The following is a 72,089-nucleotide window of genomic DNA, read 5'->3' on the forward strand; positions in this document are numbered from 1 at the left end:
GTAACACAGAACTTGGGACATTGGGATGTACTTTACTACTAGCAATGGTCTCAGTCAATTTTTTCATGGCCGTCTCGTGGACCAGTTGATTATTCGCAAGGATGGTTGCCTGACTTTTCAAAGCCGACTGCAATGCTTCCCTGTCCTCTTTGGCCTCTCGCTGGTGGGCCTCCCACACCAGTTGGAGATGGCGTTGGCCCTCGGCCAATTGCTTTATCATATCCTCCAAGGAGGGTTGGTCACTCATGGTTATACTGTTCGATTACTGCGAGGAGGCTACACAGGTTTTTGATCCCACTTCTGACACCACTGTCGCAGGTCGAACAGTATGAAGACCACTGAGGCGTTATGTAGGTAGTGGTAAGTGGTTTATTTTTCTATAGGGGGGGGTAGAGTATGTGGAACAAAGTCACAAGCGTTATCGTCTGTCTGAGTCACTTTGCTCTTTTTCCGTATCTTTTCCCAGGTTCGTGATGGTACGTTCTTGCTTCTTATTTTACAGGGAACCCAGCTGCCTTGCTCGCTCGTCGGAGTCCAGGGTGGTACCGGAAACAGAAGGGAGAACGCTAAGGTGAGTAGTGGGTTTTTTAATAGAGTTCTTCCTATTCTCTTAACTTTGGACTGGGAGGTGGTACACACAAAAGGAGGGGGTTGGTGCCAGTGTGGAGGGTTTAAGGGACTAGTGTGCACACTTCTATTATTAGTGTAGTAATAAGTGACCCTGGTGAGTTACTTATAGTGCCCTTCCTCCTACCTCCCTTTCCAACCCTCCTTTATGACCCCTCCCCAGTCCCTTCTCCCCAATTTCCCTTCTTCCTGTCCAAAAGGACCGTACCTTGTTAAGCCACGACCCTCCAGGGTCGTGGCTGGCTTGGTAGTGTTCCTCCTGCTGATCTCCTGTATCCAGGTTCTGGAGTTCTTTTCTTCTCTCTCCTTCCTCCAGTTCCTCGTCTGCTTCTTTCCTGGTCCTTTTTTCCTCCTCGCTCTGCTCTTGCCTCGGTCTCTCCGTGTTTCCTTCTCTCTCCGCTTGCCTTTCGTTCTCCGCGTTCCTCTCCCCCTACCTGTCCAGCGCGTCTTCTTTATGTTCGTCCTTAACCCGGGAAACATACGTCGTTTCCCGGGCAACGCCGTCCTGCCTGCCGCTCACAGGTCGCGTCTCCCTGGCAACGGGAAGACGCGGAAATGACGTATCGGCCTCGGCCGATACGTCATCTGCCGTGTTCGTAGCCGGGATTGCCCAGCTACATGGTGCTCTGTAAAGTGCTTCAGTACCTGCTGGTCGAGTTCGCACTATACAAAACTGCAAAAAAATCATGTAGAATCAGCTAATGATGCCTCTCGACAGAGCATGTGCATCTGGTTGAGCAGAGGACAGCTGTGAAGCCAACAAAAAAAATAAATGTGGAAGTTCTTAGGGATATACATCCATAGAAATGATGCACAACAAAAGACTCAGACGGATCGTGCATACCCAGTCTTCCATCATTCAACACGAAGCACTACCAAACAAAACACTGTAAAGAGAGGAGGGATGTAACATAACACAAGACGAAAAAACGACCTTGATTCCAGTCAACCTGAGCCCCTGAACCATAACATACACACACATTCTGAAACAAGCATTGGATCATGCGAATGGGAGATGTGCATTATACAAATGTTTATGTCAATATACAAAATGACACAAGAGAAGATGTAGTGAGATAAAATAACGTATGATGAGTGAGACAAGATGAGATAAGTCAAGTCACTAAGCAGTTGTGTTCAGCAGTCTCCCCTACACATTATTTCAGGATTCCTCCTATTCTAAAACTTGGTATTTCAGCATAGCAACTAATTCATTTGTAATAAGAATCATATTTATTTTAGTTTCTTTTTCTGATAGCATCCAATTCATCCAATCAATAGCATTATTTCTAATTGGCTATGGCAATCAAGCCTCGTGCAAGTTTGCCAAGCAAAATGACCACAGAGTAAAATCAGGTCTGTTTCCTTGCACCTGGTACATCTGGGAGCAGGACAACTGGTCCAATTCAAGCAGAGTGGAATTCCCCATGGAAATTCCATGCTACCTGACTCATAACAAGGTCCATAGTTGGGTAAGTGCTTACCAACTCTCAGCAGCAATTTCATATCAAGCTCTACTGTACATCACATAAACCAGCTGTTTACATTAGGCACATCTTGCATCATCAACAGGTGTACACATTCGAGCAAGCATCTACCTAATCATCAATGCAATACTGTTTCAATCTAAATCATGCTCCATTCATAATGAATTCTTTACCTCTTGCACCCAGATAGTGATCACTCTAAAATTCCAGGTTGCACTTTCTTTGTCTGCTACGCCTACCTTGTATCATACTAACAATTCAGGAGGTCTGGCTGAACGTGCTTATACAACAGCTCGTTAGGGAAAGCTAGTCTTTAGGATTCACATTCACATCCTATCCCAATGCAAGACACACCTCAGATTGACCCCCATCAGTCTCAATCACATGCACACTTCTGATATACCATATTCAGGATTTCCAACAGCACTTACCTTTCAACAAAGGTACCGAACCATCACAAACAATTGTGAACACCACATCCCCCAGTATCAACCTAGATAGAGACGGGGATGCTCTTGTAGAAGAAAGCACTTTACTCCGGCTAAATAAAGGACTAACCACCCAATGAAAGGTAAACAATAACAATAATTGTGAGTACCTTATTATACACAAAATGGACACACAACTTTCACACTAACATATACAACACGTTTACATAAAATCACACAAACTCTACTAACCTCTCACAAATGCATGAAAAATCAAAATACAGAATTCATTCATAGCACTCCGAATTCCACATGAATTGGAACCTTGGAAAAATGAATATAATAATAATTGTTGTAAATCTAACACCATGACATAATGTAATGTAATTTAACATAAAATTACCAATAGGAAAATTGCGACATCAGTACTGCAGAATGTCAAGTATCTTTTTGTTATTTTTCTTTCAAATGAAATTGAGTTACTTCATAAAGCTATCACCTGGGCCGAATCACGGACCAGTTAGCAGCAGAACAAACACTGAAGTACTTCTTATTGATGTGAACTGTGAAGAAGCTTAGCCAAACTCCATGTAAGAGAAAACAACCTGACACGTTTTTTAACTTGCTAAATTATGGATAGATTCTCTGTTTTTTTTTCTTTTCACCCTGTCAAGACTTTCTAAAGAATACAGAAATGCCTGCATGTGAAAAAGTGATTCAATATAGAATGAGATTTGCATATTTAACAGAACAATTTAGACATTTAGAAAGTCTGTTGAAGCTGAATCACAAGTGCTCTGTAAATTTATTCTCAAAGTGAGGAGAAAAATGAAGAATTGTTTCAGGTTTCCCATCAATGTACACGTGTTTTTGCTAATGGAATGGCTTTGAAGTCCAAGAAATATGCCCTCATTTTAAAGGAGCCTGCCTTGCTCTGGCTATCCAAGTTGACACCCAGAAATCATCACAGACATTTGGCTACCCTTTCTTAGAAGTATAAATGTGCTGGTGGAAGAGATACACAGCAGAACTATTTTACATACTCGTGATGTGTCTTTAAGGGAGATTCAGCTGTGGCATCAGCTTCGTAGGGCAGCAGACACTCTGACAACAGTCGCTCTCCATGGACCATGCATTGATGAAGGGCAGTTTACAGGCAGTGTGTGGAAGGACATTGAATAGAGGAGTGATCTTTAAAGTTCTCCAATCACAGTGAGCAGCAAGTGCGGTTGAATCCCAAACAGAATGCTTCACTCTCATTAATGGGCCACAATCTGGGTTCTCCCAATGTAAGGACTCCACATTGACCTCGCAGCCCACATTGTAAACAATGTTGTGCAAAGTGTCACTGCTGCCGACCCTTGCATCTCAAATCTCTTATCGATGTCAGCCTCCTCTGCGTCACAGGTTCTTGCATCGCAGTCTTGTAGCTCTTCAAAGCCGAAGCATCACCTCGACTGGGGGACGCATCCTCAGTGCCAGACTTAGCACCACAAGCCCTCATTTTGTGAGATCCTTGACGAGGATGCAGTACATCGCATTGCAGCTTTGCAGCTCCTTGGAAGCGATGCATTGCCTTGGCTACTCGACGCATCCTCAACGCTGGACCTCGCAACACTCTGTAACCAGGATTTAAGGTACTCTTGTTCAGCTGGCCTAACTGGGTCACTGTAGCCAGCCTGCACTCCATCACGGTTGGCCTGAACTTGTGACTTTGTTCTGGTCCAGGGCTACCATATATATCCTCAGTTGGCGCTTTGTTTTTTTTGGTACTATTTTCACTGTAATATTTAAAACTGCATATCTCCAGTTCTACTGATTGGATTTTTGAGGCCTTGGTCATAATATGTTAATTACAATTTACTCTATTTTTCTAAAGTGGTTTGGGATTTTGCTTGTGTGTGCTTTCAATTTATTACTGTTTGAAGTGCTGCATAAATACTGTATACATTGTCTCTAAATGAAGCCTGACTGATCTGTAACCTGGGCTCAATCCAGAGGGTTAATTTGGGTTTCACCGTCCTCAATCAATAACCCAATTTCTCACAAGCACAGCCTTAGGTTTTGGGTAGAGTTAAAGAACCCCATTTTGATGCACATTGGCAGAGAGACAGTCATAGGAGGAGACTTTCAATCAATCTGTTTAACTTTCCTTAGGCAGAAATGTTCCATTACGCACGGAAACAACCTTTAAGACACTTAAGGCTCTGTTTTACTGTAATTTTAGCTGCATGAAAACAGCACATCTTATAAAAGCAGGATTAGAAAAATATCAGAACATTTGAAGAATCTTTTTCTTATTTTCATCTAAAAAATACATCTTTGAGAAAATCACCAGAAAAGTGATGATTAGAATAAAGAATTTCAGTGTTTCTCAATTTAATGCCAAAACTTAAGAGGTAAAATCAAACATTGCTCATAGTGCCTATTGTTTCAGATTTCTAAATGCTTAGAAGGCAAAACATTTACAAATGATAAGGGTACTGACCATTTCTCCGACAACTCTCTTTAATGCCTCATTGTATGTGTCTAGTTAAGAGTCTCATCACACACATTTCTTTATGTCCTGTGACTTGATTATATTCACCCCTCACTTCTTACCTCATCACCACATTGTATATTTGTGACCTTAAGAGTGCAGATGTGGTCTTCCCCAAACCTTTGCCTTCCACCTACATTTGTGCTGATCTTGTTTTTGCTGGTGTTAGGACTCTGTGCACTTTACCACAGCCAGTGCTAAAGTGCTTGTGCTCCCTCTTTAAAATATGGTAATATTGGCTTATACCTATTTAATTTCGTTGTATATTCCTAGTAAAGAGGCAGTGCATGTGCCCAAGGCCTGTACATTAAATGTCACTAGTGAGCCGGCAGCACTGATTATTCCACCCACTTAAGTAGCCCTTTGAATATGTCTCAGGCCTGCCATTGCAGCCTTTGTGTGCATTTTAACTGCCATTTGGACCAGGCAAGGTAACCATTTGCCATGCACAAACCTACCTTTTTAATACATATAAGTCACCCCTAGGCTAGGCCCTGGACAACCCAGAGGGCAGGTTGCAATGTATTAAAAAAGTAGGACATGTATTTTTAAGTTTTACATTTCCGGGTAGAGAAAAACTCTAAAATTCAGTTTTCACTACTGCAAGGCCTACCTCTCCCATAGTAGAACATTGAAGTTAACTTATTACATTTTAACATCTTATAAGTGTAATTTCCAAATGGGAATAGGTAATCAGTTCATGTTTGGTGTCTCTGAAATCCGAATTTAAAATCCTAACTTATAGAGGAGTTGCATTTTGAAATACAGTTTTGAAAATGCCACATTTAGAAAGTTGGCATTTTCCTGTTTTGGACATTTAGGCCCTCATTCTAACCCTGGCGGTGTAACACCGCCAGGGCAGAGGGCAGAGGAAGCACCGCCAACAGGCTGGCGGTGCTTCCAGGGCCATTCTGACCGCGGCGGTAACGCTGCGGTCAGAAAAGGGGAACCGGCGGTTTCCCGCCGGTTTTCCCCTGGCCCAGGGAATCCCCATGGCGGCGCTGCAAGCAGCGCCGCCATGGGGATTCCGACCCCCTTACCGCCAGCCTGTTCCTGGCAGTTTTCACCGCCAGGAATAGGCTGGCGGTAACGGGTGTCGTGGGGCCCCTGGGGGCCCCTGCACTGCCCATGCCACAGGCATGGGCAGTGCAGGGGCCCCCTAACAGGGCCCCACCATGATTTTCACTGTCTGCTGAGCAGACAGTGAAAATCGCGACGGGTGCCACTGCACCCGTCGCACCCCTGCAACTCCGCCAGCTCCATTCGGAGCCGGCATCCTCGTTGCAGGGGCATTTCCGCTGGGCCGGCGGGCGCTCTTTTGGAGAGCGCCCGCCGGCCCAGCGGAAATGTAAGAATGGCCGCCGCGGTCATTTGTCGGCGGGACTTTGGCGGGCGGCCTCGGCCGCCCGCCATAGTCAGAATCAGGCCCTTAGTGCCCATAGCCTGTCTCTGGTGACATGACTGGGTGTAGCTGACAGTGGGCCTTTTGTGTATTCCTCCTACACAGCCACACACAATCTGGAGCTTAGATGTGCCTGGATGGTCCCTCACTGGCAGGATGGGTGGGAGGAGCTAGGCACAACTCCACTTACACCTAAATACGCTGTGTACTGTTTCCACACAAATCGGCTGCATACCCACTGTGGTTAGTCTGGAGCTAGGACAGGGAAGGCAGGATGCCTGGGGACATCAAAGGGAAAGCTCGAGAAGGTTCTCGCCCACTTCAAAGCCATTACTGGATATATATACTGGACCTCAGACAACATCACTTTAGTACACTTCAGGACCTGTGGATACTCTGCAGGAAGAAGAACTGCTGTGCTGCAGAAGCACTGCCACTCTGAAAGAACTGCTGCCCTGCTGTGCTGACTAGCTGCCTGCTGCCCTATTGCTTGGATGAGAGGGACTAGGCCTGCATCTCTTGAACTCAAAATCTGAGTGATTTAAAGGGTAGTTCGCTGGCCTCCAGATCTGAATCCTCAGGGATATAACATGCTTCCCACAACCAACACATCTTCTCTGCCACACGGTGCAAAACTGAGCATAACTGACACATCTCTGCTGTTGCGTGGATTGGAACTGTATCAAAGACCCGCATCGCAGCCTGTTGCTGCATCAGAACCGCTCCTCCGTGATGCATCCTCAGTGCAGGTCCTCGCATCCTTCAGCAACAGTAGCCTCAACAATGTCACTGGACTCCGCATTGCAGCCTTGCAGCTCTGATGGCAGACTTTGCATCGCAAGTTGTCGTAGGGGATCTTTGATGGAGATGCAAAAAGACCTCACACTGCAGCATCTTGGAACTGAGGCATCCCTGTGGCTGCGTGGCGCGTCATCAGTGTGGATCCTCGCAACGTTCAGCAAACAAGGATTTACGCTACTCTGTTCAGTGGGCCTAACAGGGTCCCTGTAGCTGCCTCATGCTCCATGGCAGTCAGCCTTAATTTGTGACTTTGTCTCGGTCAGATGCCACCAGATAGCTACAGTTGATGCTTTAGTCCTTTTTCCACGATTTTCACTAAAATCTTTAAGATCGAATACCTCTGGTTCTACTAATTGGATTTTGTTTTGTTTTGGTCTTCTTTTATTTATTAATAATACTCTATTCTTCTAACTCTGTTGGGGGCTTCTTTTGTGGTACGTTTTTGAATGTGTTACTGTTTGAAGTGTTGCACTAATATTTTACCCATTGCCTCTGAGTTAAGCTGACTGCTCTATGCCAAGATACCCATTGAATGAGCACATGTTAATTTAGTGGTTGTTTGTGACTTCACCCTGAGAAGAACTATGGATGCTGTTTGAGAAGGGTGCCACCCACTGTTAAAAACTAGGTTGTGGCTGACTGGTGTATGAGCCCTGGTCAAGCAGCAACCACACTCTTAGTCATGGTAGGTGTCAGGCAAACCCTAAATGAACCTGTGCTCACCCTCTTTTCGATCACCCACCTCAACCAGTCACCCAATTTCTTATGATTGGCAAGGCCACTAGCACTGGTTCTATATGAAAAGTTATGGAGATACAGCATGCAAAATGATAATTGCATGTGTTGCATTCACAAATGCTATTTATTACATTAAAGCCCGAGCTGCTAAACCTGTCAATAATGGGAAAACATAGAAAAAAACATTGATTTCTGCATACAATGCCTATTGGTGATAAGAAATTGAATTGGACATGGTGATGTCATTGCTAACTTTATTTAACTTTTATCACATACTAATACAAAATGAATCCCAGTGCTAATAAAATGGGTAGGTTTCTCAAGAAAGACAAAATGACAGATTGAGCAGTTACCTGTTAAAATTGTATTCACCAACAAGTAAATATTTTGCTGTGCATGGAAGTAGACAATTCCCATTTCATCAACACAGTCTTTCCTACCTCCAAATCTATACAGTGCCACGGTGCAGAAAACAAACCTACACGTACACGTTTTATAATAAAAGTTGTGCCTTCTGTATTATCTCTGTTCTCCAGGTAAAGCTGAAACTGTACACAGAGCCTCTAGACGTGCCTCTTTAAACTAAGAAACAGCAATGGAAGACTTTAGTTGTGATTACTATGAATGTCACATTCCAAATGTGATAATTCACTGCTGTGATGTAATGGGGGTTACAGATCACATAACTCACTTTTGCTACCTCATAAAGGAAATCCAGGCTGCTCTGGCTGGGCTGTGGGGAGCCACGCTTCTGAAGCAGAGGGGAGGGAAGGCACAGAGAGTGGTGGGAGCGAGGGACAGGTGGTCAGGTTATTTCTTTTTTTCCTTTTTCATGGGACTGGGAGGAGAGGCCATGTTATGCCTGGCTCCTCCATTACTCCTCTGCCTCTGTATAGTACCTTATAGAAGAGCTAGATGATTTATGGGGCCACACATAACATAAAATTATAGATGGATAACAGCAAATTACAGGGATGTTTTTCACCTCATGGTTCTCTGAGTGACATAGACAAGTCGAGCTTCACTCTCCTTGTGTATTTCATGTCTATCAGAACCTCTCTATGAAACATATTCCCTTAATTCATGGTCACCCATCCATAATTCCGTATATCATATCCGTGTCACAATTGATGGAACTTTACAATTCAAAACAGAGAACATTTAAAACAGTTGCTCCATGTTTGAGATTCCTTTAAGGTCCCAGTGTCCTCTTGTAATAACTTTTTCTTTGGCTGGGATTGATTTTGGTGGGTAATGAAACGGAACATTTTTGTAATAAGAGCTCAAAGCATTCTTTACTTGCTGCTTCAATTACATATAAGTTCTTTAGGTTTGTGTTTTGTATTGCAGGCAAATTCTTGTAACCACAGGTGAAGCCAACAGTATCTGGACAGAATTGGCCTCTCTTTAAATTGCAGACAGAAGCAACCAGCAGATGAAAAGAGACCAGTTAACTTCTGCAAAGTTTCAGGAGGGGAGATGCTCTCCTTGTTGAGTGGTTTGAATACTGTTTCTTCAGTCTGAGCTACAAATGCTTTGTTTGTTAAAATCTTTAAAACGAGCCTTATATAGTAGTTTATGTGGCCATTTTATATATATATAAGCCCAGTATTGTGCCAGAGATGTGTACATTTTCAGTGTGAACCAAAATGCTGCACGTTGTCAATTACAGTAATTTTGGAATAGGTCTTGTCTTGGAATTGTTGGTGCTCAGCGTTCTGAAGGGTCATCATCCGCAGACCACAGTGCCTCCATCCCAAGGAGACGGGCATTTAATAGGCACGTTTACAGTAATCTACAGACAGGATGACGAATGGGCAGAGGTACCAAACCTTGCTCAAGTTACCTTTCTTGTCGATCGATGGCCCATCAACCCCTACTCAAGAAACAGCCATCCCTTTGCCTACTCTCCAAGAAACCAGAAACACTACAGTACTAAGGAAGCTGAGCTCCATCCTTGGATATCATTAATAATGTGATTATCAAAACAGACCATTTGTGAAGCATGGAGCATATCCGGTTACCTGGGTGTTCGCTTCCGTGTTATTGGATTTTCCCTGCGAGGAAAGTGTGCCCAGACAAGCTGCTGGCCCCCTCTCCTGCCTGGCCATTGACACTATCGACATTCCACTTAAAATGTAATTATTTGTGCGTGATACTCTCTCACACTCATGCAAGACTGTATTTCCTTTCGTTTGGCATATTACGGGAAACTGTACTGTAGTGTGGGACTAGGGGATCAGCGCTTTGCAGGACTGCTGAATGCCCAATTAGACTCCCCAGACATGTATAGGGCAAGACGAAATCCTCCGAGAATAAAAAGGAAACTTTACCAATCTGGCTCTACTAAGCCAGAATACATTTCGAGCAAAAACTGAAAAACAAGATGAGGTTGAGAACTGGAGAGTTAATGCAGCCCCTGCATTTTCAGTTTTTTTGATCGAACAAGGCAAACATTTTTTGTTAGTTTCAGACTCTACTGCTTTTATAAGACCTGCTCACTGTAGGGAAAAGCCACAGAGGGCTGGCTAAAAAGTTAGAAACGTATTCCCAAAGATCTGTAGCTTGTTAGGAGAAAATGTATGACTTTAATGGAATGTTTCCAATACATTTTGGTTTACTCTTACAAAACAACTACCCCAACTTTATGTATTATTTTTTTCCAGGAGCATACACATGCATAACACTTATGCGTGTCAAGTTTCCTTCCAACAGGTTGAACATTTGTCATGCTGAAATGGGATGCCACCTGCAGTTGCATGTATAACCTTTTTGCGCTCCCCATACCAGAGAGAATCTGTTTTTGTGAAACTAATTGAAAGTAGCAATGAGTTTGACTGTAGATAACAGATGAGTATAACATGTTAGTTCATAGTCACTGAATCTTCTGCAACATCTATGTCATTTCACTGTAACCTCTTCTTCACAGGTAGGTGTTTCCTAGTTATTTTCTCAAATACTATTTTTACTAGAGAATCATCTTCTTGGACATTATCCTAGTATAAGCACAACTTGCAATGCAGAATTTCAAAGAGGAAAATATATTTTTTCTGAGAAGATGCTTGGCCTGTGCTCGGGCAAACACAGCCAACTTTCAAGCATCTTCAAGAGGCATTTGTACAAAAACAACATTTTAACAGATTGTGGAGATGATCTCAGAAAAAAACACTATTGCTTTCAGATATCTCCTACGAGCAGGGGCATAACGCAGGCCCCTGCAGTTCCTCTGGTGGCGGGGGCCTCCAGCGCTACAGGGAGCCCTCCAACTCTTCAAGGGGGTGTCATTCAGTCCAAGGTCAGTTAATATTTGTGATATAAGGGAGAATCAGGGGCCCCTCGTCACATTCTGCAGGGTTCCCCCATCACTTTGCATCACACCACTGCTCACGTGGTACAACATGCCATCTGTAGCAAATCTAGATGGCCAAACACTGCTTGTGCTGAAATATTTACAGATGGCGCTTGTGTGGAAACCATTTGGTAGCTACATCTTTATAGATGTTTTAAAGAAAATCTCTAAATATTTGACCCACGGAACCTGGTTGATTTTTAAGCTACTTTTGCTGTCTCTAAAGGAGGAGTGTACATATTGATCGGTGTTAAAAAATGCCCAGTTCATTTGGTGCTTTTTATGCTTTTGTTTTTTTCTGCTTATATAGGAAGTGGTTACTTTCTTGTAGCACCGACCTGGTGATGTAGGTATGTTCGTGATGTTTAAATAACATTAAACAGTTCAGCACAGAACAACAGCCCTCTTTTAGATTTTTGGATTCATCAGATTTTGTATTACATGAAGGGGGGAGCAGACTGAGTAGGGAACACTGGCTGTAAGGCAGGAAAAAGACACAGGAAATGTTTACATTCACAATGAGGTTGAGAGAATAAAAGAGTGATTGGGTGCTGGTGTCAGCCTCTTGTGGGCAAGATGTAAGGTGCATTACATTAATAAGACACAGCTCTGTATTGGACATCATCAATATTGCATGGCAGCTTGTTATCCAACAGTAGAAAGGATAGAATCAACGCAATCCTGTAACATACACTTCAGCTTAACTTCGAAAGGCAGAGTTTTATTTGATCCATAGAGAAAAAGAGGCATAACAATTATATGTTCTACACCTACACTACAGACCTGAATTATTGCAATAGTACTGTTGAACATGGTTCTCCTTAGGGAAAAATCCTGAAACCTTTCACTTTTTGCCCTCTGCCTATGCTGTCTCCTATGCTGGACCTTAGGACTCTGGATACTTCCCTGCTGGCTGGCAGGGGGGGGAGTAAGTTCCCCGCCCCCCGTAGTAGGAAGAGGTGCACTGCACCCCAGTTAGCCCGGTAGGAGGGGTGTGTTAGATACCTGGAGGAGGGTGACTCTTGTTGCCAGGAGACACACGGGCACCTATGTTTAGCCACCCCCTTAACCACATCCAAGACCTGATTGATTAGGCCTTTGGGGCCTGGGGGCACCTGCCCTCAGGGTGAAGACCCCTTGAAGGGGGTTCACCCTGAGTGGCCCTGCCCTGTGTCCAGAGAGACCAAATAAAGGAGTCGGAGTACGAAGTAGAGCCGGATGAGTGCATGCCAAAGGATGTGCTCGGGTAGGGAAGGCCACCCAGAAAGGGGGGTGGTCCGCGGGAGGGGAACCAGCTGGGACCCCAGGTTGGGAGCCTGTTCCCTTATCAGTGGCTGTAGGCCATGGGTCCTGACCCTTGTATGGACAGGGGGAATGGGCAACCGTGGGTGCATCCCAAATGTGGAGACCATGCTGACCCGCGTATGGTGCATTGTGCCTTGCTGGCCCTGGGTAGACCCCTGTAGGGCCTTCACCTGTGCCTCAGCACATGTGGGGACTCCCTATGCAGGAAGAGCCGGGGCAGTGGCCAGGCACATGCCTAAACTGCTTTGGGACACTATACATTTCAACAACCTAGGGCTCAGAGCTCTTTCCCTCTGGCAATGCAGAGTGAAAGCACACATACCATCCATACTGATTGAGACTGGCACTGATACCAGGTTGCGGGGTTAGAATACCCCGGCAGAGCCAAGTATGGATTGGGGGGGTTATCCTCCCTGACCACGGATGTACATGGTCACAGCCGGGTTGGGTGGTTCCTATAAGGGGGCATGCATGGCAGTAATGACCATAGTGCGCATATTTAAACCTGGTTATTCCCAAATAGGAACAGAGCCTGTGGGCTCAGATTAACCCAGGGCACACGAGCGCCGTGTTGGTGGTTGAATTGAAGTGTTACTTGCATTAGCAGGCAGGTGTGTGCGCCCAGGGCATGCATGCCCCGAAAGGCCAAACACTCACACCCATAAATATACAGATCTACATTCCAGGACCCGGGGGAAGACAGGGAGACATCTGTGGTTCTAAGGAATACCCTTCAAACCACACACAACTTCAAAGCATTTAGCTAGTATAAATGGGGGTACTCAACATCTGCAACTTAGAATATCACCTACAGATACACAGGACCAGTGCGGCAGGACTATGTCATCACACTGTCAAAAGAATCTGGGTTCCTAGGAGGATAACTGTCTGAGGAGGGGATCCGCTCCATATTAGAGACTTGCCTTTGGCTGATTGCCTGCTGTGTGGCATCCAGAAAGTGACTCTCCAAGGACAGGCTGACTTGCCCCCAGTTCTTGGCAGAGGTCTCAGGGACATCAAAGACCTTCCGAGAGGGACTTTCATCATAATGGGTAATATCTGGAGAGAGGTGCTCTCTGCTGCGCTTACACTATTGCATATTCCACCTGGCAGGAGAAGTCTGCATGTGGCCAAAGGAAGAAGTCTGGAAGACCGGGCGCATCAGGTGAATCATAGCAGAATACTATGTGCGCTACTGGTATGTGGCACTTCCAAGTTATGACCACTACCCCATGAGATGGCTTGCTAAGTGAACAGATCACTATTGCAGAAACCTGCTGGAGCTTCGCGGAGGTCGAGTGGGAAGCATTTCTCTTGTATCACCCTTTGGCTGCATGTTTATTGTGTGCTGTGCCTGTTCATAAGTTGGAACCCTCAGAGGTGTGGGTACAACCCAAGGAGTGAGGTTATTGGCCTAGTACTGCACAACAGAGCTTGCATCTAGTGTGTTTGTCTGAAGTGAGGGTCCAGTACAGCTAAAGTCATAGCATACTGGACAGAGAATCTCAATGCCGAGGGGCCCAAGAACCAGCAGCTGGTTGGAGCGATCTTGTGCCACCCGGGAACCCCAAGTCATTGTATCCCTGACTAGTGTCCTCTTTTTGCAGTGGCACGGCACTGAGCGCTTTCTACCTTGAATTAAACCTGTCTGGAGGGCCCTTGAAAGTTCCCAGGCACCAGACCGGGTGTCTTCAGTCCTGAGGCACTGACCTGTTATCTTGTAGTTGTACTTGATACAATCTTGCAAAATTGCCTCTGAGTCTGTCAGCTGGTCCCAGTGACCCCCCCCCTGTGTTTTGCAGACCTCTGAGTGAACCTCCTATTTAGATCCTGAACTGAGTCTATTAGCTGGTCCCAGTGACCCAGTGACCCCACCCCTGTGTTTTGCAGACCCTGACTGAACCTCCTATTTGGATCCTGAACTTCTCCACCTTTTTTATCTTCTGGTCATTGTTTTTCCTGTCCCCCACTTTAACCCTGACACTTGGGGTGTTGTGACCTGGTCGGAAATGACTCGGTACTCAGGGGAAAGTACCATACTTTGTGGGTTGTTGAGGGGTGCGATTGACCAGAGTGCTGGGTGCCAGGTTCAGGGTGGATTGGGACCCAAGGGGTTTGAAAGCAGATGGGCATCCAATTGCTGGTTATCAGGGCACTGCATCAGAGTGCCGGAAAGGAGTGCACATGAGCCTGTGCCACCTGATACCCAGGCCTGTGCCTAGGCACAGGGTGGATGTGAGGGAGTGAGTCTGAGTGAGAACTAGTGAGTGCTGGGTTAGCACCGAGGTGTTGCTTAGTACACAGGTTCTGCCAGGGAGGTTGTAAGGTTTACATAGCACTTTATTAGTGCGGCTGAAGGTCTGGTTGGGAGAGTGTGGGTACTGTGGTATACATTTTTGCTGTTATTGCCAGACCCGGGGCACACCCTGAATTACAAGTGTTACACTGATTGTAGGGGAACCTGAGGGTGGGCCTAGTGCTGACAGCGAGTGGGCATCTTATGTGGATGTGGGGAGAGAATGAGCAATTTCTCCAATGTATTTACAGTAATTGATGTTCAACACAGTGGGGCCTATTATCATGTGTTGCTTTGTTCATTGAGATTCACGCCCACGCACGTTTGCATTGACTATTATTGTGTGTTGTGTGCTCAATGGCCTTTAGGCTGAGATCACATTGTAATTGAATTGTGTTGATCATGTGTATGTGTTGAATATAAGTGTTCTATACATAGTAGTGGCAGTCTGTGACTCTCGGCAGTGGAGGACCGTACAGCTGAGTGCCAGTCCAGTGGTAGGCATGGTAAAAAATCACAATACCTTTAGGCTAACATTCCAAAGCTCTCAATCATTGTTCATTGACAGGTTTTATAACAGGTTGTGACTGAGAGCTTTGGAATTAAGGCTGAAGGCAATGAGAGTTCCTCACAGTTTCTGTCAGTGGACCAAAAGATAAAAAGAAAAATGTACTTACCCACCCTCCTTCTCTTGCAGTCAGCGCGATGGCACCTCATGGAGTCTCAGCCAGCACCCCTCTCCGCATCACAATGCTGCTTTCATGCTGCAAATGAGCAGCATGAGAGCAGTGCCAGGATTGGCTGGAGGAGGCTGCCTCGACGCTCCAGCAGGCACAGGAGCCCTATGCCTGCTCTCCACAAAGCTGTCTAAGACAGCTAGGTGGAAAGGTTTACACTGACATGTACGGCTGGCCGGCTCAAGACAGCCGGCCAAAATGACATGCGCAGTGTAGACTGGTGGAGTGAGCACCACTCCCCTGCTGCCAGTCAGCAGCAATGCCCCTCCCCCAAAACTGCTTGGGCTGGAACAGTGAAAAATAAAATGGTAACTCATTCAATTACCATTTTAATTTTTACGTTTGCTGCACTGGCAGCAGGGGGCAACACTCCTCTGCCCTAATGGAGAGGCCCCCACTGATATATAGAACCCGAGTGAAGTCTCTTTTTGGGATAGTTTAGCAGGGTTGTTGCGGGAACGTGCTGTACTTTACACACTGCCTCTGAGATAAGCCTGACTGCTCTGTGCCAAGCTACCCAAGGATGATCAGAGGTTATCGAGCAGGTGTGCCTCACCACCCCGGACAGGAATAGCATGCTTCACCTGACTGGGCACATGCTTTAGCAACTGGACTGAGGGGCCTCCAACATTTAAACATATCTTACAATAACTTAGGTCTAATCGTACAATGTTTGGATAGTTTGAGCTCCCTTTACCCCACCTTCGTGTCCACACTCCCTACTATCTTAAAACATAAAACTGGTGCTTGTTCACCTATAAATTGTGCAGACCTACAGATTAAAACACTCATTTTACCTATGAAGTAGGAGCATATGACGTACAGCTCTCTATTCATTGCCCATCTCATGTTAAATTTCAATCCAGGTTTTTTTATACGATTTTTGTGAACAATATGAATAGCTGCCTTGATAAAATTGATAAAACAGGACCTTTTCTCATGGGTTGTGTACTATTTTGATCTGTATCCTTTTATTATGAGACTATCCCCAAATCTTCTTTGTTAGTCCCCTCCTCACTCACTAGTTTTTTACCTTGTTTTCATTAAATTAGTTATTGGTTAATTCGACTTTTTGTCAGGGTCGACGTTTTGTAAGGTGATGTTCACAACTTGGTATTCGCAAAGATTGTGTTTTTTTAAGCACTAAGGGCCAGATGTATCAAACTGTTTTACCCATTCTGTGTCTATGGGAAAATGTGTTCGTACATTTGGCCCAAAATTCCAAAGTATGATTGTAACCCATTACCCTTGGCTTCCGAAGTATTGTATTGCTCAGCGTAAAGGGCTTTGTTGTCACATTTGTGTATGTATATGATCATAACTACACACAAACACAATCTTCAACTTACCGTTTTACAAAGTGCATTGAACAACAAATATTAATTTCACTGTGCATTCAGAAACCAATGTACATTTCTTGCTATGTTTCTACTCAAATTCATTGATCAGAGTTTAATATCCTTAAGAGGTTTGGTACCTGAGTAAGGTGCATAACTCCATGACAAACAATGATGTCATGTGCTTCTTTCTTTACTCTTTGTTATTGGTACAGCTCTAAGTAGAGTCTTCCGAGTAAAACCAAAGAAAAACAGCATCACTTACCTAGAAAGAGAAGAAAAGGAGAAAGGAAATGATGATTAGTGCTCATGCTCCGACTTCAACCCCACAATGCATGAATTTTGGAAAAATACAAACTAAGACCAATTAATACCATCACCCCCCTACATGCACAGTCTTGTCATCAATTATGTAATTTCAGATGTTTGGCGTGATGTAATTAGAGATGTCATAAAACTTATAATGACTAATGTCTGTATCTATTAGGTAAAATTACCGTTTGGCTGTTACCAGAGAGGTAGGCCCTCTCCAGTTCTTTTGCACACCATCACCTTAGTATAGGAACTCCCTCAAGATAGTTTTACTTGAGGTTGACTCCACCCTGATAGTATCTTCTTATCAGGGTGGGTCGAGGTGGTCCACGATGAAGCATGTCACATTACTTGAGTGAGCCCACCTTGTCCAATTCTTGGAATTTTCAGGTATTAGAATAGGGAAGTGACAGTGAAGAGGAATTTCCTTTACAGGAGCATTCACAACAACTATTGAAATGCTCAATTAGTGTTCATCACGTTCTTTTGTGTTTGGGATGCGTTTTTAGTGACTGGCATGGGACCACATTAAGCCTCTGTTTTTCTCCCTTTGTGTTAAAGATCTCATGTTCATTACCACACTCTCTGCCAACCTTTTCACTTGTCACAAGTTTAATGTGCTCTTCATCACAGAAACATGGCTATCCTGAACAACCCTATACATCCTTAACATTAAGCTTGAAAACTGGACATGTAGGAAAGAAGGAGGCATGTTGTCACCCACCTGAACCAGCATTCAAAGCACCCAACAGACAGATGTGAAGTACTGACATAATCTCTGCAATTTCGTGCAGATTTTGTTACATTAAATTACCAAAATTACGCCAACTACTACACATAATTAAAATTTCCCCATGACTATTTCTCAGTGAAAAAATACAGAGGATCCATCAGCACATGAAGAACTACAAGGCTTCTTATATAAAGATAATATTCTACCTTCATCCTTAATTAAAGCCCTTTCTGAGGAATCTTTCCCATCCCTACTCATCATTCTCAATGCCCCCTTCACTGCCAAGGTCATTGACATTTATGTGCAACTTCCATATCACATCATTGCCAACCATCTCCTGCACAATTATCAAGCTGACTTAAACCACTCTACATCATGAAGACACCTATATTACAAATAGTAGACGATGTCCTCCTCGGGACAAATAAAGATTACCCCTGCCTCCTGATTTTGCTGGACCTCTCAAATGTCTTCAAAACTATCAACTATCCCATCTTCATACAACCTTCAAATCTGAATTGGGATTCACTGCAAATTCTCCTCCTACTTACCCAACCAGCACCAATGTGATCAACTTTAGAGTTCACTAAGGTTCCATCATGACCCCCATCATAATGAATCTTTACCTGAAGATATTTGGAGAGCTAGTAAGTAATACCAGCATTCAAATTCACCAATATGAAGATGGAACATAAAATTACTTGAACGTCTCTTCCACTCCAGACCAGACTCAAACACAGCCTGCACGTCATCCAGACCTGGATGTCAACTACCTACCTGAAGCTCAACATTGGACTAAATTTCTTAATCCGAGTGTAGCTCCATGACATAAACCTACATTCATTCAAACCCCTGATTTCCCTCATTGCCAGGTCACTTGGATTCACCCTGGATGCCATCCTCACCCTGCAGAAACATATTGCCAATAAAACAAAGGGAGGTTGGAATGAGCTGTCTCTACTATTGTTAGACTTTTCATCCTTGGCGTTGTCTCCCTTAACTTTTTGCCTCTGTTCCCCAGGTTGTTTGTTGATGTGTGCTGGACTCTGATTTTGCTGTTTTTGTTACTCTGGGCACTTTACCACTGCTAACCAGTGCTAAAGTGCAAGTGCTCCTTTACAAAATGTGTATGTAATTGGCTTATCCATGATTGGCATATTTGATTTACTAGCAAGTCCCTAGTAAAGTGCACTACAGGTGTCAGGGCCTGTAAATCAAATGCTACTAGTGGGCCTGCAGCACTGGTTGTGCCACTCACATAAGTAGCTCTGTAATCATGTCTCAGAAAAGGCCACTGCAGTGTCTGTGTATGCAGTTTTAACTGTAAATTCATATGGCAAGTGTACCCACTTTCCAGACCTAAACCTTCCCTTTTCTTACATGTCAGACACTCCTAAGGTATGCCCTAGGTAGCCCAAGGGCAGGGTGCAGTGTATGTTTAATGTAGGACATATAGTAATGTGTTTTATATGTCCTGACAGTGAAATATTGCTAAAATCGTTTTTCACTGTTGCAAGGCCTCTCCCTCTCATTGGTTAAGATGGGGGCTACCTTTAAATATGATTAAAATGTAGATTCCCTTTGGGAGCAGATGGAGTCTGGGGTCTCTGAGCTCACAATTTAAAAATACATCTTTTAGTAAAGTTGATTTTGAGATTGTGTGTTTGAAAATGCCACTTTTAGAAAGTGGGCATTTTCTTGCTTATACCATTTCTGTGACTCTGCCTGTTTGTGGATTCCCTGTCTGGGTCAGTTTGACAGTTGGGCTGGTTGCACCTCACACTAGACGGTGACACAAAGGGAGCTGGGGTGTAGTCTGCATTTCCTGATGAGCCATCTGTGCTAGGAGGGAGGGGAGGAGTGGTCACTTACACCTGAAAGGGCTGTGCCTGTCCTCACACAATGCAGTCTCCGACCCCCTGGTGAGTGTCTGGGGCCTGACCTGGGAAAGGCCGGATTTCACATTCAAAAGAGACTTTACTTTGAAGTAGGCCTACTTCAAAGGAGAAATTGGGTTCAAGAAGGGCACCCAAAACCACAGACTTTAGAACACTTCTGGAAATAAGAGGAACCTCTGCCTGGAGAAGAGCTGAAGAGCTGAGGAAGAAGAGCTGCCCTGCCTGTGACTGTGCTTTGTGGAGCTATCCTGCAGTTGCTGCTTCTGCCAGAGGAAGAGGGCAAAGACTGGACTTTGTGTGCCTTCCATCTTGTGAAGAAATCTCCAAGGGCTTGATTTAGAACTTGCCTCCTGTTGTTTGAAGTCTCAGGGACAGCAAAGACATCTTTCTGCCAGCACCTGGAGTCTCTGGAGAGATTCCTGCTCTGACAAGTGGTGCCCTATCCAGTTCCTGGGCCCTTGAAAGGAAAGCTGGTGGAAATTCAAGGAAATCGACTTCGGACACTCTGGACCGACGCCACTGCTGAATCTTGTGACGCCGCCTACAACCGACTCCGTGATCTTCGCTGGAACGCGATGACCTTCGCTGGCCCGATATCGCTGCAGCCCCGCCGAAGTCTGCGACTCCGTGGAAGTCGCCGCACCACGTCGTGACCGACGCTGCTCGAAGTGCGCGGATTCAACGTTTCGCACAGGCGCAGCAATCCCTGACTTCGCGCATTGGCTTGTTTTTATTTCTTCACCAATGTACTGTACCTGAGGTGCTATGCGACTCTATGTCTGGCGCCGCTGGTGTCAGATTGTTGGGAACGACTCCGTCATGACACTGTGTTAACACCTCATCAAAGCATTTTGGGGGTCATTCTGACCCTGGCGGTCGGCGGTGAAGCGGCGGTAAGACCGCCAACAGGCTGGCGGTCTTTTTTCATGTATTCTGACCATGGCGGTTACCGCCATGGTCAGCCGCCGCTTCACCGTTCCGACCGCCAAGGCGGTAACGACCGCCGGGCTGGAGACCTGGGTCTCCAGGCCGGCGGTCGTCACATACCGCCGGCGGTATTCCAACCCGCCTGACCCCGGATTACCGCCATGGATTTCATGCGGTTGGGGACCGCCATGCAATCCATGGCGGTAAGCACTGTCAGTGCCAGGGAATCCCTTCCCTGGCACTGATAGGGGTCTCCCCCACCCCCAACACCCACCCCGACTCCCTCCCCTACCCCCCCCCACCACCCCTGCCACCCCCAAAAGGTTGCAGGACCCCCGTCCCCCACCCCGATCCCCAACATATACACACACATACAGGCACGCATCCATGCACATACACACACCCCCCGCATTCATGCACGCATCCATGCACATACACACACCCCCCCGCATTCATGCACGCATCCATGCACATACACACACCCCCCCGCATTCATGCACGCATTCACACGCCCCCTCAATATACACATACGCGCACCCCCATGCACGCACACAACTCACAACACCCCCCCACCCCCCTTCCCTAGCGGACGATCACCTTACCTGTTCCTGGTGATCCTCCGGGAGGGAACGGGCAGCTCCGCCGACACCGACACGCCAACAGAACACCGCCACAGCGAATCACAGGTCGTGATTCGCTGGGCGGTGTTCTGTTGGCGTGGCGGTGGAGGTGGAGCTACCTCCACTTCCCCGCCTGCCGCCAGTATGGCTGTTGGCGGCTCTTCGTCCGGAAACGGGCGGAGCGCTGCCAACAGTCAGAATGGCCCATGCGGAAGACCGCCAGCACTGGCGGTCTTCCGTACGGCGGTCCCTCGGCGGTCTATTGAAAAGACCGCTGAGGTCGGAATGACCCCCTTTGTGTTTCTAAGCGCTATTTTTGAGTTTAATCTTTAAAAATTCATAACTTGACTTGTGTATGTGGGATTTTTGTCATTTTGGTCTTGTTTTGGTTAGATAAATATTTCCTATTTTTCTAAACTGGTGTGGTGCCATTTTGTAGTGTTTTCATTAAGTTACTGTGTGTGTTGGTACAAATACTTTACCCCTAGCAATTTAAGCGTACTGAATTTAAGCCTACTGCTCTGCCAAGATACCAAGGGGGTAAGCAGGGGTTGGCTGAGGGTGATTGTCTTTCACCCTGACTAGAGAGAGGGTCCTTGCTTGAACAGGGGGTAACCTGACTGTCAACCAAAGACCCAATTTCTAACAACTATAGAAAGTGAAACTTTTCATCCCAAAAACAAAATCAGAACTGCTGTTCAAAATTTCATACTTTCACAAGTAGGTGGTGGGATTGCCCTTGTGCAAGGCCTCAAATACTTATCACTGGTTGCCCTTGTGAGCATCTTACACACAACAACGTGTCTCATGCAGAGCCTATATATATCTGCTCACATCACTCCCATACTGATGGAACTCTACTGGCTCCTTTTGCTGGCCTGCCTCAGTTTCATAGTCCCACCTTCTCTGGTGGGTTTCAGCACATCTGCACCAAGGAAATCTTCAGACTAGAGACAAAGAAGTGAATAAAAATAGGACTTATCCACTTATGCCCCTACGAACTGGAACAAATTCCCATAGCCATCAAGACTACTTCATCCCTTTCCAGTTTAGTAAAGAGCTGAAAACACACATCATTAAAGAACCCTATATCACAATGGATTAACAGTCCTCATCGGTTCTCAAAACTCAGAAACCCCGCCTGTAAGCACACTGCTGCTTTTTGGCTAGGTTCCCTCATATAAATACTGAAGATATATATGCACATATGATATTTTCACTTTTTTAGGTTTACGGTGAATAATAAATAGTGTTTGCTTCTCCAGTTCACCGCTAAATTAAATAAATTAAATAGCTGTTATGAAATATGAGAACAATTATTCATTTTCTCAGATTTTCCAGCGTTGCATTACTGATTTATATTGGCTTTTAAAAGATGGACTTTACTTCAATGAGACAAAGAAACAAACCATGTAGATTATTTGATCTGTTGCTTGTTACTCTCTCTCCAAGGCACACTAACTTATGGTAAATGAAGTATAACTTAAGCATCATCCACAGACTTACCTATACCTTTGGTCATGCACGCCATCACATACAACCACTACTAAATGGTCACCCTTCAATGCTATCTTCCACATATAGCTCTCTGACATTCTAAAGTCACTCAAAGGTGATGTGCTTCCCTCCTCCAGCATCAAGTGTCTGAAAAGAGAACCCCTCCTACTTCTTTTGCTTGCTAATTTAGAGCACCTTCCCAGACAGGTCCTTCCGCTGCTGAAAATGTTCTTACTAGAGTTAACTAACCTTGTCAACTTCTGTCTTATATCTCACCTCCCATGTGTTGGAAAATTACAGAGAAGGGAGTTGCCTCCCACGTCAGGAGCACATCAGTAAGAATAATCTAATTCAAAACTATCAAATGCCGGTCATAGTATCTTGCAGTACTTAAACACCCATATTCAAAGTAATTGTTAATGTCCTCTTCTCAATAATAAAACTGACCAGTGCTTCCTTGATATCTATGCAATGTTCAACGCCATAGACAACCCAGCATTGAGCCACACCCTATAATGTCTCAGGGACTGGCCAGGTACATTCCTACAATGGTTCACATCCTACTTTACCAATCAATGGCAATTTGTTCAGATGAGAACCACCAGATCCAGGAAATTTCCTGTCACCTGCAGAGTCCCAAGGCAATATACACTCACCCACTATTTACAACTATTTACACATTTTGGATAGAACACTTAAGGGTCATTCTTGCAGACAGCAAAAACAAGTTCCATCAGTATGCTGATGACAACCAGCTCTGTCTCACAATCTCCTCAACCTATGACATACAGAGACTCATAGCCTGCTACAAACACATCCAGACACATCCAGAAATATATATCAAACTAACTACCTGATGCCAAACCCCACAAAGATCAAGGTTCTACTGTTTACTAACAATGCCAAGCATTCTGTGATTCATTCATGGCTCTCTGGCTTACCTCTACAGACTTCACACCAAAACTGACAAAACTGGTGAAATCCCTTGGATTCAACCTCTATTTAAAACTCTTACTTAAAGAACTCATTGCCAAGAAGTCCAAAACAGCCTGTTTCCAATTTTCTCCTGAAACAATCAATCAGTTTCTCCCAAAAGAAGTCTTTAGAATTACTGTTCATGCCCCAGTACTCTTCCATCCAGATGGAGTCAACACTCTGCTCAACAGCATAGCAAAGATGATACTTGCTCCTCTAAAAGAATCCTTCATGCAGCAGCGTGGCTCGTGAAGATGCTGACAACATTTGACCACGTTACCCTCATGCTAAATGATGTACCCTGGCTCTGATTGTCTCAAAGATCAGCTTCATTACTTTGAAGGCTCTCTACACCAGGTCACCAGTTTACCTTACCTAGCTTACAAACTAACAATCTTTGGAGGTCAAATCCAGATGAGTTCAGACATTGCCAGATTAGAGAGTATACACTCCATAAGGGAGAACACCGCATAAGAATTCTGGTCAGGCTGCACACATAAAAATCTGGAGCAACATCCACTACACCAGAACAATGAACCCTCTTACTATGAGGATGAAACAGAAAACATACATCTTCAAGGAACTATCTCTTCAGGTAGGCGGACTTCTCATTCCTGTCATTAGCTCTATCTCATCCCTCTGTATCCTTGCCATTATCTACAATGGGACATAACTCCACACAGTGTTTCATTTGTAACTACCTAAGTGTGCACTTAAGAAATACCAAAACATATGTACATACATACATACAAGCATGAGTAGTTAACACATATAAAATGTGCACTTCTATTTCTTTTTTGAACTGCACACTAGTTATACACCCATACATTCCTCATCAGTAGCTAGTGTAATTTCTGCACATTCTCTTTTCATAAAACGGCCCCAAAATGTTAGCTTCTCCCCTCTATTTCGTGCATATATGAGGGAGAGGTCCTTTTTAGCCAGTGTATCCCCAGGCAGAAGGGCTATAAAGCTATTAGAACATTCCACTCACAAAGGGTAAAAACATAAAGACAAGCAAAGGAACAGAAGACCTATACCAGCCATTATTGGCCTTGGAAACTCCAGTGTCTCCAATGGAGCTCCCAACATTCCAATGTTTTAATGAGTAGTACTTTTTGCTAGGTTTTAATTCAATAAAAAAGATCACTCCAGTTCTCGAGAGCAAAGCATCAAACATATACTATTTTCCCCGAAACGCCTGCAAGGCATATCCTGGAAAATTCTGGCAGGGAAAAAGACTGGATTACCTAAATGTTGTATTGTTGGTTCCAGCACAAACTCCTGCTTGTGCCTCAATTGAGAATCCTACAGACTAGGAATGAGGGACCCTTGGGCTTTTGGTACAAATGTTGCTTCTTGTTTGAAGACAAAGAACTCAGTAGAAGTAGCAGAATGCATTGTGCTGTATGATAATATGGATGAGACAGGACTGAATATTGCTTTGTGATTCTCCCTAACTGTTCATCAGATTTGCAAATCCTTGATGAGACTTAAATACTGTCAGGTCCCTTTTTTCCTTAGAGCTACCTGAGCAACTTACCAAGCTAACAACTCTAAGCCTCTGCGTCAGCCCCCAACCAAGATTCAAGGGAGGGTCTTCCTAACTCCTAAAAGTCACAGATGATCCTTCGTTTGGCTGAGTTAACGGAAGATTGTGTATCAGTGGTTACTCAAGGATTCCTGTGTAATGCGTGAGCTCAATTTGAGAATTTTTATTAGAACATGTTTGCATTTCTTCTTTGGTGGAGTAATGTGATGGGACTACTGCTTAAGGGTGTTCCATGCAGGACCAGGGAACCTGCAAGTGGCCACAGACAAGTCACTGCAGGTGGTCCTAGAAATATTTACCTGCCCTCTGTGTAGATGTAGAGTACATATCCAAAAATCTATTCTAATTCTTGGGTGTGTGCTTCAACCACATGAAAATGTGGGTAACCCCTGTGAACCAGTGATTTGGTTTTACCATAGCCTAGCATTATCATGAGGGGGTGTTTAGATGAAATTGGTTCATCCCTTACACTTCACTAGCCACCAATAAGAGATTCACATGTATTTCGAGTTCGGAAAATGAGTAAGAGGGAATGGGACAGCCCCTCAGAGGTGCTTCCTTTTGATTTCTTGGTGGTTCAAGTAAGTCTAGAAAAAAAGTGGGTTGGTAAAGGGAAGGAAGTTGGTCAACTGTACTGTACTTACATTTATGCAGCAAAAGGGATACTTGGGCAAATCATATAGGTTGAGCCAGGGGTCTTTGCATATATAGCTGATGTAAGTGGTTACCACTCTCCACACCCACAGACACAAATAAGCATTATTATATATACATATATATATATATAGTGGGTATATAATAATAATGAGCGTAACAACAACAATTGCAATAACACTACTAACAAGTATTATGTATTTTCTACAGAGCTTCATGCCACACTTCTGACTACCATGGGTAACACGTGTTACTACTTCTCAGTTTAATGGGTCTCAACTTACTAACTTTTGGAGGATGGTTGAGTTTCTGAGCTATTCTTCGAGCTTGTGACTGGACAACAGCAAGGAATTAACTCACATCGTCTTATCATATAATGACATATGGGTGATATTAACCTCTGCTGTATATTATAATGTTATTGCAAGTCACAAGGAGTGTCGGGTCCACACAGCGGAGTGGAGCAGATATACAAATTCATGGATAAGGTTATAGATCTCCGAGGTGACGTGCAGCATCCATTCACCGTGTGGCAGAGAGTACTTTATTCCTTATAAAGCATGGGTGCACCTCCACCCTTCCCCAAAGAAGCTCACATCCTTCATCTCTTCCTCCTTCACATGAAACCATCTTTGCAATTAAGAATGCACATGGGATCTGTAGTGCAATATTAAACTCACCAAATGCAGCCAGTAATGTGTTTCAAAAACATACTATGCAGGGCGAGGTCCGTCATTACAAAAATAGCTATTATTCGTGTGTGGTAAAATGCAGAGCAATACTTACTTTTGTGTCGTGAACTACAGTCGTGACAAAAATTGCCATGCAGTCAGAAGTGTCTACTTGCTGTTAAAGACGGTTCATTTCCATAAAACAGTCCAGGAGAGATGAAAAGTGAGTCATTATTTCCATTGAGATTTCCTTCACACTGTTTGCTATCTGAGGGAATTGTGAAATCACAACTCAAGTCACTACAGACGAGCAGATTTGTCATTTTCTACCTGTCTGCGACTATTGACGTCACAACTACACTGTAACAAGAAATTTACAGATTTTTATAGAGGGATTGCAGGCTAACATGCATTAAAATGATATGATAATGATCTTATGATCATTAACATTCTTCTTTTTAGCATATGTAAAGTAATACAATTGCAGAACCAAGTGTGCAAGCTTGCTCTGATTAAAATGTGGGCAAGAGCACAATGGATCCTTGGAGTTGCCGTCCAGAGAATTCAAGTTTTCAATTTTGCCGGCACAGGCTCTCTAGCTGAACGTTCCTCTACCCATTCACACAGGGAAGGCGCTATCATTAGTGCAACAGGTGCAGTGGCACCAGAGCTCAGAGGTCTCAGGGCCCAAATGCAGTGCTTAATTTGTAAATATAATCGTGCCGGTGCCCAAAGCCCTCTTCTAAAACACGCGGCTGCTGCAATTAAATGTGGGAACACGGAATACTGAGGCGGTGTAATCCTGAAGTCATCTCGGGCCTCTCAATCCATATAAAGCCACTCACTGCCCCTTCAGCTCACTCTTGCAGCTTTCCACTTTCTCCCTTTGTGACTCTTTTTCGTTTTTCCCTTCTCCCGTCCTTCCCATATGTGTCTTTTGCTCGCAGCAAATGGTTGAGACAGAAGAAAAAGCCCCGCCCCTCAAAAATAACTGCAGGTGATGAGCACCGGAAACAACAAGCACAAATTAAGCACTGGCCCAATGCAACCCAAGCTGGGCTGCCATGTACTACCCAATAAAGGAAAAGAGGTCCATTTCATTTGCCTACATGTTTGTGCATGGCACTCTTGCTATGCCTCAACTTAAGCCCTGCCGATTTATTTAATTATGGATATGACCCCTGCAAAAGACATGAACTGTTTGCTATTCTAATTTTCTGAACATTTTTATTAAGGATTTTTTGCCTGTGGGAGACTGATTCACACAGAATATGTCTTGATTAGATTTTCTTCTCAGATCAGTCTTTCTTCAGTGTTCTTCTGGGAGTCTTTGGCACGAGGAATACCCCTGCATACGAAAATTGCCATAGATACAGGCAAACCGCTGTTTTGCACTAAAAGTTCAATTTTCGACAATTTCATTAAATGTTGCAGGGGAAAATGATGTAACTTTGCACCCCCAACCCATTAGCACTTGAAAGAAACCCGCGCTCCTTTTGTGGAACATTTACAGGTGCTTACTTGTAGTGATAAAAAGTTAACCCAAGAATTAATCAGGTCTACATTTATTGCCCAGGACAAGCAGTTGTTCCGAACGTTCTCCTCCCTGTCAGCCAACATGTGGGAATGACAGCAGAATAAAAGAGGCAGCAATAGGAAATAAATAAATAAATACATAAACAAATAAATAAAATAAACAAAAAGAAGAAAAGAAATGTAAGCAAATTGAATTGCCCTGGATACACTCTCCTCCGCGTTCTCCAACTGTTGTTCTGACCTCAAGAGACTGGCGTGTTTGGGAATCCATTGAAAAGGTTTCCTGTGATGCCGAGATGCAAGTCGCGTTTGTGGACATACATGAGAGGCTGACAACAATATTCAACGTCTTCTCTCCCACTCTCTCTAAATACCTTGTTCTTAAAAGTCGTGTCTGTCTGTTTATGCGAAGGGGCTCTTTAAAACCAACGTGCTGGGCGTAAGCAGGAAATTAAAGGGAAAAAAGAAAAAAAAAAGAAAACGAAGATGCCTGAAGCCCAACTGTGAGAGGGAAGCTGCAAGGGGCGGGACAGAATCTGCATTTATAAGACTGAAGCAGGGAATGTCAGGGGTTAGGGAGGAAACCGGAAGAGAACTGAGAGGAGAATGAAACAAGCATTGGCAAAACCAATAGGTCTCGCCTATGCGAGATCTATTGACTGTCAATTTTTTTTAGCATATTGTACAGCAGCGCTGGTGATTTGATACATTCAACGCTGGCTGTGTCATAGCGCGTTATTTCTTTACTTTCAGCCACGTACGGCTAAGAAACTCTGACAAAGCCAATAGACCTTACAAAGGCAAGATTTGTTGGTTTTGCTAGCGCAGTACATCAGGTGTCAGAATACATAGTGTAAAGTCGGTGAAGTGCACAGGATTAGGGGAAGAATCACGCGCACTGACGAAGAGGTGTATACTTGCTGGTGGGTACAAAATCTAACTGTACCAATGCTGCAGTGACTGGGTGAATGACATTTGATTGGTTCCCCAGTCCTGCTGTTGAGCCCGCTGGGTTCAGGCTGGAGTCATTGTTTGACCAAAACTCACTCTAGCACTGAAAAGGAAGATTCAGAGGAATTGTAAATGGATACGTTTATCTCAACTGAGTCACAATGCCAGAGGAATGCTCGTCTGTAGGTCTGGCTGGAATGAGGCTTTGGAGCCATGTATGGCAAATCTAGATCCCATCTTCACGGAGGAGAAACGACTTGGGTGGGATGCAAGCTGTAGGCTTTGTAACTGGTGCTTGCAAGAATGAACCGTGGGATGTTTAGTGCTGCACCATAAGCAGGTTCTCTATGTGCCACGGTTGCCATATATTTTAAGAAACGAATTGTCTTGATAGATCCCATGACAGGGTCCAGCAAGCAATGTAATTACATCTGTGCAAACGTAGCAGTGCCTGTACTTAGTCTAATCAATGGCTACAGTAGCATGAAAGACTGAGTCGGCCCTCCCAAGAGGCCACAAGAGATTTCAGCATCTGACACAATGCACACGATCATAATAGCAGTCGGGGCAGTTTTCTAAGATTATATTTAAAAGCGGGGAATGGACAAGTCTTCACCAGCGGGACTCAATGCCCTATTTTTGCCATTAGGCACGGCTGCTTTCCTCCCCCGTGACCTTCCCTGTGCCAGGCTACTGCCACCTCTCTTTCTCCTCATGATTTTCGTGCTCACGTACTCGGCCCTGCAGCCCACTCAGATGTCCCGAAGTTCCAGCTTTTGCACTCAAGCGCTGTGCGGCTGGCACTGGTTACGTGAGCGCTACAAGGACAGTTTTCTGCAATCCACTGTCAGTCTCACAAAAGGATCCCTGCTGCTTAATGGACACCAGTGCAGGTATTTACTGGGAAAACCGCGAGGCAGCCCATCGCCTCCCTTTAATCTCTGCACGTGCTCAGCCGTTCACCAACACAAAAGGATTCCTCGTGCACTTCTTCAGCCGCGAGACTGGAATGAAATATTTTTTTATGCAGAGAACCCAGGAGGGTAAAACAATTTGAAAAAAGAAACACAAATACGCTTTTTAAAGAACATTTTCAGTGAAACGCAGGTTGGGGAAAGGTTTGAAGCAACACGAGGTAGGGGAGAGAAACATGGTCGGAAAAAAAGAGGGGCGAGAGGGGGCAGAGACCCACAGGGGTGAGAGAGGGCACTGCGCACGGGGGTTGCATCACCAAGAGTGAGAATTAAGGAGAAGCCCACGGTTTGAGAGCTCAACAAGGGGGTATGGGGTGCAGAGAAGCACAGAGCATCACAAAGAGTGGGAATTACGGAGAAGCCCACAGTCTGAGAGCTCAACAAGGGGGTGAGGGGTGCAGAGAAGCACAGAAGGGAGGCAGAAAAATCTCCTGCTCTCCCCCCTCACAGAAGTCAGCTGAAAGCAGAATAAACATCAGGGTCCCTCAAGACACAGCTTGGCATTTGACCTCAGTTTTTTAATGCTCAGCAAATGTAAATGCAGAATGCAGCAAACATAGAAAGAGCAAAAAATTAGGAGAAATATAGGTACCCCTCCTTGTTACCCCACTTTTACGCCACCCCTGGGGTGACGTAGGAATCTCACGCATTCCCAGGTTTACGAAACCTTGCAAATCTTGAAATGTTTCAGATTCTATGTGGGTGTTGTGTGGGAACACCCATAGCAACAACCTGTCACTCAGAGGTATGCGTATAAGGGGGCCATATTTAAAAGGCCATGAAAAGCCACGCATTGTAGCTTTACGTGGTCTTGTAAATATGTGCGGGCACACTGTGCTGCCGGAGCGTCAGAAAAGTGACGCTCCGGCTGCGTTATTGTGCCGCAGGGGCCTTGTAAACATTCCCCTCATTTACCTAGCAGCTAATGGGCCAGCAGATATGAGTCTCAGCCAATCGCACATGAGGATCTACAGGGCAGATCATTCGATTTTCAAAACCTCAAAATAATTTGGGGACCAAAACGCGTTGAATCATGTGGGTTTGAGTCTTCATCTCAATCACTACATCAGTTCATTACAGCAGCAGTGACTGACAGGTACATAGTCAATTTGCCAGTTATACTTTGGCTGGCAGAATGTTTTGAACAGTGCAACATGGATGGGTTACAGCTCTTTGAAGTCTGCTGTCAAGCGCTTTCAGCTATGGTTGTCTTTGGCGCTAATATCGACGTTACTGAACCATACAGAGACATCTTTAATGTACTTCCCTACCAGTGTTTGTGGTTCCAATGTTACAATGCCCATTACTATCACTGAGATTCTCTTGGGTGATCGCTATTGCTGTGACTAATGAAGGGCAAAGCGGACTGGTGGTCAACCAGCGAGCGGTGTATTTTGTCCTCGTGACGCAGAACCAGTGTATTTCAATGCACTATTAAATCACCTGCGGCCTTTACGACGCCCGCGGGCTACTGCCGTGCCCCATTAATTGTGCAGGTTGGCTTCTTAGACACCGCAGAAAGATGCTCTGACATTGGCCTCCCCCTGGAACTCGCTGACGTCACTGCATCCGAGGAGGCGCAGAACTGATCGCGCGCGGGAGTCTGACGACTGCGTCACACACTTAGCTTGCTCTCTGCCCCCCCTCCCGCTCATTTGCCTCTACGAAATGGCTCCAGGCGAGCTGCACATTAATTGTGTTATGAAATGAATTATTAATTGATATGAAAACAGTCTTTAACTGCGAGTGAAAAGTCATTTGCGAGGGAGAGAAAGCGGAGGTAGCTGCATTATTGCTCGCCTTGGTGCAATCGGATTGGCTTCCGGTAGCGAGAGGAGGTTTGGGAAGGGAGTGGGGTTTATTTCACAAATGTCGTTCTTTATCAAGAAAGAATTGTCTTTTACATGGTGTGCATGGGACCCACACCGAAGGCAGAAGATCAATTAGGAGCTGCTGTGTGGGCACCAGCTCTGCCTACAAAAATGAGTGCCAGAGCCCCACCGGCACCCACCGGTTTAAATTAGTCACTGGCTCCCCTCGAACCACAGTGAGAGGCTGCACTGGTCAGCTATCACCAGGCGCCCTTCTTCTGTACCATTATCATGTGGAGACATGTATCTCGCTCGCAGTAGAGATCCATCTGTACTAACTTTCATATTGTGTACTGTCTGTCTCTCATTCTGTGAAGGGCTTCCTCTGCAGCCCTGCCATCACATGCCATATGCACCTCTGCCATCACATGCCATCCGTCTCACACGTGAAGGGCTTCCTCTGCAGCCCTGCCATCACATGCCATATGCACCTCTGCCATCACATGCTATACGTCTCACACGTGAAGGGCTTCCTCTGCACCTCTGCCATCACATGCCATATGCACCTCTGCCATCACATGCCATACGTCTCACACGTGAAGGGCTTCCTCTGCACCTCTGCCATCACATGCCATACATGTTACACGTGAAGCGCTTCCTTTGCATCTCTGTCATCACACGCCGTATGTCTCACACTGGGAAGGGCTTCCTCTGCACCTCTGCCATCACATGCCATACGTCTCACACGTGAAGGGCTTCCTCTGCACCTCTGCCATCACATGCCATACATCTTACACGTGAAGCGCTTCCTTTGCATCTCTGTCATCACATGCCATCCGTCTCACACTGTGAAGGGCTTCCTCTGCACCTCTGCCATCACATGCCATCCGTCTCACACTGTGAAGGGCTTCCTCTGCACCTCTGCCATCACATGCCATCCGTCTCACACTGTGAAGGGCTTCCTCTGCACCTCTGCCATCACATGCCATACGTCTCACACTGAGAAGGGCTTCCTCTGCACCTCTGCCATCACATGCCATACGTCTCACACGTGAAGGGCTTCCTCTGCACCTCTGCCATCACATGCCATGCGTCTCACACGTGAATGGCTTCCTTTGCACCTTTGCCATCACATGCCATACGTCTCACACATGAATGGCTTCCTTTGCACCTTTGCCACCGCATGCCGTATGTGTCACATGTGAAGGGCTTTCGCTATACCTATATCATCACATGTCATATGTTTCACATGGCAAAGGGCTACATTTTCCATCCATTTTCCCTTGAAGCTCTCACAGTGGCAGGTGTCTTCTATACCCCATTATTGGCTATGCAATCACCTCTTTCATCTCTCTGGCCCAGTGTTCCAGTGCTGCAGGAGGGCTCCTCCTATACCCCTAGCATCATGTACTTCACCTCACACAGTGAACGAAACTCCGTCCCACTCTATATCCTGCCCTTTCTGTTAAACCATGCAAGCTCCCTCTATTCCTTTATCACCCTTAGTATTACAATGATCTCTCTATGAAGGGTTCCTTATATTTCACCTCTCTCATCTTAGGACCCCTTTCATGCACTGTGAAGGGCATCTGATGGACCGTGTCTTTTTATACTCCCTCTCTCACAATGCAAACTATTTTTTGTACCTCTATCATCATGTGTCTTTTCAAACTGTGAAGGCCTCTTTCTGTTCATGTATCTTCTTATGGCCCCTCTCTCACGCGGTGAAGAGCTGCATCTGAACCTCTGTTTTCTCATGTCCTCACTGACACTGTGATAGCTCCTTCTGTACATCCATCATCATCATTATGTGTTCTCTATGGCCCACCGTGAAGCATTAGCTCTGCACCCCTAGTATCCTCTGTCCTTTGATTTATACTGTGAAGTGCTAACTCTGCACCTCTGGCATCTTCTATCCTTTCCCTTACACTGTAAAGCACTAGCTCTGCATCTCTGGCCTCTTCTATCTTTTCCCTTACACTGTGAAGCTCTAGCTCTGCACTGCTAGCATCTTCTATCCTTTCCCTTACACAGTGAAGCTCTAGCTCTGCATCTCTGGCCTCTTCTATCCTTTCCCTTACACTGTGAAGCATTAGCTCTGCACCTCTGGCCTCTTCTATCCTTTCCCTTACACTGTGAAGCTCTAGCTCTGCACTGCTAGCATCTTCTATCCTTTCCCTTACACTGTGAAGCTCTAGCTCTGCACTGCTAGCATCTTCTATCCTTTCCCTTACACTGTAAAGCACTAGCTCTGCACCTCTAGCATCTTCTATCCTTTCCCTTACACTGTGAAGCTCTAGCTCTGCACTGCTAGCATCTTCTATCCTTTCCCTTACACAGTGAAGCTCTAGCTCTGCATCTCTGGCCTCTTCTATCCTTTCCCTTACACTGTGAAGCATTAGCTCTGCATCTCTGGCCTCTTCTATCCTTTACCTTACACTGTGAAGCATTAGCTCTGCACCTCTGGCCTCTTCTATCCTTTCCCTTACACTGTGAAGCTCTAGCTCTGCACTGCTAGCATCTTCTATCCTTTCCCTTACACTGTAAAGCACTAGCTCTGCACCTGTAGCATCTTCTATCCTTTCCCTTACACAGTGAAGCTCTAGCTCTGCACTGCTAGCATCTTCTATCCTATCACGTACTCTTGTGAAGTGATAGCGTATCTCTATAATCCAGAATGTGCCATTTCTCACTGTCAAGGCATCTCTCTGTACCTGTATGTTCTTATAACCCCACTCTCACAGTGTGAAGAGTTGCATCATAACTTCTAAAAGTCGACAACCACCTTGGACCCCACACCTGAACTCTATCTGCTGTGAGTCCTAACCCCAAGCACTGCCACCCTAGTCCAAGCTACCAGAGGGTTCATTTGGGGGTTGCCTGTGGTTGCTGCTTGAGTAGGGTTTCACCCCCAACCTGTAACCCATTTCCCAACAAAGGTCTTCCCCAGTCTGTACCACTGTCATTATTTTTGTTCCCTGCATCTCTCTGTATCTCTAACGCCAGAAATGTCTTCAGTCTTACACTGTGATGGTCACCGTCTAGATCTGTATAGCTAATTGTATTCTCTGGCTCACCATTTAAAGGCCTTGCTCTGCTTGTCCTATGCAAAGTGATACGGAGGGCTTCTACCTTTACGAGTGCCATGATGTGGTGCATTAGAGCTTGGAGGTGGCTTTTTGAGTCTATAGTGTGCTATCACCGGTAATTGTGATGACCCTGGCTTTATCTCACTTCAAATATCCACCCCCCCAGTGATAACATTTGAGATAGAGAAGATAGCCACAGGGACTTTATTCTAGTAGATCACCTACCTGTATGGACATTGGGTGAATGGACAGCCAATGACGCAATGGACGACGCAAAGTCCTCCAGCGCTCCCATGCACACGCATAAGACGACACACCACAAATGTCTTTAGCAAGATTGGAAGTTATTTTGCAGATGGAGGGAAATCTCACCATCATTTGTAAAGGACTCCAAGATAAAGCACTATGTCGCCATAACCATGGTAGAAAGTGCTATACATAAGGAGATAACACTCGCCATAAGGAGGTTTCTTTTGCCTCATCAATAGAAGGCCTGGGTGAAATTTGCATAATTTCCTTTGACATTTTCTGCCATTTTTCTTACTTTCTTGTGTATTTTGCATAATCTAGGCAGTCTGGCCCTTTGCACTATTTTTAAAATGTGTCTCCCTGTACATTTTGGACATCAGGACGCATTTCAACTAAATAACAAAAAAAAATGTTGAAAATGACATATGACATGAACAGCTGCTTGTGTTTTAGTTGTTCACATAGTTCTGATGTTGCTGCTATAGATTATTTTTTTACCACAATGAAAACTCAGCTACATAACGTTGCATAATGGTGTGATCCTGGGCTTTTTGCCTAACACTCATAATACAGGAAATGATGCTTGATAGCTGAGGTATAATTGACATTTTGTCCTGACTTAATAGGCTCTTCTGCGTCAAATTGTAATGAAGACTTTTCACCAGGCGTGCCTGTAAGTGCCTCTACACCAGTGCTTAATTTGTGAATAAAAACGTGCTGGTGCCCAAAGCCCTCCTCCTAAACACACGGCTGCTGCAGTTAAATGTGCGAGCACAGATACTGAGGCATCGTAATCCCGAAGCCATCTCGGGCTTCTTCAGTCCATTTAAAGCCACTCCCTGCCCCTTCAGCTCACTTTTTCAGCTTTCTGCTTTCTCCCATTGTGACGCTTTTTCGTTTTTCTCTTCCTCCTTCTCTCCCATATGGGTCTTTTGCTCGCAGTAAATGCTTGAGGCAGAAGAATAAGAGTCGGCTCTCAAAATTAAGTGCTAGTGCTCAGCACCGGAAACAACAAGCACAAATTAAGCACTGATCTACACCCGAGTACAGCTCTCCACCCTCTGCAAAGGGTGCCCACTTCTTTTTACACCCCTTTTCAGGCCACTGCATCAGATTCGCCTCCTGCCTCAGCTAGGCTATGGACTTGTCCGTGCCTCAGTTATCTCTCCGACTGCTCCAGCCCTCACCACTGCGGTTGGAGGCCGGAGCCGCAACAATTAATTTTAAACATCCAAGCAGGAAAGCTAGAAAAACAAGAGCCCGCATCCGGTGTCAGCCCAATCAATAGAGACCGTATACTTCTGACCCAGAGTTGTAACGTGCAATCACCGAGGCCGGAAAATGCCAAAATCAATGACAATGGCTCATGCAAACCTAGTCATTTAGCAATAAATGCCGAGCGGCCGCTGACCCGTTAATAAATGCATGGATTGCTTTCTGTTTTGCTCTGCATGAGCTGCCTTGGTTTGAAGTGATGCTGATCGTCCCTGTGCCTTGTCAATCACTGGCCTCATTCTCCATTGTGAACAGGTGCAGATCCGAGGCTGAGATTGTACAGAACCGATGCATGTGCGAGCAACACCTTTACAGAGAGATTGGCACCTGTGTACCTGTCAAGAGCATAGTTACTTCGACTGTGACTGTGTCTTCCCCAAATAACAATGAACTACCAGTAGCGCATGGGCGGCTTCTTCGCTATGGCGAAGGAGCATCGCCCTACTGGCTGAGCCAGAAGCAGAAAATAAAACAATAGTTTACCATCATTTTATTTTTCTGCTTCTGGCACAGCCAGCAGTGCATGGAGAGGCGGGGCTGGGCCAAGGGAGGTGGCAGTGGGGAGAGTGCACCTAAGTGCGCATGTGTGTTTGGCTGGCCGTCTGACGCTGGCCAACTATACATGCGCACTTGGGTTTCTCCAGTCTGACTGTGCATAACAGCCGGGCTGAAGAATCTGCACAGACTCCAGGGCTGTGTCTGGGCGGCACTCACTGCCGCTCAGACCAATCCTGGCGCTGCTTTCATGCTAGATTTTGCATGAAAGCAGTGCCGGGATTGCTGGGGAGCCTGTGCTGGTGTCCCAGCAGTGAATGCTTGGACATCAGAAGAAGAGAAGAGCGAGGCGGCAGGGACGGAGGCAAGGTAAGTGCTTTTCATTTTATTTTTACCTAGACTCCGTCCTCCCTCCCCACCCCTCACTCCCATTGGGTTATGCGGCAACCGGCGCTGTTTTCAAAGCATGGAAAACCAAAGAATCAATGCAAACAGCGGGCCTTTGAGTGACAAGAGCAGGACTTTTAGGATGCTTGCATGGAATATAAGTGAGAGTAGAGTCTTAACTCACATATTCACTCACTCATGTTTCTATATATTTGTTTCAGTGAGCTAAGCATCCCCTCTAGGTATCTGACTGTAACTTACATGTTACTCGTGCCTTAAGGATACATGTTGTGTGAACGATGAAAGCTAGAACAAGCCTGCCTTACTGGATCTCTTCTGCAGGAAATGGAAGCTTGCGCTTGCTCTCTTTTGCGAGAGGGAGAAGCTTGCGTTGCTACTACTATGCTGTCCCTGCGTTCTGTAAGGAAGTAAAGGTTCCACTGTTGCTGCCTGATATTTACATATCCGATGATGGAAAAAGTGTGCGCTGCTGACCTAGCTGTAACTGTCCTCTGAGTAAATTAAGTTTGCATAGGAAACAGCCTTAACAACGCTGCTCAAACCACGCTGTGCCTTTACAACGCAGCCCGACCCATGAACGCGTCTTTACAAAGCATTCCTTTACCATGCAAGTCATTACAACAACTTGCCTTACGGAAAGTGTTGTTGGGCAGATGTTGGACTTTAAGTCCAACATTTTCCCTACTGTGGCGCAGACTGGAGTTGGAATAGTAAATTATACTATTCAAATGGCCAGTGCTTCCCCAAGGCAACTCGTTGTAATGACTTGCGTGGTAAAAGTATGCATTGTAGAGACACATTCGTGGTTCGGGCCGCATTCTTAAGGCAGGGGTGGCAAATGCCTGTGTTGTCCCGACACACAACCAGTTTGCACTGCTTCTGCTCAAGGTGTAGCTCAAGGTGGACCTTTTCCATAAAGAAGAAGCTTTTCTACTGCTGTTGCCCAATCTTACGAAAAATGGAAGGATGTATTGAATGCACTTGATCATCCTGTTTTCAATCTTGTGCAAGAGAGGAGTGAAACATTTAGCTCATGTGCACAATTGTCATACAGGTCTAACAAGTGGGGAATAGAAATATTGGCATAGGACACAGCCTCACCCAAATTACATAAGCCAAGCTAGGAGACTGCACAACCAGTAAACAGTGGTACTCTCGGATGATTTCCAGTGCTCGGTGCGGAACTCACTCTTGAAGCAGACTATGGGCCAGATGTAGCAAAGGTTTTTACCCATTGTGTGTCTATGGGAAAAAGTGTTCGTACAAATGGCCCTATGTTAGGTAGGTGAGGATTCATCATTCTATGTGGGTACATGAAGGTATGGTAATTCGATAAGAGATTTGGCTGGTTCTTCTAGGCGTTTTGAACTTCTTCTATATTTTAGTCTGCTTACGACGAGTGTACAACCGTTCTTTAACTCCTCTTATTCCCACTTCAGTGTGTTAGCCACCTGTGCATTACCTGTCTGATCTGAGCGAGAGAATCATGTGATGTTCCTCTTGCAAAAGCCACATGGTCCTTAGCATATCTTTTGTTTTAGTGAAGGTTATGCTTCTGCTGTCCATATTGTAATCTTTTTGTGTTGTGAAGTTTGGTTTAAAACATTCAATTACACAAAAGACAAAACAAATGTATTTGCCAATGTTGGTTGCAATGCATGCCGTGAAATGAGACTGAACCCTCTCAAAATATTTGAGCAAAGTTTACTTTTACATGTGAAACACACAGTATTTGAAATGGACTAGAAAACTTTGTAAAATTTGAAATTAAAACACAGCCAATAAGTAACATCATCAGCCACTTCTGGCAGTTTAGCCAACATCACTTTGCATTCTGGGTTTCGAACCATAATGAAAGTGTTAAATTGAAATCTGCAAGCCCCAGATATTACAAAGTTTTGGCTGAAATGCCAGGGATGTCTGATAGTATTATGTGTCATAGTGATGTTTGTCAGATTAAGAAATGAAAAATAAAATTGAATTACTTATTTTCTATATTTTGTTCTGATAGGCAATCAAGGGTTAAGCCAGTGGCGGTTCCTCCGCTATGGCAGAGGAGCTCCCCCACCCCCCGCCAGCAGCAGCAACTGCAAACCTTTTACTACAAAACGATAATAAACCATGTTTATTATCGTTTTGTAGTAAAAGGGGCGGGTCATTGGGGAGGAAAGCCATTGAGGGAGGTGCACAGAGCACTTCCCTCAGTGTGCATGTATATTTGGCCAGCCGTTTTGGGTCGGCCAAACGCACATACGCACTGTTCTCTGAGAGACCTGGCACAGGCTCCCAGTCTGCCTGGGAGCACCCTGGCTGGGCCCTCCCAGCCAATCGTAACACAGCTCTGAGCAGCGTCATGATTGGCCACAAGGCAGGCTGGGAGCCTGTGCCTGCAGGAGAGGAGTGACGTGGTGGCAGCGGCGATGGAGAGTGAAGGTAAGTCTATTTTGTAAAATTAAATTAATCCCCCTCCTTCCCCCTTCGGACGTGCTGCCCAGTCCCTTAAAAGCTCCATGAGCTGCTCCTGGGTTAAACAACCCAGTGAGTAACTGGGAAGAGTAAGCCTTTCAGAAACTTAACATTAACACTCCTTGGAAAAACAAATGCATGATAAAAGAGCACTCTTTAGCAGGACAATGCGGGCAGCAGCAGCTGAACTCATCTTAAGAGACACCGCCAAAGAGAGAACAATGTGCTACTTCCTCCTTCCTGATCTGTCCTTCACCAAGAGGTTTGTGTGATTTAGGTGGAGCTCCTGTAAAAATAATTTGATGGGCCATGTTCTAAATAAATGCAGCACATGCCACGGATGCCACCCTGCATGAGCCACCATTGCTGTCAATCAATATAGAGTACACAAGAACACTCTGAAGCTGCCCAGGCCGCATATCTCTTAACTCACCCTCTTTTGGAGGATGTCACACACACTAGACACATCTTCACCCTCCAAATCAGCAAAATACATCCCATTGATTTGCATAGGACCAAACGCCCTGGTAACCTTCCTCATGCTCCATAAAATGTTTACTTTCCTTTAATTTCAATGGAGTAACCCTTCAAATCTACTCCATGCCACCCACTTTTGAGTTTCAAAAGGTTGAGACTCATAGCCTCAGTTGTAGCCCCTATGTTAGTATACTGCTACTTACTGTTTGGTATTTTTGTGATGTGGTACACTCAGATTTTTGTAAAAATTTTTTTACTGTATTTATTCTTAAAAAAAGAAACACACATAGGTTGTCCATAAGCTCTAGGAGCAAGGGCCTAACTTTCACCGGTGGAACAGGTCAATTGGCACACTTCCTCAGGAATCTGTAGGACCACAGAACTCCTCAACGTGGCTCTTTTTTGACTGGCAGAAGGGGCAGTGTTCCATTTTCTTTTATTCCATTAGGACCACGGACACACTTGTTGTGCCAGTGCCTAGAAGGGTCGTGGACATGTGGCACTCTTTCTGCACACATATTAAGCCACACTCTCATGGTTGAAGTGTAAGTTCTTACTAGATTTGTTTTTAAGCTCACAAGAGAGACTATGCAATGATGCCAACCTGCAACTTAATTAAATGTTTAGGGACAGGATGACTAACATTGTTTTTTCTGGGTTAGATATTTTTGAGAGATGGTGTTGGCCAGGTCTACTCACTGACCTTCAAAAAAGATCACTTGCAGACTCCAACAAGTACAAATTCAGAGAGATTGACTGGCCTTAAAAGGGCCATATGTAGATCACCTTAATTACACCACACCGGTTCCCATTGGTGGACTCCAGGGATACACTTAAGGTGTGCTACAAAATGCGCATGGCAGTTTGGAAAAAAAAACATGTTATCTGCAGATGCTGTCCTTCAATTGCATGAGGCTGGTCCCTAAATGTACAGCCAGTATGGCCCAGAAATGTCACTAACCAGTCCCTGAAAGCCTGGCCAATTTAGCTTCTCTATAGAAGAGTGAAGAAAACAGAAATATTCAAAGCTGTTGTGGACTAAGTACTGAGATCTTGAGACTCAGATACCGAATTCCACCGGATATGACCATGAGCTTTCAGGGTTTCTGGATTTCAATGTCGGACCACCCACAGCATACACCTGGTGCACTATTGACAAAACTAACAGCCCTCGTTTAAAAACACGGGCCCATTCCCCATTTTCACCCGGGATCTGAGCACGCTAAAAGAGGAAGTGCAAGCCCCACCACCTTAGGATTTGTGGAAGTTTTTAGGGCCCTCATTTTGAGGGGCCCGGTTATTTCACTGATAACTCCAGTTGTTCGAGTTAATATTAATGGGGGTACTGGTAACTCCCCAGTGAAGGCATACTATGGAATTACAAGCAGATGCTCAGGGACCACTTAGAAATGACAATTTACTGGAGCTATCAGTAATTCCAGTTTCCTGGTGATTTCTTCTTTATCCGCATAGCAAATGAAATCTGTGGGTGAAAGTAAACGGTTTTGTGGCGTTTCTGAAAATCTCATAACTCCCACGTGGTCAGATGGTGTAACCAGTCTCATTGGAATTAAAAGGCCTCTTAGATGAGGGCATACGTGCCTTAAGCCCATCCCACCACTTGGATAAGAGAAGCAAAATGTCCCCCAGAACAAATAAGTTAAAAGTAACATACATTAGTATTAATTCACTGATTTCCATAAGATATGACTTCCTGCATATGACTGAAAGTTCTATTGCCAAAGTGTAGGCACTTTAAAGGAATTCTACATTATAGCATTAGAGCTTGCAAAGAGACTTATAACAGTTGTTAAAATCCTTCTTCTGAAAACGAGTACAGGGCCTTTAGCAGTTATTATATCATAAACTCAAAGGGTTATAAAGCTATTAGCAGCAAAACAAAACACATTAGGTCCTGTTTATGCTTGGTGACATACTCTTTCTTATATAAGACCTCATCTATTACTCTTAAAGATTGGGGGATCGGTGAACAAGCCTGTAGGATTTACTGTTATGCACTCTGCACTTTGCTAAACGTGTGCTACAAGCCAAGGCCATGTCGAGCACAGCGCTTTTACTCCTGCTGAATGATGTTCTACAACCTTGCCTCTGCATTGCCTTAATTAATTAATTTACCACCTCGTGGTTCTTCTGTCTTTAGCTGAAAGTGAATTAACATTTTTCCGATGGCGGGCCGAGTTAATGAAAGAGCCAGGATCCCTCACCGTGGTCAATGCCTGCCCCATGAAGCTTATCACAATACCAGCCATTGACGGCAAGCTGTGCACTGCAAACCTACGACGCTGTTCAATGAACGCAGTAGTCATTGAATCACATTGCTCCCGATTGATGGCCAGGTCTTAGCTTTGAGGTCGTTAGGAATGAAAATGGTGCTCAAGCAGTGTGCTATGGGCATGCGCACTGTGATGCGAGCAAGCATAGATTTCTCCAAAAATTGATTGTTGCGTATCCTCAGTGTTGGACCTGACACCCTTGTGTGGTGATCTCTGAAACTTTTTGCCTTAATACCCCTCTGTTTTTCTGATAATTTTTTAATTTTTTTTTTAGGGCAAGCACTCTGACCTGTTAATCTATCTTTGGGCTTTTAACCACTGCCATTGCATGCCCCTCACTATCAGTCATTCATGGGCTTGCCTTTCAAAAATCCTTTGTTATCATCGGTAAATGCTTTACATTGGTCCCTCCTGGGGGCGGTTTGGTTACTGCCATGGACATCAATCCTGTTACATGGATAATTGCACTTTGACAATAAGTTTGACTGTGAGCAAACTTCTTTTTCCTTTTCTGTCTCTCCTTCGCGCTTATGCTCATGGTGGCACTTTGAATTGGCTCGCTTATGTCAATGGCTTTACTTTTCAATTTCAATTTAAGTGACAAATGAAGTCCAATTAGAAATTTACAACGGTAACAGCTCTAACTTGTGCTAAAGCGAGAGCATTTGCATTGAAAATGCTTGTTTTTTGTTGGCTTTAGGACTTTGTGCTCTTAACCTCTGCTAACCAGTGCTAAAGTACTTATGCTCTCTCCTTAAAACATGGTCAAACTGGCCTACTCCCAACTGTCACAATTAATGTACTTGTAAGCCTCTGTTAAATGGTATTCTATGTACATTGGGGCCGGTAAATTAAATGCTACTCCTGGGCCTGCAGTTCTTATTGTGCCACCCACTAAAGTAGCATTTTAAAGCATGTCTCAGGCCTTCCACTGCAGCCTGCACTGCATTTTACACTGCCATTTCACTTGCCAAAATAAACCTTTCGCCAAGCCTAAACACTATTTTTCAATACTTCTTGGCCACCCGCAAGGTAGGCCCTAAATGTTCCTACGGCAGACTGCATTGTATTTATAATGTAGGACTTTTGGGTTTAGGTTTTACATGTCCTAATAGTGAAAATCCTCTAAAGTCATGTTTCACTCTTATAAATTCTATATTCCGCATAGACTAACATTGAATTACCTTATTATACCTAAAACATGCTAACTAAAATTTGGGAGCGGAGAGGAAAATTATGGTTACACTCGAATAAATTAATCTCAATTCAAAATCTTCTTTAATTGTAAAGTTGAACTAGAAGTCACAATTCTGAAACTGACACTTTTAGAAACTGACACTTTTAGAAAGTTCACATTTTTGTGCCAAAACCAGTGTGCCTTACTGCCAGTGTCCTGGGTCACATGACTGAACAGCCCTCCTGCTGTGAGATGTGTATCCATCACAATCATGAGGAAAAATTGTCTTAGGTGTCCCGGGATGGGCGATCGTGGCAGGATGGCTGATGGAGAATTTGTGTTCAGCCACAAATTACACTTCAAAAGATTTTGTCTGCAGCACACACAAAGGACCTGACATTAGTCCTTTCTAATCTCAGACATTTGGGAACCAAATCCAGGAAGATCAAGGGAGTAGGACAGCTGGTGCCCCACACATAAACACTGGCACTGGGGATAAAATGGGACACTTTTGGACCCCAAATAAGATCACTTCTAAGCCTGTGGAAGACTCAGAAGAAGCTGTGCCCTGCTCCTGGAAGGAATGGCCGGCTGTCCTGCTGCCTGAGGAAGGAAGAATGGCCCTGCTCCTTAAACCCAGGACCAGCAAAGTGACTCTAAGGGCTACCTGACTGTCCTCATGTGTGAACTGCAGGGACACAACAAGCTCCAGAGACCCTGTGACTTACCTGCCTGCTGCTCCTGGTCCTTGCTGGAGTGAGTCCTAACCCCAAGTGGCACCTCCAAGGTCCTGGACCGTTGGTGTGGTATTAAATTGGCAGCCTCTTACCAAGGCCTTAAAAAAAAATCTGAGTCTTGATAAGACAGAAAATGTCTAAGTCTTGGTAGAAAATTCATCAAAAACAGCCCTGAAACCCAACATTAGATTGGGACCTGAAGCCGCTCAAACAAAGGTGCCTCGCTCGTGGGATTGACTTTGCCACAGCTCCCGCTTAGTTTTTCTCTGCAGCAGCAAATGACTTTCAGAAGGACATCTTGACGATGGTATCCAGGCTTTTGTAGCCATCTTGGGCTGCAGCCTAGAGGTTTCATCCCACTGGGGTATTTCCAACTCTGAAAAATGTTTAAGTCTGAAGTTAGAGTTCTTTAATTGTTTCACTGACGATCAGCATCCCATCAATGATGGCAGTCTCCATGGTCTGAAAATCCAGCGTTTCCCACTTGGAGCTTTTCCTGCCATCATTGGCAGCTTCGCTGAGACTTTGACCAGTGGCTTCCTCTCTTAAATGTCTCAACCACAGACAAAGGCAGGTGCCTTGCCCCACAGAGACTTTACTTTTTCAAGAACTTTTCTGAAATTTCTTCCAAGTTCAAAGATCGACTAAAAGACTGGGCTCAATCCACCCCTTCAGGCCAACCCGTGCTCCATCGCAGTCAGCCATAACTTTTGACTTTGCCCTGTTCTCTCGCACTATGGCCCATATTTATACTTTTTTAGCGCCGCATTTGCGTAATTTTTTTACGCAATAGTGGCGCAAACGTACAAAATACAATTAAATTGTGTAAGCATGTGCCGCTTTTGCGTCAAAAAATGACGCAAATGCAGTGCTAAAAAAGTATAAATATGGGCCTAGGTACCCATAGCTGGACCTGTATTTGTTTTGGTACTAGATTTCACTAAAACTTTAAAAATTCATAACTCTGGTTCTGCTACTGGAATTTCTTCAAATGGATGGCATTTTATTTATTAACATTTGCTCTAGTTTTCTAAATTGATTTGGGATTTTTCTTGTTCTATGTTTTCACATTATAATCGTTTGAGTGGTGTATAAATACTTAACACATGTACTCTAAGTTAAGCCTGACTGCTTTTGTGTCAAGAATCCAGAGGGTTAGGCACCGATTCATTTAGTCACTTTTTGTAATTCACCCTTTCAAGGACTGGATATATTATTTGAGTGTCACATCCTCCCCTCTCAACTATTAACCAAAATGTATTACACTCCTCAGTCATGCTACATTCTTGTAACACACACGGGGAGATTGGAATGGCTGTCAGAGGTGACCAGAGCAGAGGGGTCACTGTGTAAGTTAAATAAAGCAGAGACAGTGAAAAGCAGATTCCATTGGGTGTCACTTGGGGGTATTTAATTACCCTTTGGTAACACTGCTCCTGCTATCCCTGGTCTTAGGGGCCTTGAAAGCAGTGGCAGGAGTCCAAACTAAACAGGACTGTGAAATGGTTATTTTTGGTCTGCAATTTCAACTCCTTGTTGTTTTCCTACACTGAGTAGGAGGCTGACCAATGGCTGGTGGTTGGACAGTAGGCCAACTATTTGATGTCATCAGCGTCAATGGGTGATGTGACTTTCTATACCACCGGCATTTTGGTGAATCCACCTCAACGGATACCTCTCATCACCTCACCAAATGAGGAAACTCAATTTGTACATTTAAGCACGTGCTTGCGGAAGCATCCCAAGTAGCAGCCCCACAAGCAGCTTGCAACTGCAGCATAGGAGTGGACACATCTTGGTTCTTGCGTGTTGCAGTTGTAACGTGGTGCGGTTGCATCACAAAGCCTTCCGTGGACAATGGCCAAAGGGAATTTTGCAATTTCTCTCAAATTCTATAGATAAACACTTTTAAACCATTGCTCAAGGTGATGTCATTCGGAAAGCAGGGAAGGACTGGAAACCAGTTGCATATATTTGTGCCTTCCCGCTTTGTGCCGAGGAGGCACACGCAGCAGGCGAGAATGACGCTTACCCTGGACCCTACAAATTCTTTGGTGGCCACATGAAGAGGACCGCAGCCTAGCAAGCCCCCTCAAAGTGTGATTTACAGTCTTGATGTTTCCTTAGAGTTGGATAAGGTCACATATTGTGCTGCATAGATTTGCCCATATCTTGATGAATTAGCAGCACAAATATCGGTTACCACTAATCGCTCCAGGGTAGGGGTGGACTAAAGTTGTGATTTTTTTTTTTTTTTTAAGGTGAAAATTCCATCAAAACCTTTTTCTCATTGAAGCATTCTCCTGGTAAATAAATAGGTTTTAGCGAATTTTCCTCCCACAAAACCTACATTTAAGAGGAGGAACCTGCTACTTCGGTTTTCAACTGTTGGCTTGATGAATTGTGTTTTAGGGATAATTCATTTCGCATGTTTTTACATTTTGTACACTTGCAATGATCGGGCCAGTAAATGCATAGTAAAAATTGAAAATCGAATTTAAGTACCCCTTGTACTGACACTTTGTATTTGTGAAAGAGCTCTTACGCTTCCTCTAGACAGCCCCAAAAGGAGGCATTTTCAATATCACTTAAGTCAATAAGCAGGAAATTGAACAATAAGCACCGACAGAGCACTTAGCATTGAATATTTTTCCTTTTTTTTCCTCTTCCTTCAACATAAAGTGGAGTGCTGCATTAGATGCTCAGAGGCATTCAGGTTCCTTGTTATGGCAATCAGGTCATAGTCACTGACGTGCTTCCCCAGTAGCAACCAATGCTTGCTGTGCATGAAGTCGGGGGCTTTTAATAACAAATAAAGGAGTTATATTAATTATTTTCTGAGCGAGTGCCTTTGGTTGCCGCCAAGGTTCACCGTGTTCCCCTTGAACACATGGAGCTGCTCTGCTGATTTCCTGCCTCTCTGTTTCATTTGAATCTCTGCTCCCCGGAGATGCGCCTACGGATGAAACCATCAATCATGTGTGTGGAGAAAACCTAACTTATTTATTCAACTTATCCAGCTCTGTCAGAAACGCTCAGGGAGCTGGCGTAAGAGGAAGAGAGACAGGAAAAACAAGGAAGGGAAAATGGCATCAAAGACTGCTGCATGGTGCGGTTGGAATAGCCCCCGTTCCACCTATGGAATATTACATTGGCTTTCCGAACCACACACCGCGCCTCCCCAGGCAGGGATAGCAAAGGGACTTGAGGACGAAGGGGCGGAAGGAAGGGGAGACATAGAGAACAGTGCGACTACAGGATAAACAAGCATTTGCAATGCAGTGGGTCCCGCGTTTGCACGAGTTTGGGCTATTGGCGTTGTAAATACCTAACTGGACTTTTCTTGCCACATAAATTGAAAATGAAAAGTAAAACAGTTGACATGAGGGAGCTGATTCAAAGCTCCATGGCTGCCATGAGCGCGAAGGATAGACACGGAAAAAGAAGTTCGCTCGCAGTCAAACGTATTGGCAAACATGAAATTATCCATGTAACAGGGTTGGTCCACAAGGCGATAACAAAACCGCCCCGAGAAGGGACAAAGGTAAAGCATTTACCAATGTCATCAAAGGATTTTTGAAAGGCAAACCCACAAGCGAGTGAAAGTGGTGTGCGTGGTTAAAAGCCCACATAGATAACAAAACGTCGAAAAGCAGCACTTGCGCGCTGCTATGCTCGACCTAAAAAGACATGTAGATAGAAACAAGTAGCCCTCCTCTGGACCACACTGCACTTCATGCATTGCTGGTTTGAGGAATGCGTGAAGTGAGGATGCTAATTTTTACTTAGGATGAATCTGAACCAAAATTGGCTTTTCAGGAGCCCCCGGATGTGATTCCCGCTGTGGTCGAAGGTCATGCCCAGCAGACTATGGTGACATTACAGTCCAATGAAGAGCATTAGAACAGGGTTTATGGAAACACAGTACTATCACCTTAGACAAATAGAGATAGACACAGAAGTGCATGGACAGTATGAAATGTACATATTGATAAACACTTATACCGTTACATCTTCTGAGTCCCACTGTTTTGTGTAGTGCTTACCAAAGTGCACTATGCTGCTGCAGGGATTACTTCACTGAGCTTTAACACCATGATCAGCAACCTTAAACTAAAGCAAGCATTGGCAAAGCCAATAGGGCTATGATAAGTCAGTGTAATGTTTTCGTTTTATTTTGTGGCATATGCTTGCAATAAAAAAGTGGAATAAAAAAAAAAAATCTATTGCATATCACTTTAACAGAATAGAATAATATAAGTGTTTCTCTGCAGACAGATTAATCATAGGTAATATGCTTCTTATTGGTGCAATGGAAATGTAAAAAAGGCTGTAACCCGAATACATAGTTCAAAGACACAATTTTGACTACAAATATAAAAACGGGATAGCAATGGGAAAACACCCTTTGGAAAAGTGAAGGACTGACTTGCCAGCCTTTGCACTGAAGTTAACTTCTTTTTTGGCGGATGTGCACTTGTGATTAGGATAATAATCTGTCACAGTGAAGGGCAGCCAGTGACTGAAGTGGGCTGAAACATTATCCATGCTCTGTCTATGCTTGGCAGGAGGAAAATGAGAATGACTGTAGCATGGACCACTGCATGAAGAGGGCTGTCCTAAAACCCGTCCAAGAATGTGCTTGTGTGTATATTTTTTAACACATAAGTCTGGATGCACAGTTCAAGGTGTCTCTGAACCAGATCTAAAAAGCTATTACATATATCCACTGGAATACCTAAGTAAAACACTAATAACATCCTTTGTGAATTGAACAGCAGAGACCACGCTTTGTTAGGTCGTGCACAGCAGTGCGCAAGCGCTGCTTTTCTGATGTGTTGGTATCTATCTGGGCTTTTAACCATGTCGACCTCATGCCCATCACTTTCACTAATTCGTGGGCTTACCTTTCAAAAATCCTTTGTTATCATTGGTAAATGCTTTACGTCCCTCCTTGGGGTGGTTCTGTTACCGCTTTGGGGACCGACCCTGTTACATGGATAATTGCATGTTTGCCGATATGTTTGACTGCAAGACAACTTTTTTTCCTTTTGTGTGTCTCTTTCGCACTCACGCTCGTGGCGGCTGTGGCAGTTTGAATCGTCTCGCTTATGTAAACTGTTTTACTTTTAATTTTTCCTTTTGTGTGTCTCCTAGGCGCTTGCGCTAATGGCAGCCATGGTGTTTTGAATCGGCTTGCTTGTGTTAACTGTTTTACTTTTCATTTAATTTCTTTTGAAGTTACAAGAAGGCTTAAGATTGGACAATGCCCCACACTGAATAGCGCTCACTGCTCATAGTGTAGTCCCCTTTCTACCGTTGTAAACCTACAAGTTTTCTGTTGTCTTTGACTGCTCTGCTGCATTTTGAATGGTTGTAGGTAGTTCTTTTTTTCTTTTTTTTGTTGGTTTAAGTGCATCAATTTGTGGAATTAGCGCACAGAGACTTATCTTCTATGATTGACGATGTTTGCTTTTACAGTTCACCCTTGCTGGAAACTACCCTTTCTGCAGCGTCACCCTCAAACTTTCTGCCTTCCTCCTTCACATTTTCTGACCTCGGCTTCGCTGGCTTTAAGACTCTGTGCACATTACCACCGCTAACCAGTGCTAAAGTGCTTGTATTCCCTTCTTAAAACATGGTAACACTGGCTCATAATCAATTGCCATCTTTAATTTACCTATAAGTCCTGGTAAAGTACACTACATGTGCCCAGTGCCTGTAAATTAAATGCTACTTGAGGGCCTGCAGCACTGAGTGTGCCACCCACTGCAGAGCCCGTGTGTGCAATTTTACACTGCCATGTCAACCTGGCAAAATAGCCCTTTTTTTCAGGGCCAAACCTTCCCTTTTCATACATAGATATAAGGAACCCATAAGGTCCCTAACTGGACAACCCAGAGGGCAGGGCACAATGTATTTTAAAGGAAGGACATGTACTTTGAAGTCTTACATGTCCTATTAGCGAAAAACTCCTCAAGTCGTTCTTCATTACAGTAAGCTCTATCCCTCCCATAGGATAACATTGGGATTACAATATTACATTTTATAAGTATAATAATTTATAACGTAGTAGAGATACGTTTTTCGAGTTTGATGTCTCTGAAATCACAATTTAAAATCACAACATATGGTGAAGTTGGATTTTAAATTATGATTCTGAAAATGCCACTTTTCGAAAGTTGGCATTTTCTTACGTTAGCAATGTGGTGCCTGCTGCCAGTCTCTGATCATTTGTCTGGGGTGGGTGACAGCCAGACTTTGTGTATTCCCCCTAGTCAACCACAGACAATGGGAGATTAGTTGTAGCTTGATGAGCATTGATGGGCTATTCCGGTACAATGGGAGGGGGGGAGCTAGCCACAGCCTCGCATACACCTGAATAAGCTGTGCCCTGTCCCCACTCAAAGGGAAGCATGACCCCCTGTAGTGAGTCTGGAGCCAGAGCAGGACCTGTGTGTACTACAAAGGCCTGTCTTTGAAGTCTCCCTCACTTCAAAGGCCAAATTGGGTATAAGTACTGGAACTCGGACACCATCAACTCAGTAAACTTATGGACCTGTAACTATTCTGCCCGGAAGAAGGGCTGCTCTGTTGCTGAAGAACTGACACTCTGTTTGACTGCTGGTTTGCTGTACTCCCGTCTTGCTGTGCTGCCCTCCTTCCTTCTGTTTCCCTTCCTTGATGAGAAGGATTTGGCCTGCATCACTTGAACCCAGAGTGACTCCAAAGACCAGCTGACTGGTCTCCTGATTTTTAGTCGCAGAGACGGTAAAGTATTCCAACCAACCTGCTTCTGCACCTGGTCTCTGTCAGCTGTAAGTCTGCCCGACCAAGTGGTGCCATCCCAGTTCTGGACCCTTGGAAGTGGGCGTAAGGTGCTTGCGCCACCAGAACCAATGCATCCTCTGTCAACCGGACACATCAACACTGCTGCCGGGATCAGAACCGTTGCATCACTCCTGTTGAGTGGATCGGATCAGGCACATCACCGCTGCTGCAGGAACAGACCCGGCGCATCGCCTCCGGACCCGCCACATCTGGGAACTGACTCATCGTGCCCCTGCATGGAGAAAATTGACACATCTTCTCTATTGCATGGGGAAAATCAATGCATCTCCTTCGCTGCAGGGATCGACACAGGCTCATCGCTTCTGCTGCACCCCAGATCCTTGACGCAACCAGGATCAAGGTTAACAGCCTAGCCAACCTACAACCCAATTTCTAACAATCCTCCTTGAGTGCTTTGGATGCAGCAATACACTGACCGATCCTTGAATCTATGAGGCGAGGTATCCCCACACCAAGCCTGTGGATGGTGGTCCCAAACTGAAGTTCTGACCAAGAATCATAAGCCTACACCACATTATCTGAACCTCACAGCATTTCCTTTCAAGACCATGAGAAGTGGGGTGATAGACAAATCTGAACTCTATTAAATAGTGTGCCTGTAGTTGAGTAGTCCTTAGACAACAGAGTGTTCATAGTTGGCAAACAAGACACTTCCCTAGCACAGTCAAATCCTTTCCACCTACACTCAACAGGAATCAGCCTGCAGCTACAACCAATTTTATGTAATAAAAACAATCACGGATAATGAAAGATGTTCAAATAGTTACGGAACACACACATTTGTGGAGACCTTCATTGTGGTGGAGATGAGCTTGCATGCAAAAGTGGTGTGCAACGTAGACTGATTTGCAACTCTAAATTACTGTCTGAGAGCCTCACTTGAAAAGAGGCCCTGGTGCAGCAGGAAAACAATCTCAGCCTTCAAATATGTGATGACGGTCGGCAGCCATGCACTAATGTTTCACTCAAGAAAGTAGGCAGAAACATAAATTACCCTCAGCTTTGAATGAGCTGGCCTCCAAAGAATGAGTAAATGTGAGATTCTGTCCCATTCAGAACCCCCAGAACTTACTACAAAAGGAAGGTTTCCTTCCTTTGTCCTTTCTCTTGCTTATTTCTCTTTCCAATTTTCTTTCCTTCTTTCATTCCTTACAACGTTCTTTCCCTCTTGCTTTTCTTTTCTCTTTTTTCCTTTCCTTTGTTGCATTTTGCTTTACTCTGGTCTTTCATGCTCTCATTTGCCTCTTGTATTTTCTCAATGGCTTTCATTATTTCGCTTTCTCTATATAACCATGGTTGGTCCCTTTGCCACATCTTGACCCCCACTTCACAACTCAGTCTTTTTATCTTTCTAGGTGTGTTATTTATTCGTTTCTGCTTTTGTATTCTGAATGGGAAATCACAGTTCAAAGCTTACATCAGCCATAATAACAAATTAAAGTGTCTAATGACCCCCGTTTAAGATGGTATGGCGGGTGCTTCAGTACCTCTTGAATTTTCACACCACCAGACAACCCACCCTAAGAGGTAGTAAATTAAGCAGTATGGAGGTCTAGAATGCGGTTGTAGAGCACCAATGTTTCCTGATTTACTCACTGCTCCCCACAGCTAAAAAACACCTTTACAGAAAGCAAGTAAAACAATTCTCATAACAGCCACATCCTGCAGCCTGATGTCCAAACTTCCAGGGCAGTACATCTGTCTGCCATCATTAGTCTGCCAAAGGTCATCCTTGAGCATCAGTAAGCCAATCGTTTGCACTTTAGCCAATCACTGCGGCTGAATGTTCCCCTTTACCGGGAAGGATGTTTGCCTCAGAATCCTAAGCAGGCTGACTTTGCTTTGGCAAAGTCATTCAAAGTCAAGAAACTTTGGGGCATATTTACAAGAAAGTGGCACATCAGCTCTGATGCACCACGTTTCTTGCAATGCCCCGTGCCCCATAACGTCACTATGGTAGTGCTGTATTTACTATACAGTGCACCATGGTGCATTATAGCACAATGACACTATTGTAACACTTTGCTGCACTAGCGCCATAAATTACTGTGCTAGTCCAGCAAAGCACAGAGAGGCCCATACGTTATTATGAGAGCATCAGTTTAATGCCTGCCCTAAGCAGGCATTAAAAATGACAGAAATAAAAGTGCATTGAAATCTTGTAAATTTCACTGCACCATTTTTTTGGGCTTCCCTACGTGGGAACACCGCCCATGCATACATTATTCCTAGTGCAGGTATAATGTGGCGCAAGGGGTTGCAAAGTGGTGCAATGCATGCATAGCACCAATTTGTAAATATGGCGCACGGCGGGGCCTCCTTAAAGCCTCCTTAGCATAAAAAAATGATGCTAGGGTAGCACAAGGAGGCGGAAGAGGGTTGTAAATATGCCCCTTTGTGCTTCATTGTGAAGGACAAAGAATCAATTTATATTCCACACTGTTTGGATAATCTCTCAATAAGCAACACTCATTGTACATTGCCACTTCCATTTTCAGATTAGAGGCACATAATTATGCTCACGCATAGGAGCAAAGTATCACAGCTTCATACTTGACTACCTTCTTGAGTCCCATTTTCTTCTATGCATTCTGGGACTTGTAGCCTCAGGTGCGTAGCTTTCATTGGTGCAGCAGGTCCAGAGGGACAGAGACCTAAGGGCCCATGGACCATGATTATTGCTGCATTTCACAGTTCAAACAGCGACCAGGGGCCATTTCATTCCTTGCAGTAGGGCCCAGTTCACACAGGCTACTTCGTAGCCTAGTTTTCTAATGCAATCGTCAACTTAACAAGGGCGCGATTCAAAAACAGCATCCACAGACATGGCAATGGGCCCGCAGTCATGACAGGATCTCCACACTCGTGGTGGGATCGCCGCACCGCCTTTTCTCATTGTGGAATCTCCGTCACAAGTGCAGAGACTCCGCCATGAATGCAGAACCTCTGCCACAATGGCAGAGGCTCTTTGTGGATCGGACTCTACGTCTCAGAAAGCAAAGAAAAACCCGGACTGGAGCAACTAGACACTTACTGAACTGGAAGACCTGACAGGGTTTCACATGCATGGATTCCAGAAGAGAAAAAATCACAAGTGTTGTGCGCATACACACGTTTACAGACATGACTATGAGGTGCGCAAGCGAACACTTCATAACACTGCACTTATACCAAACACTCATGCATCATTAGAAGCTTTGACTCCAGCATCAAAACTGCTGACTCCACAGATGCAGAGACGTACTCCCTGAAAATGATATAACTTACCAACTTAATTAAAAAATGCCTTGCTCTAAAGAATGACAAATTCCACACTTCAGTTAGTTAATTGAAATTTATGGACGCCTTTTAATTTAAATATCAAGTGAAGCGCCAGTGCGCAACCCACGCTTGGGCCACAGCCCACCCTGCAAACCGTAGCATTCACGGTCACAGTGAAAAATATGCAATTTGGGAAATGACATGAGAGAAAAATAGGAATGTTGTTTTTCTGCTTAGAAGGCAAACCTGCAAATGGTCGGTATATAAATATATATTTCAAAGCTCAGCTCATAGAAACTAATGTGTAGGACTTGGGGACCTCTATGGTGGTTGAGTGCGCGGCATCAGAGGACAGACAGGTGCACAGAACATTTGTCCTGAACGCCTGTCTTCAGTCCTCTGTTGTGCATCATTGCATGAGTTCACATGTTTCTTTGGGCCAGATGTAGCAAGCCGTTTGCATGTTGCAAACTGCGAAAATCGCAGTTTGCGCCATGAAAATGGTCTCACGCGATGCACATTCACAAATTGCGAGTCGGTACCGACTCGCAATTTGTGAATGCGACTCGCAAATCGGAAGGGGTGTTCCCTTCCTATTTGCGACTCGCATTGCAATTCAGAATTGCTTTGTGACCACGAATGCACACTGGTGGTAACTCATTCACCCTTTGTGAATGTCGACAAAAATATTTTTTCAGAGCAGGCAGTGGTACTATGGACCTTTAAGGAAAACGGGCTGCAAAATGAAAAAAAAAAATGCTTTATTTAAAAATCAGTCACAAACATGGAGGTCTGCTGACTTCAGCAGGCCACCATCCCTGTGAGTGCAGGGACTCGCTATGGGGTCGCAAAATGCGACCCACCTCATGAATATTGATGAGGTGGGTCTTTGTGACCCCATAGCGAGTCGCAGATGGTGTCTGAGACACCGTTCTGCATCCGAGATTGTGACTCGGAAATTGCGAGTTGGACAGACTCGCAATTTCTAAGTCGCAATCTCGGACTTTCCTACATGGTGCCCCTTGTTCCATAATTTTCATTTTTACTGTAATATTATCCTAAAGGACCTTGGGTCCTTCTGAATTTGAAACCACCCAATCACCCTTAAATGATAAATTCACATTCACTTTTATTCCGAGTGAAGATGCGACCATCACATGCAGTTGCTGGATTTTAGGGTAGTGTTGTCTAGAGACAGGCACATCATAGGGAGAATTGTTGAAAAGCATCCAATCAATAAGCCATTCCATTACCAAATTACCAAATGAACTTCATCAGAAAATGCCCCAATAAACTGTAACATTGTGTGATTAGCTTGGTTGGTTCAATTTGCTGACATGAGCAAATTATCGGTGATGGATGGCTTTCAAGGGTGTAGCATGTCTTGATCATATTGTTATGTATGTGGGTATTGCCTTGTATGTTTAACCATATGTAAACAAGTGGTATCTGACAACTTTCTTTTAGCAAATGTCCATTTCCTATATGTTTATGTCTTTGCAATAACTTTAGGGGCATGTTGGGTTAGTGGGTCTGTTTGAAGAAAATTGGGTTAACACAGGGCTCGTGCTTATAGTCACCCAATCGATTTCCATATTATCATGCATTCTTGGAATGCCTTCTCATATCACACTGATAACCTTTATTTAATCTAGGAGAGTAATTTTTCAAAAGCCCGTTAATTTAAAAGAAACAATGCAACTTTGAAGAAGTTCTTGAGATATATATATATCCAAGATCTTTTTTCCATTAATTATTTTGCTCAAGGTGAATACTGTTCTATGGATGCTAATTGTCGATGCCCACATACCCTGTAGAACCACATGCCGAACACAACTTGCAGTCGCACCCAACTGATGGAACTTGTGGGCTAGTGGAAGGACATGAACAGCATATGTCTTCTGCCAACTTCAGCAACATTATGATCCTGCACCGGATGGTCTATGGAAGGAGTAGATCTGTCTTATAAATGCTCACTTAATTTTGAAAATTCACTTACCTCATTGAATTTGGAAATCTATGGCCTGTCATACAAGATCTCTACTTGGTAGCAGACCTTTAAGGCCTACATAACTAAGAACATTGCAAGCCCTGTCAGACTCCCACATGCATACATCCCTCCAGTATGACTTTTATCTCAGAATATTTGCCAATGGCTAGCTCCTGTTTTGTAGCCAGAGTTCATCTTGTTCTGGTATCCCTCCATTGCATCTCGTGAATGTATGTCATTGTCTCTTGGAGAAGAGTTTTGCACACCTGGGGCCATATTTATACTTTTTGACGCAAAACTGCGCTAACGCAGTTTTGCGTCAAAAAAATTAGCGCCGGCTAACGCCATTCTGAAGCGCCATGCGGGTGCCGTATTTATTCAATGACGTTAGCCGGCGTTAGCCGCCGGCGCTGCCTGGTGTGCGTGAAAAAAAATGACGTACACCAGGCAGCGCCGGCGTAGGGGAATATGGAGCTTGGGCGCCAAAAAATGGGGCAAGTCAGGCTGAGGCAAATTTTTCGCCTCAACCCGATTTGCGCCATTTTTCCCGACTCACAACCCCCATTGAAATGACTCCTGTCTTAGCAAAGACAGGAGTCATGCCCCCTTGCCCAATGGCCATGCCCAGGGGACTCCTGTCCCCTGGGCATGGTCATTGGGCATAGTGGCATGTAGGGGGGCACAAATCAGGCCCCCCTATGCCACAAAAAAAAATATATATATTACTTACCTGAACTTACCTTATGTTCCCTAGGATGGGTCCCTCCATCCTTAGGCGTCCTCCTGGGGTGGGCAAGGGTGACAGGGGGGGTCCCTGGGGGCATGAGAGGGCACCTCTGGGCTCCTTCCGAGCCCACAGGTCCCTTAACGTCTGCCCTGACCAGGCACTAAAAAACGATGCAAAAGCGGCTGGACGTCATTTTTTTTGACCCGCCCACTCCCGGGCGTGAGTTTTGCCCGGGAGTGTTAATACTGCGCACATGCCTCGGAGTCAATTTTTTAGACTGGAACACCTACCTTGCATATCATTAACGCAAAGTAGGTGTCCACGCTAAAAAATGATACAAACTCCATGGACTCTGGTCGCTAGACGCGTCTAATGCCAAAGTATAAATATGGAGTTAGTTTTGCGTCGGAATTGCGTCATTGCGATATTGTATGTTTATCCAAAGTAGCAAATTTGATTTTGATAAAATATTCTTGTCATGAAAAATGGTGGCTGGATCTGGAGCAAAAAATGGGGAAATCTCTTTGCCAACACTATTATTAATTTCAGAGAGAAACAGTAGGGAAATTAGACCAAGGCAAATTCATCAGATATAGAGAGAATGGGATATTGGCCTAGGGGAACTGAGAGAGACAGGCTGAGATTGAAGGGGAAACAAAGGCTGGAGAGTAAGCGGTGTAGAAAAAAATCATTTCAAAGTATGAGTGACTGAGATAGTGATGGCTATAAAGTGGGTGAGAAGAAGGTGGAGAAGGTACACGGTAAGAAGAAACAAATGCAACAGAGCTTGAGACAGAGGTAGAGGTTTCGAAGACTGATTCTAAGGCACAGATGTGTTGAGGGATGAATAGGATGAACAGAAATGCAACAGACTATGAGAGAGGTAAGGAAAGAGACAAGGAGGAAAAGTAGTGAACAATACATAAAGTGCACAGAAGAGATATTAGATAGGCAAATAGAGATGAAGAAAGAAAATAGAGAGGATAGAGTGCAAAAGATAATAAGGGAAAACAAGAGAGAGAGAATGATAGAGAGAAGGGAAAGGGAGACACAAACGGTGATAGAATATGAGAGAGGAGGCAAGGAGGATAAAAACACAATAGCATGAGAGAAATGGAAGAGAGAAAGGGTGAGAAGGAAAAAGACAGATTAAACTAGAATGGTAAATAAGAAAGAGGTATGTAAATGGAGATTGGAAGAGGAAAGAAAGAGGAGACATAGAGAAGAGGAAATAGACTTTGATAGAGAAAAAAGAGAATGAGGGAGAAATAAGAAAAAGAGAGAAAGAGTAAGAACATGAGCAAGAGAGAGGCACGTAAGACTAGAAATTAGAAGATGGAGCAAGAAGGAGAGAATTGGGGGGGCTCAGTGGAAAAATGATTGAGTATTCATGTCCTAAACTAAGATTTCTCAAATGTGGTTCATGTAGGAGCCTGAAAAAGATTGGGAAAATCACAGGGTTTGCAACCACATAATGTATTTTGGCTATGTATTAAACCCATATTGTGAGTCGGAAAAGCATTCCAGAGTCAAAAAGTGGATTTCCCAAACCACTCTAAACCCCAATTAGTAAGGGGCATGAGTGGGGTTTCCCTCCTAAGCATGTCATGTAGGACGGTATGCAACAATGGTTAGTGACTGCATTGGCATTCTCAAATGATTGAAAGTTTATGGCTCTCAGGGGAGATCATAAAATATTGGAAAAATGGAAAGGTGTCCCATGAGGAGGGTCTGTCAGATTACTTTAAAAATTACTTTTCCATCTGTGGTATATTTCAGGCTGCCCTCTGTTTTGTAAACTGCTCTGAAGCCTTGAAACAGAAAGAGAAATTGGAGAAGGGCAGGTGGAATTTGTAGCTCAATTACATCACCAAATGCTCAAGGTTAAGATGTGGACAGAAAAAGTCCATACCGAAGAGAGCGTGATTTTAAGCTGAGATGGCAAATCCAACGTGAAAATTGCACACTCCATATTCGCGGCTTTTTAAGGAAGAATGGAGTCCATATTAGGGTGTGGAGATTTCATGATCCCAGGAATCCAGGAAGAAATGCAGTGTCTGTCCCGTGTTGTGCCCCCAAACCATTAGTAAATTTCGCTAGATCCACCGTTCAGATATTTTCTAAAATGGTTGACCTTGAGAGATAGACCTGTCACAGTAAAGAGCATATCAGAATACCGGAGAAATTGGGAGACCGTTTGGGGGGGCAACAGGGTTTGTGTGTGTGTGAGTGTGTGTGTGTGTGTGTGTGTGTGTGTGGGCATGTATAGCATATGCTGTGACTGGTTCGGACCTCATTGCATGGGTATACACTGTCCGTTCCAAACACTATCCTTGTGAGGACTTGTGTGTTAGGAGGACCGGTCCCCGTAGTGTGTTTAGGTCGTTTTGAGTGAGTGCATCAAAAAACTAAAAGGGAAGTTATGTTTGCCTCGGTCTGCTTTATAACCATCCCTACTATCAAAGTGCGCGAGGAGTTAGAATAGTAAATACATACTTCATTATGGTCAATGGCTGATCCTCACAATTATAGGTATGTCATGGTGTGTGTGTGTGGTTAGTTTTAACATTTTGTTAAATACTATGCAGGCTTTCATTGATGTGCCTTCAATATCTATAATTACCCATGGAAGTTCGCCCATCCATTGAGGGTCTGCGCTGGCCTCCTCGAGGTACCCATATCCATCTTTCAACTGTGTGTTGCAGAGCATCCCCGCAGAGAAGTTTGTTGTGCAGTAGACACAGTCTAGATACTTACTGGCAAAGCTCTCAGACTTAGAGTGACTGCGTGCATGCTCCTTGGAGACATAGCCGGGGACGTTGAGTCCCTAACTGATTTAATTATAACCACCTGATGAGAATGTGTAGCGGGTGCCCCCAGCCACATTAAGCGTAATTCTTCATGCTCCAAAAGATGCACACCCTCGTTCTCCATGTCTAAGAGAAAGCCATTTTCATTTGTCCTGTGTATTTGATAAACAGCCTCCTCCATCTTGTCTCTCAGCTCTTTCCAGCCCCCCCCCCATTCTGTCTAATTGTCACACATTTTTATGGACACATTGTCCTCGAGTACGTTAAACTGATTTGTTTTGTATAGGGGTGGGTGATGAATTACGCTCCAACAGCAAAGCTCACAGAGTTTTGCCCACTCTGCGCGGAGCGTGGAGTTCCCAAAAACTCTGTGGGGTGACGCAGAGTTTTTCTTCTTGCTTGCGCCTCCCAGCGAGATTTCTAAACGTGAGCAGTCGCAGCAGGTTGCTTCCGCTCACATTGAGAAACCTGCTGCTTGAGTTGAGGAAGCTGCTGTTCGAGTAGAACAGTGGTTCCCAACCTGCGGTCCGAGGACCCCTGGGGGTCCGTGAAGCCTCCACAAGGGGTCCGCGACTGCTTAAAAAAAAAAAAATTAAAAGGTTAGGTCCCCAGGCATAAGTTATGACTCATTAGGGGGTCCCCGGATTCCAATAATGATTCAGTGGGGGTTCCCAGGTTCCAGTAATGATAAAGTAGGGGTCCACAGATGTCAAAAGGTTGGGAACCACTGGAGTAGAACATCTACTTGAGTGGCAAAAAGAAGCAGCGCCCTCTTGCACTGCGCATTGTGCCACAAACACTGATTTCACAGCAGGTGAAAAACTTGTGGCGTCAAAAATCAGCGCTAGTGACTTACCACACTCTGCAGCTTGAGGAACTCCATGTAGTGCGACAGAGTTTTTTTCTGCACTCAACCCAGACCTAGTTTTGTCAAGGGGTCATAGATTACCATTAGTACCTCAACCAAAGGGATCCTAATGTACAGGAAGGAGTAGAAGAAGGGGGCACGCTGGGAAAGTTGGGGATGAAGGAAGACCTAAGAACCTTGTGAAAACGAAAGACCCATACAGCTACCCTGAATTATAAGTGTAAGACAGGGACATGCATTTTTTTTAAATTACATGGGCAAAATCTTGCGAATATCTTGATTATTTGCCTACCTATTGTTTTCAGATTTCTGCTTTTCCTGCATTTCTCACATACGGCCTTACTTCCTTTCAAATGCTAGACGGCGCTGAAAACATATCTGCCTTAACTTTGAAACGTTTCCCTTTCACAATAGCATGAACAATGCTGACAATTGTTTATTTTTCTCAAACATCCTAAAAATTGTGCAAAACGAGTCAACCTGAGTCCACATTATAAAGAGAAAATCCACATTAGAAAATATATTGCTAACTATAGGGAGTAGTTATAGAGTTCTCTAGAATTATGGGAAGTTTGCAAGAAAAAAATTGCAACTTTACAGACCCCTTGTATCAGGTAATGCAGGCACCAAAACTATTTAATTTCAGTTAGAGCTCTTCACTGTTTGTGTATGAAGTGCAATTCAAAACATGCTTGGAAAACAAATTAGCAAGACCCGATAGACCTACCTATTTCATATTTGTCCCTGATCCACAAACCAGTAAGTTTTACTAGTTGACTTTATTGGCTGGGCAGCATTTATATAAAGTCCTTTCACCTCCTTCCTTCTGTGAGCTTATTCTATTCTATTCTATTCTATTCTGTTCTACGAGATCTATATAGCACATGGCTACCCAACGGGCATCCCAGCTCTGATAACAAACTCAGCCCTAGTTCCAAAATGTAATTGAAGATGTTCTTAAGCTAAAGTAAGTATGCTGTCAAGCTCTTCCTGAAATTGCTTTCTGAATTATCCGATCTCCAATTTGTTGGGAGGGCATTCTAAACCTGGGGGCAAGGTAGACAAAGGATCTCCCTCAATGTCTTACTCTTTTGATCCTGGGAACCTGTAGTTCTGATCTCAAAGGTCTAGTAGGCGTATTCGTGGTCAGCAGTTGTATAATCAGTGAGCCTTTTTTATTAATGTCCCGATGAACCAGGCAGAGGGTCTTAAACTGGATTTTGTTTCGGCAACCAGTGCAAAGCTACAAGTTCTGGTCTTGCTGAGTCATGCCTGGGCAATTTGTCGAGAATACACACTGCTGCTTTCTTTATCAACTGTAATCAATTGATTACATATTTTGGACTCAAAAATAGAGTGAGTTGCCATGATCCAGGAGTGAGTTGATAAGGCTACATAACTGCTCTCTGGAGTGTGACTCCACATTTCAGTGGAAATATGGCCGACCTAGCTGATCCCTCCTGCATGTGGAAGCTTCCATGCTCTAAAAAGGCTCTGAGCCATTTGAGAGTGTCGCCAACAATCCCAGCCTCTTCTAGACTTTGGATTACTACTGGGTGGGCGACAGTGCTGAAGGCCACACTTAGGTCTAATAAAATCATTGCTGCAGTGCTGCCTTGATCCAGGATTGCTCTGAGATATTCTGTTGCTGCAAGCAGAGCATCATCTGTACTGCAGCCTGCCCTAAACCCTGTTTGGTTAGGATCCAACATAGAATGGGCTTCTAGGAAAGCAGAAATATGTTTATTGACATGCTTCTCCACCGTTCTCCCAGCCAAGGGGAGGAGTGAGATCAGCCAGTAATTTTCGACTTGAGTAGGGTCTGCTGACGGATTCTTCAGAAGTGGTTTGGCCACAGCATGCTTCCACGCAGAGAGAACTGAACCGTTCTTCATGGAATGATTACACATATCTGTCAGTATCATTAGAACTGTGCCACACCCTTTCTTTAGTATATCTGAAGGAGCTGGGTCCAATGGGGACCCTGATTTGATGGTACTGAGCCCTATTTCCCAACTTGTTAAAGGAAAGGATGGGAATTAAATTTTTACTGAGGTAGACGCTTCCAGAGCTAGTGTGTAAGAATCACCTTTTGGTAGGGCTAGCAGAATATTGTTAACCTTTTCTAAGAATAACTTGGCAATAGTATTACTTCGCTCCATTGAAGGCGAAAGTCCAATTGAATTTTTTGCAGGATTCATGAGAGTTTACTATTTTAAACAGATCTTTTGAGGAGTTGTGGCCTTTTCTTGATAGCGTCTTGATATTTTTTTACCGCCTTCTTGTATGTTGCCTTACTGGGCTCATCGTATGATTTCCTCTATTCCCTTTCAAATCTTTTTGAGTCCTGTTTTATCGGCTGAAGTTTTGCAAGAAACCATGGTGCTCGTCCCAATGGACAATTTGGTCTTTGTGCTTTCATAGGAACCAGGCCATCCAAGAAGCCCTGAATCCACTTTTCAGAATTCTTGTCTCTCGCCTCTATATTCCCTTTTAGTTTTGGGATGCTGTCAGCAAGGGACTTTTCCCAGCAAGTATCATCGAGTTTAGACCAACACCGCTTTAACATAGTGGGAATAGGAGTTTTGATTACATGCTGACGTAGGTGTATAGAGAAAGGGACTACAAGTGTTAGTCCATTGTATTTGGATAGGGGAGTCTGCTACGAGCTCCTTACTATTTGAAAAAATGGGATTTGGGAAGTGACCTAAATGGTGAGTAGGCTGGTTTACCAATTGGGTCATTTGAATGGGAGCCATATCATGAACAAGATGATTTCTATTATCATTGTTCATGCAGTGAAAGTGTATATTAAGGTCCCCCAGCACCATAAAATTTGCTTTTTTAAGACTAAATTGTGCTACTAATTCCAGGAGCACTTTCCTAAATTCTGTGGAAGGACCTGAGGGTCAATACATCAAAAGCCCAGAAACAGTGAAGGTGTCTGAGAGCTCCAATGAAAAGAGAAGGGATTCACTTCCTGGGATCTTGATAAGGGTGAATTGACCTTTTAGAGTATCTTTGTAAATTATGGCTACCCCACCGCCTTTCCTATCTTCCATGTCACACCTAGCGACATTTTACCCTTGAGTGAGAGCTATGGCTATCTTTGGTATGCCATCTCACAGCCAGGCCCCTGTAATGAAGGCAGCTTCTGGGTGCATGTCGTTGAGTAACATAAAAAGATCTGCATAGGGTTTTGGAATTGAACTGCAGTTAAGTAGTAACATTCACCTTTCAGTATTCTCCATCTTAGATGGAGGACGCATTATACTAATATGGGCTGTATTAGTGTTCCCTATGTCAAGTGTATTAGTGTACCTTCTAATTCTTGACTTCATCTGATAAATACTCTTCCAATGGCTCATTTTCAGGTTGAGCATGCAAGCGCTCTGGCCTGTTGTAATCTATCTGTGTGCTTTTAACCATGCCTATCACTAGTTTATGGGCTTGTCTTTCAAAAAAACGTTCTTATCATTGGTAAATGCTTTACATTTGTCCCTCCTTGGGGCAGTGTTGTTACCGCCTTGGACACCACCCCAGTTACATGGATAATTGCACTTTTGCCGATACGTTTGACTGCGAGCGAACTTCTTTTTCCCTTTGTGTCTCTCCTTTGCGCTCACGCTCATGGTGGCTGTGCAGCTTTGAATCGGATCACTTATGTCAACTGTTTTACTTTTCATTTTCAATGTATGTGACAAGAAATGTCCAGTCAGGAATTTACAATGCTAATAGCTCTAAATCGAGCAAACGCGAGACCCACTGCATTGCAAATGCTTGTTCTTTTTCTTTTTCCCCAATTTCCATCTTCATCAAATATTGCAATGTTTTGCAAATATTTACAATATTCATTATATTTGTGGACTGCCTAAACAAATAAACCATTCATGCTATGCTTGACCCAAATTATGGACAATTGTACACACCTTCATCTGTAGCTAAAGTACACTGCATGCATGTGCATATTATTTATTAAATGTATTTATTTTGCTGTTTCATTGCACGTACATTGCCAGTGGGTGTTACAGTGCTTTACTTTCGAGAAAGCAAGTTACAAAAGAAAATGGGCCCACTCCTGCACAGTCAATGAGAGCAACACACAGCTGCTATGTATAGAATTGAACAGACAAGACAAGGTGGCGAACAAAATAACAACACGTATTTGCAACAATATAAATCAGAAAAAAACACAACACAAACACAACAGAGGCCCCCAGGAATATAGAACAGAAAAGGGCAACCTTTGATCAGAACTCCCACAAAAATATGATGGCTGTGTGTGAAATGATGGTAACAAGTAAGCACATGAGAACATGGCGCTGTAGAGAAGTAGCCTAGAGGGAGGCCTGATAGGTAACAGGAGTGAGCCAAGGGTGCAAGGGTAAGAGGAACAGCTAGGAAGGAGTCCAGAGTGCATTAAAGGGAGCAGTCCTCAAAGGAGGTAGTCTGAGGAGAGAAGTGTCTTTGGAAGATGAGAATTTGCAGCTCCATTTTGAATGTAAATGGCATAAAGGTGATGTGGTCCAGCTAATTGCTCTGGCTTCATTTGGAGACCACTGGAGAGTTACTAACGCCTGTGTGACATGGTCAGACCATTTTGGTCCAGGCACCAAGCGCACTACAGTATGGGGACAGCGGCACCTTTAGGAGTCCAGTCAAGAGAGTTTCTATAGTCAGTCCTTGACAAAACAAGAGTTGGGATCTAGAGTTGTGAGGGGTTTTCTGTTATAAATTGGCACATGCCCGACAGCATTTGTGGTTGAAAATGAGTTCTCTTGTCCTCTGACTTGATTTGTGAGTGACATTTGAGTATTTTTTCGAGAATGACTACTAGGTATTTAGTGCAGCCTGTGATGGCAGGTTTGCTGTCAAGGATGACACAAAAAAGTTAATCTAGAGCGGAACTGATAGAGTCAACTTCATTAGTCACACAAGTATAATGTACATGTACAAATATAACATATGTGTGTGTAATGCATGCAAATAACGTATATGTAATGCACATGTGAATAGCAAGGTCCACATCTTGACTTTTTCGTAAAACATCTGAGGGCTGATGAGCCAGGGGTTTACTCCTAAGTGGCTGGTGAAATGCCTGAGTGAGTAAAGGTCCAAAATTGGGATCCCACCCGAGGATTACTATGATAATTCCCATTTTTATGGCACATCTAAAGCACAACTGGGAATGCCACAGTATTTATGCATCTTTAAATTACACAATGGGTAATCCTGGTTGCAGGAATACTGGATCAGCATTTCCAATATACTTAGAATAACGGACTAAGGGCCTGATTTAGATATTGACGGACAAGTAATTCCATCACAGCGGTATAGGAAATAATGAGATTTATATTTTGGCGGAAAGGATATCCATCAGAATTGTGACAGAGTAACTCGTCCACCAATATCTAAATCAGGCCCGAAGTAATCATCCTCGCAGGGGTGTGAGACAAGTGGACAGAGAATTACAATGAAACTCTGTCACCACCAACAAGGTATTGAACTTTTGGGCATTCCGCAGGAGCCCTAGACTGGCGCAATCAAAAAACTCTTTTGAAAGCCAAGTTCACTGCCTACTTTATCTGGAATATCTGCAGATAGGATGTAGAATTCCACCAATATGAACCCCTTTGATCCCGTTTCCATAGGAAATAGTGCTATGTCCCTAAACAATATGTCACAGAAAAAAATATTCCATTCAATAATATTCTGTGACATGTATAATGTATGCAATGCGTACACAGAAAGCACAGACATAAGATTAGGAACATGCACGAAAGTTTCTGTTGTATATGAATCTCACCCATATAGGTGTTTGCATTCTAAGGGTGTGTACAGATGCTAAGTCAGCTGTTTTTGCCCACTGCCACTAAAGGCTGGAAAAGCGATAAGCATTACAAGCAATCAACATCTCTCCATTCACAGCATCCCACCCCAGACTCTATTTGTCCCTCTCCATCAATATTTACCTCAAATCAATGTCGTGCCCAGAATGCTGAACATTGTCTTCCGAGACGTTTTGTGAATTTGCCCACTTCATGTGTTTTGCAACATGTACACAATTTAGTTGTCAATTCATTACTGTCCCTTACAATTCACGCAAACTACTGTTGTGCACAAATGGAACACGTGCATTGGATAGTTTGTACCTTGGTGAATACCTTGGTGAATGGGTCCCAATAGTTCTGCAAGTGGTGAAGGTGAGACATGCAAGTGCTGGAAATGAGTGGGAACCCAAGTGAACAAGGTTCTGGCAGAGATTCTGTGTATGAACCGGGCTGACCCTCAGTGGCGTCCGCACAACTGAGCGTCTTTGGGAAAGTCCTTTTATTTATTTATTTTTTCGCTCAATGCTTCATTTTTGGTCCTGGATCGCAAAATGCAGAAAAAGTCTGCCTGAGAACGCCCTACTTTGCCATGCCTTCTTAAACAGTTAGCAGCTGTTTGATCATAAAACATGTTTCCAGCCAGGAAATGGGTTGAAAATGAAAATGCAAATCAGGAATTTGTTTCTTTCTTGCTTTAAATATTAGACTTCACCTTGTCAGATAACAAGACAAACAAAAGAGAGCACAGCTGCCATGAAACCTGTTTCCACACTGCACAAACCACAAAGGCCCTGCATTGAAAATTAGGAGGAGCCGAAAATAACTAGAAAAAGAAAGATGAAGAAAAGGAAATGGAGAGAAGATGATTGGGAGGATGATATGGACGAAGAAGATAGGGAGTTAGAAAAGTAAAAGGGGCGGAGAAAGGAAAGAATAATATTGGAAAGAACAGAGAGAAAGGAGGAAGGAAGAATGGGAAGATGAAGACAATGGATAGGAATATTGAAAGAAATGATGCAATGAAAGGAAAACGTGGCACTTAAAGGAAGAGGAAAAGGAGGGAAGGAGAGAGAAAGAGAAAGAACAAGGTAAGTGAGAAAGAGAGTGAGAGAGAGGAAGAAAGAAAGAAAAAAGGAAAGAGAGAAAGAAAGAGAAAAGAATGATAGATAAGAAGGGAGCTGGGGATGGAAAAGGCGAAGTAAGGATTTAAGGAGGAATGTGTGAAGAACAATATGGGGAAGGAGTGAAACGTGGGCCTGAAAGCAGAGAGGGGCCCAGCTGAACAGTTGCAATGGCATTCATATATGATTTCATGTAAATCAATCCCTGGTTTTAAATTACAGGTTATATGCTGGCAGGATGAACCTTCATTCTTCTTCCAATTAGCTGATTAAAAAAATAAACAAGTGACGACAACTTCTCTGCCCCTCAAAAAGTGTGAGAAGCACATCAGTGGGTTATGTATCTGTGTAATTTGTGCAAAGGATTCCTTTTGTTTAGCCTCGCCTGGTAGTGCGAGGTAAAGGAAAACATTAACAGTGGCGGCTGCTGTTGGGGCAAAATGGTGGGCGGGGGCACAAAACAAAAAGACAAGAAAAATAGTAATTAAAACAAAAACAAATTACCTGACGCCCATTGCATTGCCGCTGTCCTGGCACCACTCACTGCAGGCACAGACTCCCAGCCTGCCCTGTGGCCAATCCTAGTCCTTCTCTCACGAGACGGCCGGCCAAACCCACATGCGCATTAATGGGAGTGCTCATTACTCCCCCTCACTGCCTGTATTCCCCCGTGGGCCCGCCCCCTTGAAAAATAAAATGATAATAAACACGGTTCATTATCGTTTTATTTTTCAAGTTTTGCAGCTGCTGCTGCTGGTGCTGGCGGGGCTCGACGCTCTTCCACCATAGCGGATGAGCCGCTGCAGCATTAAAAGTATAGAGGGCAAAGGTTAAAGCTGCCAACATTGCTCCTTCCAATTGGAACACAACACAGAATCGGAAAGGTGGGCATGGGCAGAGAAGGTGCAAATTAGACTCCCACATGCAAAGAAACTGCAGAATGGCTCACATGCACAGGGAGGAAATGCCCATTATGTTTTCTCAAAACAAACTGTTTGCTGAGCAGAAGCTTTGAAAATGGCACATATTGACTACCCATCACTGCTATAAGGGGATGAGCAGTAGCAGGCAGGGACAATCTCTAAATAGGGAAGACAGTCTTCTGGCAGAGTGGCAGAGATCATGGCCTCGTAGCAAACCAGCAGACCACCCATCAGGGTATAAATGACCCTGTGAGCAAGGGGTAAGCCACACTGACTCACACAACAATTTTTGTGAATAGGGTACATTATTTTATGTTTTTGGTGCCTCTTTCGTAAACTTTTGTTATTGGGAGATTGTTAATGATGTTAGTCTTAATTCGACTCAACAAATCGGTACTTAAAATCCTTAAGGCTAATTTAATTTCTCATCTCTAGGAGGGTAATCCCACCTTAGCATCAGAGTGGCAGTCTTTACATCCACCATCTCTCAAACCTTTGTTGCTAAGCTACGACATCCATTGGAAAGGGCATGAATCTCAACAACATTGCAAACCAGTGTGTGATTAAGGACTATTGTTCAATGGACTCCTTCTCAAAACACAACCAGAACTTTAGCAAACATGTATCTATTAAATACATTACTTGATTGATTCTCAAAGAATTTAAAACTAAATGCTTCAATGGCAGAGACCTTATTTGTGGCTGCCTCGGCTGAGGAATGACCTGAAGAACTATGGCTAACCAGTGACTTAAACATCTATTTACTGCATCTGTGAAGCCAGTAAAAATCTGAAATTGCTTTGACATTGTCATGTTAATGGTCACAAAGAGTTCCCACACCTTAAAAACAGAGTCTATCAACCTCAGTGTTCTGAAAAGAAATTGTCCCTGATGACAGTCTCTCACAATGTACTGCCAGTGTCTGGTCAGGCCACATCCAGACGTGACCAGGCAAACAGCATCGATTCTGGGACTGTTCACTTTCTAACACAGTTCACTGAGCTACTGAAGAACTATGCCCTTTAGAAGGATGGAGCAGATCCCTCCAGCATCCCTAGATCTGCACTGCCAGTCCGGTAGGAAGTGATCTAGGTCTGCATTTTTTGTAGTGTGCATGTGAAGGACAAAGGAATTCCACTGAAATTGGGCATCATGTATCATTTTTCCAATGCATATATGTGTGCACCATCGTATCCACATAATTACACAGAGTGCGTCTACAAGTGTACAGATGAGGACAACATGGGATGAACCAGTGCACTTTGTTTGCCAATACTCAGTAAATGGTCTTTTGTAACCCTGAAGAGGAAAACTAAGGTAGACCCCTTGCATATTGTTGTTCTTGAAATCCAGTGCTTGACCTCTGGATTGTCTGCGGCCTGCTGTTCAGCGTCAGAGACATGTGCTTTGGTTACAAAAATGAGATGACTGTCCCTTTGGTAAGGCTTGTGCCCAGGTCCCTTGTACAGCTACTAATTACAGATTCATGGAATGCATGTTTTCCAAAGCAACCCATATCGCTGGACCTATTCCCACAATCAAATATATAGCATTGCCTTAATCATATAACTATTGGTAATAAATGTCTTTTGATATAAACTTACATTGTATGCATAACCAGAATCTAAAGGCTAATTATTAAGTTATATTACAATTGCCTGTTATGGTTATATCATTTCCAAAAATGCAATATATTATTTGCCTGAGCATAGCTAAAATACATTTCATAAGCCATCCATGTTTCTGTCTCTAACCACACCCCTCACTCACACTTTTTTTGGCCGGTGGTTGATGGCTGTTACTTCAAAAGCCTGTCCACACAATACCCAAGGTGAGAAGACTGTGGTGGTTGTCAATTTGCTTGAGAGCATTTTTTACCAGTAAAACATACATTTTGCATGCTTTTCTTCCACAAACCCTATTTGGAGGCTTTTTCTTCATTACTTTAAAAAATGTTGACAAATGTTATGAAACGCCACAAAATGTCAGTAGATTTCAATAAAGTTTGGAAAAGTGAAATTCTGCCATTAATAAAGCCCTACAGCACTGCACATCTCTCCAGCAGACTCTATTCTTGTCTCTTTAGAGCAGGCATCTCCAACAAGTAGTTTGTGAGCTACTGGTAGCTCTCCAGCCACCTGTAAGTAGCTCTCCTGTGAGTAGCCCAGCATACTACTTAAGAAGTTTGTGCATAGATGAAGTATTATGTTTATACCAAAATTGTAAACAAGAAGAAAATGTGTCTATTTTCAGATCTCATAAACTGATAAAAAAAAAAAACGGTTGAATTTCCAAAATATGGTTAAACTGACATTTAAGTGATAAATCATGTGGCATTGGGGAGAATTATTCCTAATATCATTACCTTGTCATCAGGTGCATTGCAGCTATGGCTGTAATGTATTACTCATGTAGAGGCAATACACCTCGACAAAACGTTTGTTTACATTAGTGCTGGCAACCATACCTGATGAAATGAGGTGATCACTGCTGGTAATCTTGCACTTGGTGGCCACTAATGTTTTCTGACGTTGCCACAATTACAAATCTAACAATATTAGTAGCTCGGGATGATTTTTATTGAACATAAGTAGCTCTGTTTACAGAAAAGGTTGGAGACCCCGGCTCCAGAGGTATGGCATTTAGTACCAGCTCTCTACCCTGCTTTGCCCGCGGTATATCCTTCTCTACTCGCTGGTTCACTTGGAGCAGCTTCCTGCAATAATAAGGCTGGTTCAATATGGCGTTCGTTGAACCATTTGCTGCTATTTCATGTCATAGGTCATTAGCAGGAGCAAGTCTGGGAGCAAAAGCGATAGCACTTATTTCGAGTGTGGGAGGTAATTGGAAAAGAAAATCAGGAGGGCCCAGTGGTGCTGTTT

Source organism: Pleurodeles waltl, chromosome 8 (assembly GCF_031143425.1).
Source record: "Pleurodeles waltl isolate 20211129_DDA chromosome 8, aPleWal1.hap1.20221129, whole genome shotgun sequence".
In the NCBI taxonomy this organism is placed as follows: Eukaryota; Metazoa; Chordata; class Amphibia; order Caudata; family Salamandridae; genus Pleurodeles; species Pleurodeles waltl.